The sequence below is a fragment of the Nicotiana sylvestris genome, chromosome 10 (assembly GCF_000393655.2).
Source record: "Nicotiana sylvestris chromosome 10, ASM39365v2, whole genome shotgun sequence".
Classification (NCBI taxonomy): domain Eukaryota; kingdom Viridiplantae; phylum Streptophyta; class Magnoliopsida; order Solanales; family Solanaceae; genus Nicotiana; species Nicotiana sylvestris.
Genome location: NC_091066.1, coordinates 4,322,971 through 4,395,059, shown reverse-complemented (window position 1 = coordinate 4,395,059; position 72,089 = coordinate 4,322,971). Strand labels below are relative to the sequence as shown.

Here is a 72,089-nt window from a genome sequence, read left to right as displayed (position 1 = left end):
CGAAGACAATATTGCATGCATAGCTTAATTGAAGGGGGGATTTATAAAAGGAGATAGAACAAAGCATATTTTACCAAAATTATTCTACACACATAATTTTCAGAAAAATGGTGACATTGATGTGCAACAAATCCGTTCAAGTGACAATCCGGCAGATTTGTTCACTAAATCTTTACCAACTTCATTTTTTGAGAAGATGGTATACAAGATTGAAATGCGAAGACTCAAATATTTGAAATAAGATTTTCATCAGTGGGAGTGAAATACATGTTGTACTCTTTTTTCCTTACTAAGGTTTTTCCCACATGGTTTTCCTTATACGATTTTTAATGAGGCAGCTAGAAATGTGTATTATTAAATATGTGTACTCTTTTTTCTTCACTAGGATTTTTCCCACTGCGTTTTTCCTAGTAAGGTTTTAACGAGGCACAATATCTTTTAATGAACATCCAAGGGGGAGTGTTATGAAAATAATTATATTGTGGATGTTCATTTAATATTCCGCTATAGATAATCTTCCGGAAGAAGATTATGCATTTAGTACTCCATTGAAGTTTATCTACAAGCAGTTGATGCAGGCAGGTTGCAAGCAACTCAATGAAATGATTTGCAGCAGCTTCTTATTAAACAGACAGGTTGCAAGCAGCTCATGCAGACAGCTTACAAGTAGCTCATGCAGACAGCTTACAAGCAGCTCAAGAAAAGCCTCGCAGCTGCTTTCTGAAAAGCCTTACAGATACTTCCTGAAAAGCCTCGCAATTGCTTCCTTTCTTCTATAAATAGAGGAGTTTTTAGTTCATTATGTAGATTAGCTTGAAGTTGAATAATATATCAATTTCTCTCTATACTTGCCTTCGATTTATTTACTTTACAGTTTTATTTTATAACATTAGTATTATTATTTATGGTTAATATTTTTCTAACTTTTTGACTTTCTTTCTAAACAAATGGTGATAAAATCTTTGTTTCAAACAAAGACTTCAAATAACTATTATTTTTAAACCTAATAATAGACACTATTTCTAGAAAATAAAATTATAGAAATACTCGCCTAATCAAAATTAAGAATAGCCAAAAAATATAAATTATCAATCAAGCTTCTAATGAAACACTTACCAAATTATATATAGTCCTGATATGGTTATTGGTTAATTTGAATTATTTCATTGTATCTAAAGTTGGAAGATCCTTGTTCTTCAAGCCATATTCATCTCCTTTTTTAACCATAGCCAAAGCTGGAGAGGATGATTTCCTAAGCTTAAATCTCATTGTCGAAGTGAATTAGAGAATTAACTTTAAAAATGAATAATTGATAGTCTTTTACTGCAAAATACCCACAATTAAAAATATTATTTTTAAAGGGCATAATATTAACTTTAAGAATTGGTAATTCTTAATCTTTTGCTGTCAAACACCCACAATTTAAAAAAAAATACTTTTGTAGGGAACAATATTAAAATTATTATGATCAGAACAATAAATTAATCTTCATAAAATATGCTCTAAAGGAAATTCAAAACAATTATTAAAGGTACATGATATAGAAGGACTTGGAAGAAGAAGATAATGTGAATCACAATTCACATAATTTTAGGAATCCATTCCCATATAATAATAGCTTTCCTAACAATTTTACATCCCTGAATTGTGACTCTTAATTAATTATACATACAATCACGAGCAAGAAAGTTAATTAAACGAAGGGATTTTTACCTATTTATACCATATATCAAACCTTATTACCAAAAATGTTCATAATTTGTTATTTACCCGTGTAGTTCACACTTTTACTAAAAATTATATACCAATCCAAAAATAGGTAGATTTTGCCATAAAAACGCGCTAAAATGAAGGCACCAGATCTGCGTGTGATTCTGTCAATATTATTTTGAAACGGAAGGAGATCTCATTGCTGCGTAATTCTCTCCTTCCTCAACGGAAAGAGATCTCTCTTCTCTCACTCAACTACAATTCTCAAAAAACGCAAGCTACTGAAGCTCCAGTAATCAAACGGAAAGGAGATTTTTGTTCTTCATCTTCATCTTCATCTTCATTTGTTCTTCCATATATTTTCCACCACTGATAGCCATTAAAAAGCTTGAAAGCTTTGAATTCAAATTTGGGTTTTCAAAAATCATTATTTGTTTGGATTGGGTGTTGTTGTAAGTAATTCGGAATATGTTTAGGAGTTTATATCTCAATTTTGAGGGGTTTTGGTGAAGAATAGACTTGGTTTTGACTGAATTTTAGATTGAAACTCGAAGAAGGAAGAAGAAGAAGAAGAAGAAGAAGAAGAAGAAGAAGAAGAAGAAGAAGAAGAAGAAGAAGAAGAAGAAGAAGAAGAAGAAGAAGAAGAAGAAGAAGAAGAAGAAGAAGAAGAAGAAGAAGAAGACGTATTTTCAGAAATTGTAGATAAATTGTAGTTAAATTGTAGATATATTGTAGATAAATTGTAGATGAATTGTAGATTGAGAAGACTAAAACTTCTACAAATCTTCTATAATTATGTCGAAAATGCTAATTATGCTACAATTGAAATGAGAATTTGGATATTAAAATTCAATGTATCTATTTTGTAGATAAATTGTAGATTATTTGTATTCTGATTGTAGATGCATTATTTTCTGTTTTCACAAATCCAAAATGACTAAAGCTTCTACAAAATCTTCTGCAAAAAACAGTCTACAATTTTTCTAATTTGACTACAATTTGACTATAAAATATCTACAAATTCTGGAAATATGTCTTCTTCTTCTTCTTCGAGTTTCAATCGACTGTGTTAACCAGTAACCTTCAACCACTGCCCAAAAAAAAAGAGGTCAAAGATGGAAGTGAATTCAAATCGTGGGGGATACAACTGAAGGTAATTAAGTGGAGAAGAAAGTGATGGTAATTGTGGGTGAGAAGAGATTGTACGAGAATGGGGGGAAAACTGAAGGTAAATTGTAGGGTGTGTGGGGGTGGGAGGAGAGAGAGGCGGGTAAACGAAATAAAGTGAAAATACGGTCCTAAAATCACGCCTACAATAAATGAAGGAATAATTATACCCTTAATTTGAATTATGGTATATAAATGGTAATTTGGTATGCTTAAATGTAATTAACACAATCCTTAAACAATGAAGGTAATAAGGTTTGGTATATGGTATAGGTATGTAAAAATCTCTTAAATAAAAGAAGGAATTATAGCCCATGTCACTTGGCCTAATAGCCCAACAGAAAATGGTCCACATTTGAAGCTCTTACCCTATTTAGCTCATGTTGTACATAACTTGAAAGAAGCTTTGCAGCCTTTAGCCCACTATTAAAGACATACTTTTAGGGTTTTTATTATTTTCTTCTTTCTTCATTCCCTTCTCTCTCTCACCGCCTCTCACTTCTTTCTTTCTAACCCACATAGATCCCTCATCTTCTCTTAACCTAGCCCCCGCTATTCCCCCTCCTCTACCCCCCACGTAGTTCTGCCATTAATGGCTCGAAGAAGGTCGGGCTCCTACTCCGTCGTCCATGGTGGCAAGCAGAAGAATGAAGAAGCTTTTTGAAAGAAATATGAAAATACACACATATCTGAAAATAAATGGCTCTCAAACTTGATTTGCACCAACAAACAACCACTAATTTTGGAAGATTTTGAAGTTTGAAGTTCTGGTAATTTTGGAAGAGTTTGAAGTTTGAAGTTTGAAGTTCTGGAAAATCATAACTATGTAGCAGGTTGTATTGACACTGTATAATAGTGTATAATTGTGTATATGGATATACAGATACCTCATATACACTATTATACATGTTTATACAGTATTGTATAATTGTGTATAAATGTGTATATTTGTGTATAATGTTGTATAAATATATATTTTTGCAGTTTATAAGGATGTATATACATTGTTAGCGTGTAAGAGACCTCTACAGAAGTTTGACAGTTCCTTCTCTTCTTCTTTTTCGTGTATATGCTATATGAAACAGATTTGTACGTGTTGGAGGAATTCTACAATTCATTTATCAATTTTTTTATTTTTCTTTTATCCTGTTGGATTGCTTCAGCAATTGCACATAAAAGTGTTTGAATTTCTTACCTTCAGATAATATTTATTATTCAGGATAGGATTTTTGAGTTGCGTTGTGGCTTATTTGCATTTTTTTATCAAATGCTTAATAATCAAAGGAAATCAAGAGAATGAAAACAATTGGTTGTATAAAGAGGGAGCAATAACAGTAGTTGATTGTGTGAAATAAGCTATTTTCGGGAATTAGCCGATTATTTTTGGGCTATAAATTTGCAAAGTGATATCTAGGCTATTATGTTGCAAGTCAGGTGTGTGAGTTGTATTTATGTGAAATTATCCCTAAATAAAAAGGTGCTCGTAATGGACACATAACTTTGATGAAGAGCTTGGTACAGCTAAATTTATATGTGATTTATAGACAAGTGAATTAGTTTGATCCAAAAATAACAGACGAATTAGACAGAAATATAAGACTTAGACTTAAAATCGAGATAAAAGGTACTATCGGGAGCAGTAACAGAGCAAATAAACAAGAAAGTAAAGTGTTATTTGAGCTTTTGATGAAGTATAGTGTATGCTTGTCAGAAAATTCTTGTTCTTGCAATGATGAGAGAGGTCACTACCGGGAACAAGGTTTTAGGATTTAGCTCCTCTTTAGTGACAATTATGAGAACCATTGAAAAATGTGTAACGGTGGGCAGTGAATGTCATATTCTCTGTAACCGATCATACATTTAATGTTGTAGAATATTCTTCATTGAATGTTACCAGATGGTGGCATTTGTTTTGTCTTTATGAGTATCATTCCCATTGATGACAAGCGGGATCATTGCCTTCGGATTTAGCTATCTTCTGTTTTCGGTTTCACATGTCGCTTTCTCATGCGATCATTAAATATGAGCATATTTCAACCCATACACTTGTATATATTAGTACAACAACGACAACATAATTTTACAAGTGGGGTTTTAGGAGGGTAGGATGTACGCAGCCTTGCCCCTATTCTGAAAGGGCAGAGAGACTATTTTCGATAGATCATCGGCTAAAGAAAGGATGGAAGAAGCACCAAGTAAAGCTTGTATATATTAGTAATAACTAATTTTCAGATAATGATTACCACATGAATTGTAATACAAATAAATTTCTAGCATATATTCACTCGTTGAGATGTACAAAAGATAATATATTATTATAAACTAAATATTCACTCGTCGATCAAATACTAAAAAATAGTAACTCCCTCACTAATAGATCTCTTTTATATAACTTGTTTCTACTTTGTCAGATAATAAGCAAGAATCAGAGACCCTGAATTGCATGAAAAGAAATTAATTTTCTTTATTGTATAAAACTTAAAGATATTAATGATTATAACTAAGGAAATAATAAAATTTTCATGAATTAAAGCTACATTGTACATGTAAATTAGGAATCCTACATAACTAAATTAAGAAAAGAATTAATAGCCAAAACTTTTGTTTAATTTTAATTCCTAAATATTAGGGAAATACATAAATCACTATTTTGTCTAGTGTGAATTTTATTTTTAAGAGGTAAAAAAGGTGAATGACACTCTAAGGGTTTTCGGGCCTTCGTGCTTTTAATATATATAAATAGATATAGATAAATATAGATATATTAGGTAATTTGCTTGTACATTGCGCGGTCATGAATAATATCATTAAATCTCACTTATTTGATTTTATTATCGCGCAATCTCACCACAATGTAGGGTGCCCTATCCACCTGATGAAAGAGAAATCTTGAGAGATAAAGAATAATAGTAGAGAAGAGTTTGATAATGCCGAAGCTTAGCGTTGGTTGCTGCCTGGCTTTGTATTTATATTAGCAAGTTACAATAGAGATAACAACAAATATATACAAAACGTGTATAACTCTACTAGGTTGTTATGCATATCTAGAGTCCTACAACTTTACAACATTATCACATCCTAACACCCTCCCTCAAGCTGAAGGGGAAGAACGAACACAATGCTTGGTTAGGAGACCGTGGAACCTAGCAGATGGCAGAACTTTGGTAAACAAGTCACCAAGTTGATGAGAAGTGGAAACATGAGAAACAAGCAAGTCTCCTAGGTTAACCTTTTCACGAACAAAATGATAATCCAGTGCCACATGCTTAGATTGAGAGTGGAAAATCGGGTTGTATGCAAGATGAATAGCTCCAACATTATCACATTTAGCCATCACTAGTGATCAAAGAGGAACATGAAGATCACGTAAGAGATACTGAAGCTAAGTAACTTCAGCAACTGCAACGACAAGAGCTCGATATTCTGCCTTGGTGCTAGAGCGAGCCACTGTAGGTTGCTTCTTAGCTGACCAAGAAATAAGATTATTGCCAAAAAAAATACAAAAACCAGTAGTTGATCGACGTGTCGCAAAGCAACCGGCCCAATCGGAATCGGAATACACTTTAAGAGAGAGAGAGGTATTTCTGGTAAGTTGCAAGTCCCAATCAGCAGTACCTCCAATGTATCGAAATATTCTTTTGACAGCTTGCATATGAACCTCCCTAGGATTATGAAGAAACTGAGAAGCAAGATTAACAGCAAATTGAATATCAGGCCGAGTAAATGATAAATACTGGAGAGATCCTACCATTTGACGATAAACTGATGGATCACTTAGGAGAGCCGAAGTAGAAGAGTGTCAATCAAGCTTGCTTTGTAGAGGAGTTAGAACTTGTTTGGATTTATCCAATCCAAATCGATGAAGAATATCATTAACATAGCGATGCTGGGATAAGAACATACTAGAGGAATTTTTAACTAGCTTGACACCGAGAAAATAACTTAAAGGACCCAAGTCTTTCATAGAAAATTCATGTTGCATGGCTGAGATGAAAGAATCAATTAACTGTTGAGAGGAACCAAAAATAGCTATGTCATCCACATATATAAGAAGAACAAGTGACTCGGACCCCAAATAGAGAACAAACATACTGTTATCTGACTGTGATTGCTTGAATCCAAGATCTACCGAGAAAGAGGTAAGGCAATGAAACCAAGCTCTCAGTGACTGTTTAAGACCACATAAAGCACATCTAAGTTTACAAACATAATGTGGGTAATCGGTGTTCTCAAACCCTTTAGGTTGATGCATATATACAGTCTCTGTTAATTCTCCATGTAGAAAAGCGTTTGACACGTCCAGTTGGTGCATGATCCAATTACATTGAAAAGCTAAAGCAAGAACCAATCACACAGTACTTAACTTGACCACAGGAGCAAATGTTTCAGAAAAATCAACCCCCGGCTGTTGAGAATAGCCTTGAGCGACTAGACAGGCTTTATAATGATCCACAGAGTCATCTGAACTATACTTTATACGGAAAACCCACTTGCTACCAATAATATTAGCATTAGAAGGAGGTGGAACTAAGGACCATGTGTTATTCTGAATAAGTGCATCAAATTCTTCATTCATAGCCTTAAGCAACTGAGGATTCTTGGCAGCTTGATTGTATGATGTGGGTTCAAATAAAAGGGAGGAAGAGGTAGAAGCGGATAAAGATGGAAGGATACGAGGTTTAAGTTTGCCCGTCATCGTGCGAGTGACCATTGGATGAACATGAGGATGCGTAGATGTATTAGTTTGGGATAGTTGTGAGGGTGAAGAATGTGTTGAAATATTATCGGATAAATCAAGAGATTGAGAGGGAGAGGTGGGGGTACTATGAGTTGTATTAGATTTTGATGACAGAATATGAGAATTTTAAGGAACAGTACTTGGGGTTTCAGTAGCCAACGTGGGGGATAAATGTAAAGCATGTGGAGATAAGTTGGTTCGGATTAAATGAGTTGGAGCATCACCTAGAATATTGCTTGAAGAAGAGGTTGGAATTTTATCAAACAAATGGCTTGAAGCTGGTGAAGATAATGCCGACATACACGACATTTGAGATGGTTTCGGACTCAAGGAAACATGATTGTGTGGAGTGGAGAGAGTTTTAGTCAAGGAAGGAAGTAGATATTCACTATGAGACTCTTAGATTTTGGAAGAAAAATTCTTCGGTGAAGTAGGGAACAATGTAGGATAAGGAAAAACATTTTCAACGAAATGTACATGCCTAGATATTAAAACTCTATTATCAACAGGAGCAAGACATTTAAATTTTCCTTATGCCTATCAAAAGTCCCTAGAAACAAACAAGGTGTGGATCTTGGATGAAACTTAGATTTATTGTGTGCAACATATGGATAACAAAGACTCCCAAAAGTTCGAATGGATGAATAGTTAGGAACCCGACCAAACAGTAATTCATAAGGAGAAAGAAAACGTAAAACTGGTAAAGGAGTAATGTTAATAAGAAAAGTGGCATATAAACATGCATCTGCCCAAAATTGAAAGGGCATGCTGGCTTGAAAAAGAAGGCAGCGTAGGACATTAGCAATATGCCGATGTTTTCTTTCAGCTCTTCCATCTTGAGCAGAAGTGTAGGGACAAGAAATACGATGAACAATTCTATGCTGCTTTAAAAAGAATCAAAAAGCAAGGTTGTCATATTCTTTGCCACAATTAGATTGAAAGAAAGAAATGGATGCACCAAAGATATTCTTAATCATGGTATAAAATTCCTTGAATTTGTCATAGACCTCAGATTTTTCACGCACTAAATAAATCCAAGAAAATTTTGTATAGTCGTCAAGGAATAAAACATAATATCGATACCCAGAATGTGAGGCCAGAGGTGCTTGCCATACATCAGAGTGAACTAAATAAAATGAAGCACTACACTTATTATTAGACAACGGGAAAGAAAGTTTTGTTTGTTTGCCCAAATGGTAAACATTACATTTATTGTTGCCAATAGAGGAAGAACAACTAATTAATTTCCTATTGACTAAAGAAGCAAGAGATGGCTGCCAGGATGTCCCAAGCGTTGGTGCCAAAGAGAAGCAGGTGAAACTGAAGCGGATAGGCCGACGATCAAAATATTGGTTGAAGCAACAGAGAGTGGATAAAGAGCGCCAATATTGTCACAGTGGAGCAACGTCGTGTTGGTCTTCATGTCCTTTACAAAAAAACCAGATTTCGTAAATTCGATGAGACAATCATTATCCCGACACAAACGTTATATTTGGCAAGTAATGGAATATATAAAACATTTTTTAAACGAAGAGGTTTTGAAATAGTAGGCAGAATAGAAAATCCAACAAAAGAGATAGGAAGAAGATGACCATTACCAATCATAACCTTAGAAGATCCAGTATATGGGGTAGACGAGGAGAGAACTGAAGGGTCATTCGTCATGTGCGCGGATGCGCCAGAATCTGAGTACCAAATTGTAGGTTGCACCTCTTCCACGTTCATTGCAACAAAGGATTTGGGAATATTATTTGTAGCAAAAGAGTGGTTGAATCGATTTCTACACTCCAAGGCAGTATGGTTGAAGCGAAACCAGATTTGGCATTGGCTTGTCGAAGTAAAAGGTGGTCGTCCCAAAATACCACCAGCAGAGGAAGGAGGAGGACGAGAATGAAGTTGATAGCCAGACCAATTTGGAGAAAATGATTGTTGGTTAGAGTGATTTGAGAATGCTATGCCCTTGCTATGATTTCCTTTAAAGTTCTTTCCTCGACCTCGTCCAAAGGAGCCACCTTTTTCAGTAGAAGCGGGTAAAATAAATTGATCTTTAGTATATGCAAGTAAGGCAGTTTGTGCACTATGATCTTCAGTTGGATTTGCATTAATGTGAGCCTCTTCTGTGAGTAGGAGAGGACGCAAAGAGATAAAGGATGGAAGAGTTCCTGTCCAGAAACGAAAGTGCGATAAGAGGGAGGCAGCCCTTGTAGAGCTTGAGTGACTAGATCTCCATTTGTGACAGGTTTTCCGATTGCACACAAAGAGCACGCAATTGAATGTAATTGTTGAAGATAATCTTCCATGGAAAGAGATCTTTTCCTGAAATTTTAGAATTTTGACTTAAGAGGAATAGCAGAGGAAGATACTTGATCCAAGTACAACGAGGTTAAAGTATCTCACGCCTCTTTAGAAGTCTCACAGGCATAGTTTAATAGGTATCAAGTACCGAGGGTGATAATATTGCATTAATCCAGCTTAATGCAATTGTATCACATTGAACCCATAGTTGATATTCATCATGAGTTGATTCAGGACATGGAATAGATCCATCAATAAGAGAAAGAAGATTATGACTTTTGAATACAGTTGAAAGAACTTTCTTCCATGTGAGATAGTTAACATAAGTTAACTCTATTGGAAAAAAATCTTTGATGTTTGAAATAGTTGGAGGTGGAACTGGTAAACCAAGAGAAGAAACAAAGGTCGTTTTCATGGAGGAGGTAGTCGTGGTGTCGCCTTGCTCTGATACCATGATGAAAGAGAAGTCTTGAGAGATAAAGACTAATAGTAGAGAAGAGTTTGACAATGCCGAAGCTTAGCGTTGGCTGCTGCCTGGCTTTGTATTTATATTAGCAAGTTACAATAGAGATAACAACAAATATATACAAAACGTGTACAACTCTACTAGGTTGTTATGCATATCTAGAGTCCTACAACTTTACAACATTATCACATCCTAACACCACCGTTGAACATGTAAAAATGATTTGATTATTAGTAATAAATTTATAAGCATGATCGCTCATGGGAAGCAAACCCCAAATTAAAGATATGAATTGTGTTACAACCTGAGAACTTAATATAGAACCTATTAGATAATTGTACACCAATTGTACTCATCATTAAATTCATGAATTTTGTTGAATTAATCGTGTACTTTATCCCGATATTAAATAATTTCGGAATTATTATTCCCCCTTCAATGTGGAAAAATAATACTACAATCACGGAGTAAATTAATTCTGTTAGTATAAAAGGAATGGAAAATATACTATTGCATAAATAATTTGAATATGAACAAATTCTTTTGATGTAAATTCTTCCAATTCATTACAATAGTTATCATTTAAACAACAAAACATACCAATACATAAGATCGATTGGAAAGCACTCTTGGCGATCGCCAGAATTTTTCATATGATGAACACCAGGATTTACAAAGAAATCTAGCTAATATTCAAGCTTGAACTGATTCCTTCTCTCATATTTTCCGATATAGGTATGATCGATTCTTTGCGATTATTTTGACTTCTCTTATATTTTTTTTAAATAGTCATGCTATTAATAGCTGATGATTTTTAACAAAATCATATTTTATATCAAAATATTACACGCAAAATACTCTGCATTACCTCTTGAGCGAGCAACTCAATATTAGTTTTAGGAAATTGATTAATTCTAGAATGAAAAAACAAAATCGAGAAGATAAGTCAAAACCAGCTTAGGTCGTACTGAAACTTGAGCATCATTTAATTCAAATTAGTGTTCTCAATAAACAAGTCATTATCTGTATAATTATTTGTTTTAGTTGACAGACGAAGCCATCATTCATCATTTTTTTAAATACTGATGAGCTACAACGGCTTCTCCTAATAGAAGCTTTGAGTACGAAACCTTGTAATAAAAAAAAGGCTCTTTGGTGCATAAGGTATACCGCATTCATGCGGAGAAGGGTCGCACCCAAAGAGTAGGAAACCTTGTAATACTTACAAGCAAAAGAATATTGTTGCATCCAATTACACTGAATCTTAAGGATCTTATAGTCATTAGAGGTGGGCATATATCGGGTAAAACTGATAATCCGAATCGTTAATTATTTATTGGGTTATTGAGTTAATGGTTACGTAACGGGTTAAATTTTTTTTTATTGGATTATCGGTTCGGGCTCGGTTTGGCAATTCTGTTATTGGGTAAAACCGATAACCCAATAAGGATTAACTAATTTACTAGTTTACCCTTAAGTATATACATACTAGGGTTTCATAATTGATAGTTCACTCTTTGATTTCCCTATTCTTTCTTAGTTTCTTCACCTCGTGCCCTCACCAGTCAGCCCGTCAAGACTCAGGCCGGCATCAGTCGCATTTCTCAGCTTCTTTCTTTCACTCTTCAGTCGCATCTTCACTTCATTTCTCAGATCCATTAGACTCTTCAGTCGCATCTTCACTTCACTCTTCAGCCGCATTCTTCAGCTTCATCTTGATTCTTCGTGTAAGTTTTTAGTTGCTTCATCTTTATTTTTTTCTTAGTTTGTTTGAAAGCATTCTGGCTCTGGATTTTTCTTAGTTTGTTTGAAAGCTAAAGTGAGATTTGTCGTGTGCTTTAATTGTTGAGATGTTACAAAATTATCTTGTGTCAGTTGTTATAAAATTTGTATTTCACAACTAATAAATTTTTAATCTATATACATAATTCTGTACTAGAGTAAAAAAGTAGATGTCAGTGTACAAAGCGTTATTGCTAGTCGTTTGAACAAACAAGATCTTAAGAACACTGATTTTACCGAAACTGTTTTATACATTGCAAATCTTATAAAACTATTTAGCAAAACAATTTTATACCGAAACTGTTTTATACATTGCGAAAGAGTTTTATATATTGCGAAACTGTTTTAGTTGTTTTATCTTATCGGGTAAACCAATAACCGAACCGATAATGATCGATAACTGATTAACCGATAACCGATAACCAATATCTTATCGGTTTGGTTATCGGGTTATGATATTTGTAAACCGATAACCGATAGGCAAAACGATAATATTCATAACCGAACCAACCGATGTCCACCCCTAATAGTCATCACTAGTTGAGTCATATTCTAATCCACAAGTATAATTTTTCTTCGGTAAAAATTGTGGATCTGGAAGTACTATTGTAACAAAGTTCCATAGCAAAAATATTAGGGTTTTTTCAGGATAAATTACGAACCCCTATAACAGCCAAACCGTTGTAACAACAATATATTCTACAACTCCATGGTTTACCATTAGAAGGCCAATCAACTTCTTGTACATCCTCAACCTGTTGAACTGACGATAATGAAGAACAATACAAGGTATTAAACTGGTCATTATTAGGGCACCATTGGCTAACAAGAAATTTTAGGGAATTTTGATTATATTTGGCGCGATTGAAATGCTTCATCTTAAAGTAAGGTTCATAGATTATTGTCTTCCAAAAATTTGAAACACATTTGAATCCAAGAAGAGACAATCTGGGGAGGGTAGTGTGTACGCAGACCTTACCTCTACCCTGGGATAGAGAGGTTGTTTCCAAATAGACCCTCCGGCATCTTTCCCTCCAAGAACTTCTCACCTTGCTATTGGGGAGACTCGAACTCACAACCTTTTGGTTGGAAGTGGAGGTTGCTTACCATCAGAACAACCCCTCTTGTCGAAGAAGAGACCGTACAGGTAATCTACTGAGGATATCCATAATTATTTCCTCTTGGAAGTGAATTTCCATAGCCACATTAACATCCATGTGCTTTGTATTCTTTGAATGTTTCACAACTCTCTTAGCTGCAATAAAAAAATTGCGTTTAGCACCATAGACGTTAGACCTTAAGTATAACAGAAACAATACAATTTATCCAAATATTTTATACATCAAAAAATAATATTACAATACAATACTATATAATACATTATGAAACGATACATAACAACCATCCAAACAAGCCGTAAAGTATTCGGGTGTATAAAAGCTGACTTAGATAGTGTCAGCTATAAATAAAAAGTACACACAAACTGAGAATACACAGAGATTTCAGCAGAAAGAAACAGATACCTTTACCATGGCCTTTGAAAAGATTAGTCATCTTTGTAGTTTTCCTCGTCTCTGTTGCTTTGATTTGAATGTTAGGGTTTCTCTCTCTTTTTATAATACTTTGATATGATAATGTAATTCGAAAAATAAAAAATTGCTCCTTTTGTCATGGTAATTTACTTAGTTACTTTTTTCATATGGTAATTTATTATTTGTGTCCTTTAAAGTTAGTAATTCACATTATTACAACACTCTAACCATCTAATATTTGCATTGGTATCAGTTTTTTTACTTCTAATAAAAATAATATTTGCTTGTTGAAAAAATATGAAAAGATAAAAACCAGAATGCTTTCGTTATATTTAATTGAACAAAAAATTGTAGAAAATCGTAATAAAAGAAAAAATAGTTTGACTCTCCAAATAATAGTAGTGTTGCATAAATTGTGACAATGAAAGAATAAAAAATAAAAAATTAATTAAGGAGACTTATTTATGTTTTCTTACTTTATGTTAAGTTGTTATCTTCTACTGGTATTAGTACCCGCGCGATGCGCGGACACAAACCATGTCAAAACTAACTTGGGTTATTTGAATTCTGTGAAATATCCTTAAAATATAAACCTTCCAGATAAATATTATATATAATCATTAGATATTAATTAAGAAGCATGACATGAAACTATTTCTCAAATCTCATTATCGATAATCTATTTTCTTTTCTATATTTGTTACAACCCAGCCATCGATTATAGTACTTGCATTTCGTTTCACTATCAATATTAAAGAATACCAAACATGTCATATCGTGATATGTCTTGTTTGAGTATATTAGATAATATTATTTTAATAAAATTCTTACTACTATTTATTTTATTTTTTAAAATTAAAATAAGTCTTACTCTTCTATATTTCACAACTTTTTTTTGTTCTTTGCTTATAGGTATTGTATTATTTATTACTTAATACTGTTATATTGTCATGTGATGTTTTATTAGCTTACCAATTGACTTAATGTCTTATTTATTACACTTTTAATAACAACAATATACCCATTATATTTTCACATGCGGGGCCTAGTATTATCTTTTTAATAATTATCGATATATATATAATAATATTCCTCGAAATTTAATGTATTTTATGCTTTTATCCTCTTACTCAAAACTCTTTTATCATTTAAATCTATTAATAATATTTTAAGTATTAATTTAATTGTTAATTTATTTATATTTAAATTAATTCAAAGTAAGTATCTTCACATTATCTTTATTTTCTCTTTATACATTCTCTTTCCTACTATGGAATTTTTTATTTTTTTTTACATTAATAGTTGCCTATAATTAAAATAATATATATTTTATTGTAAACTGTAACTTTGAATTGTCTAAAATATCAATACATAAGTTTCTTTGATTATTATCTTCCAAATATATTGAGTTTTCTTCAATTATTTTTCTTATTACATCCAATTAAACTTTCTTGCTCTTTTAGTTTCAAGATACAAATTTGACTTTTAATAATACAAATTAGGCATTTATTTTGTATTATTAAATTTTGAATTTGTTATCAACTTTTCTAAAATCTAGTAAGACTTCAAAATTCATAGTCATATCCATAGTTTGAGCGTTCTCATCGTAAGTTTAAGAACTTTGTAATTTTAAGTTCAAATAGTCTTTTCCTTCCATTTTAATATTAAATTTTTAATTATTTTCCTTAATTTTGCTATTTTATTGTTTAATATATAGTATTATCATATTTTCATGTAACTTTTTATTAACTTGTCACTTTATTTAATATTATTATTCATTACTATCCTTTATTATAATGTAGATAGATATTGTAATTTTGTTGTCTTGAAAAAAAAAATATTGCTCGTAATTCGTAAATTGTTTAGTTTTATCAATAATATTTCTAAGTATTGTATATTTACTTTATTTTATTTCTAAACTAATTCTTTGTTTAAATATCATCTCTTTAGCTATAATTTATTTTTATTTTTATTTTGTTTATTAGACTTGAATTATGTGGCCTTACCCACGACATGACCTTTCTTATTATAATAAACAAAAATATTTTCTCATCTAAAATTTAAATAAATTTAATCGTATTTTTCCTTGTGACGAAATATTTGTTTTTAAAAAAAAATCTTTTCTCTATTTGTTCTTTAATTTGCATTATAACTAAGGAAAACTCCATAACGAAATACTAAAAAATTATATGATTCTGAAATTACATTTATCTCAATTCAAGTCATGTTTTTGCTAATTCACCATAACTTTTTTGTCAACATCAAGTTCATTAGACAATAAAAAAACAAAAGAATTACAACGAAAATATGGTAGGGCAATCTAGGTAGAATTTTAATATCTTCTCCTCTCTTAGCTACTACTCGATCAATATTTAATTTAAAATAATTGTCTCATCGTAACTCATCTATAACACTTTGGCGGTGAATGGTTTATCTATCTATTTAGGAAAATACTTCAGACGCTACTAACAATAGACATTTGTATTGCATCAAAATTTACCCAATTTGTTATAGTTTAAAAAAAATAACAATAACTAAAAACTGTACTCAAATGACAACACTAGTGTACGAATAATATTGTGCTCTTGCCATGTATATATATACTAGTATCCGTACCCGAGCGTTGCGCGGAAAGTATTAAATATAATTTGTTCATACCAAAATATTACTTTAAAAATACGATAGACAAAAAGGAGCATATAAATACTATTATTGTATGAACATGTAAATGCACTGTCAGTGTACTGTATGAACATATGGAATAGTGAATTGCATCACAAAACCTTATAGCAATCCTAGGGAGTCTCTACAATTTACTGTTTTCACATAGGTCTCTCAAATGGTGTTTGAGTATACAATAATAGTCTTCTTTATTCAATTGCAATTGGTCTCTGAATCCCTTGTAAAAAAAGCGAGAGTATTAACGATAGTAGTTAAACTTTGTATGGAATTTTTGAACACAGTTGCAGGGAAGAAACTTTGTATTATAGTTCCATTGTATAAGTACAATTTATGAGGAAAAAATGATTATCCATATTCATATTCACATGCTCATAAATAGTCCTAATAAAATTTGAATTTTTAGAAAAGATATACAATGTTGTTTTAAACTACAAAAGTTTTCTAAAATGAACTTATCTTCTCTTTTACTAACTGATGCAATCGGAGTATCAGTATCTCAACCAAAACCTGAAATACCATAAAGTAAAACAAAAGTAGAACCATGAAAATGCTCCTCTAAGGGTTTCCCCGCGATCATAACCAAAAATTTGGAAAATAGTTGAAAAATTATACCGTTCATATCTTAACATTGTTTAGACAAATACATCACACATACACCACTTGCAAATGTTTTTTAACCATTTTTAAAATATATAATCATGTTATTTCCTATATATCCGCCACTGCTTCATACCATTAAAATACTTCTCCCCACTGATTTTACACCAATTGCATAGTTAGACACATTCCAAAACAAATAATTATTGCTAATATTCCCTAGAAATGATTAGTTTTGGTCTGTTTTTATTTTGAAAGAGTAAATATGCGATCTTTGAGCAAACTATCAAATGCATTACATTAATGTTTAAAATGAAAAAGGATTCAGCTTGTAGTAATTTTTGTATTTTTTCAAATGTTGCAAGAACATGACCCTCTTGTAGTAATTTTCAAATGTCGGCTCAAAAAAGCAATAGGAGAAGATATATTAGTACCATAAAAATGCATAATAAAAATAACAACAATATATAAGAGATATGAAATACAGAAATACGAAATACGAAAATACGAAATAGATGGTTGGTATAAGTATAACTAGAAGGTAAAGCCCTGCATCAATAGACGACCAATGACCTTCCTAGTCTAACTCCTAACTGGATAGTCTCACTCTATTGTGCTGTAGAAATATTCACTCTTCCCTAACCTACAACCTTAATGCTCGACCTCCATAATTCTCTATCAAGGGCCATGTCCTCAGTAATCCTAAGTCGCGCCATGTCCTGACATTATATTACAACCTGAATGTCATCATATTGAATAATAAAACTTTTCCACCAGCAGCTGACATTACATAAGAGTCATTCTTTAAAAAGGGCTATGCAAGGAACAACCTCTTTCAAATTGACACCTGAGACATCATTAGCCATAAGAAGACCACTGTTCGGTTGCCAATGTTATGGAACAACATTAGCAGTGGCCTTTAAGACCCCAAGACATTGCTTACAGCTGTTAGTTACCCCAAGACATTTCAGAAATATGTAGCTAAGATAGCTGTTAGTTAATCCTTATGACCTTACCACTTGGATTTGCTCATTACAGGCCCACTTCCCCAGCTTTTGAGTACCATTTTAACCAAGTGCCAGGACACCAACACCAGAATTTGTATAAAGAAGTCATGCAACCTAAATACAAGTGCCAGTTGAAGGATTACATGTTGAATCACATTACACAAGAAGTGCACACAAATGAGATAACGCACCTTGTTACTTAAATCTGAGCTCTCAGGCATGGTAACCATCATGCATTTATCTAATATTTGTATCTGCGTGTTGTATTTTTTTTTATCACATCACCAGATAAGTTGCTATGCAGCACTTCATGTACTTGGTCCCCCAGGGGGGAGGACCAGAAACACTTCCAGCAGAATTGCTGTAGTGAAGAATTGATGTTGCTGTTAGCACTTGTGAAGTGAAACGCGTTGAGGCGACAATGTAATAGTCCTGCCCTGGTTGGTCCATTGTGACCCAAATGAATATCAATGGACTCATAGGTATTCTGCAGGGTGTGAGTTACTTCTACTTCAACCAAAACCATCTTGTGCCCATGGATTCTGAAATTGATAGCTGTTGTGAGGCCAACATTTGAAATACGGAATCTGTAAGTCCTTCCTGGAAAGTAAATTTATCGGAAGAATCCTTTGTTACTACAACATAAAAGCAAGAAATGCACTATTAACTTAGCAAGAGTTGATGCAATTGATCACCTTGATCAACTGTGAAAGTTAAAACTATTTGATCCGCGACCGTTGATTAGAAGGCCATCAGGAAATGGAAGATCACTTCCTCCATCTAAAATCGCCTTAAGAACCTGTGACATGTGCAATAAGATTCAGAGTCAGTTGATCAATCCATAAAATGTTTCAAGAATTGGTTTTCATAAGCTACTCACAGTTTTTATAAACCAATAACAGAGAATCACAAACTGATTAAAAAAGTTATCCAAAAGTACAACATACCTATTAAATGTTTCAGGAATGAACGCAAGAGCTGCTATTTTTCCATTTGGTTCATGAATCTTAGCAAGAGATGTAGTATATAAACCTCAAAAATAACATTGATTATCTTTGGATAGTCAGATTAAATTTTGAAAAACTTCTTTAAATACTTCATTTGTAGCTTCAGTACTTATTTGTCCATCGTCATCATAAACCAAAACTTTTAATCCTTTTCTAGTTGTAACCCGGGAAAGAGCAACATATAGCTGTCCGTGTGTAAACATTGGTTACTTCAAAAATAATCCCACATGAGACAATGACTGTCCTTGACTTTTATTGATTGTCATGGCAAAAGATACAGCGATTGGAAATTGTCTTCGCTGGAACTTAAATGGAATTCTAGCATCAGACGGAGTCAATGTCATTCTAGGAATAAACACTTTCTGTCCAGCCATATGTCCTGATAGAACCTTGGCTTCAATAACTTGATTTCCAAGTCTAGTTATGATCAACCTTGTTCCATTACACAATCTTGTTGACTGATCAATATTTCTTAATAACATCACTGGTACACCAACTTTTAGAGTAACAGCGTGATTTGGAACTCCGGAACATTTAATAGTATTCAAGAATTCTGGTGTATGTACATGTTCTAACACTGAATAAGTCTGATCAGAACTGCAAATTGTATCGGAACTCAAATATGATTTCTCATAACTATGATTGAGTGAAATCATATATTCATTGATTGATTCCACCATATCAAGAGTTGGAGCAAGAATGGCTCATTGTTGGAGGTATCCAATAACATTGCAACGATGGGTGAAATCAGGATAAGTATTTTCTATAATTGCATATATTGGATCAAAAGATTGTTTTATCAAAAGATCATCTGGTATTTGAACTTTTTCATTGCCATCAACTGAACTACCAATCATACCATCACCAATTGCTAAAATCCAATCTGAAAAATCTCTCAACTCATCCACATGGGACCCTATTTCGTTACTTTGCAATCTCATATTCTTTCTTAGCGTTAAAAGTTGACAATAAGGCCATAAATAAGAAGAATTAAGAGAAGCATTAACAATATCTTGCCTAGTACCTTTTGGAATGACAGGTAATATTTGTCTGAAGTCACCATCAAGAACAACTATTTTACCTCCAAATGGTCGTTCTAAACTGGATGCATCTTTGAATCTAAGAATATCTCTTAGAGTTTTATCAAGAGCCTCAAAACAATATTTATGCATCATAGGTGCCTCATCCCAAATAATCAACTTTGCCATGACAATCAAATTTGCTAAAGGAGTACCTTGCTTGATATTGCATGTTGAATCTTCAGTTAGATTGAGTGGAATTACGTGGGTCAATCTTCATATTAACTGAATAGGAGTGGCTCAAAAAAATGTGGGATTCCATGTTCTAGTTAACTGCCGAAGGTTTACAAAATTTTACCAACAACTTTTATATGTTAATTTTCAGGTTTAATAAATAATTTAAATTAACTGCCAAAAACGTTTTTTGTGTGTAATATTTTGGGAGAAGTGCACGGTTGGCCACTAATAACACATGTATTTACTTTTAAGTCACCGTTTAAAATGTCTTTAGTCTTTAGACACTGCTTTAATAAACTTTAATTGTCCAGACGAAAATACCCTTCTGCTCATGTCCTTAACTTCAAGACTTCAGGACTACATGTCCTTAACTTTTGAACTTGTAACTCTAAGTTCAGGACTACATGTCCTTAACTTTTGAACTTGAAACTCTAAGTTCAGGACTTCAAAGCTACATGTCCTTAACTTTTGAACATGTAAGTTAAAGTTAAGGACCTATTGTCCTTAACTTTTGAACTTGTAACTGTAAGTTAAGGACCGCTTGTCCTTAACTTTTGAACGTGTAACTATAAGTTAAGGATTGTCTGTCCTTAACTTTTGAACTTGGAAATCAAAGCTAAGGACCTGTTGTCCTTAACTTTTGAACTTGTAACTTTAAGTTAAGGACTGTCTGTCCTTAACTTTAGAACTTGTAACTGTAAGTTAAGGACTGTCTGTCCTTAACTTTTGAACTTGCGTCCTTAACTATTGAACTTAACTTTAGGACTTCAAGACTACATTTCCTTAACTTTTGAACTTGAAACTCTAAGTTCAGGACCATGTCCTTAACTTTTGAATTTAACTTTAGGACTACATGTCCTTAACTTCTGGGAAGGAATTGCATTTCATGTTTACTCATCACTCTTTTTCTTATTTTTACAACGTCATATCTTAATCTTTTTTTAAAATCTGGAACTTCTCCCCATTCTCCTTTTGCTTTTGTGATCGTTCCCTTATGTTCTTCATGCTTGTTTAGCTTATCAACAAAAACTATAACCAAAGGCATTTAACATTCAGTAGCATTAATAGAAGTTTGTACCATTTGGTGCTCTCGGTGACCTTCCTTCCAATGGGTGAATGTGAGGTTTCGAATACACGATTGTGCACCTTAGATGCGGAAATGAAACAGTATAAATACACTGCATTTCCGTTTGGGAAAAGAGATAGAAGAAAGTGTAGCACAGTCTTTTCATATTATTTTTAATAGACTAGTGGCTACTATTGCTAAGCATTAAAAATATTGGATAAAAAGTAAATACCAGCTTAAACAGTGGCTACCCCACGCCATTTCTACTAATATTTTAACGTAAAAACATGGGGGGCCATCATGTTGAATAACTGATTTGGTTACAACAACAACAACAACAACAACAACGACGACGACCCGGTATAATCCCACAAGTGGGGTCTGGGGAGGGTAATATGTACGCAGACCTTACCCCTACCCCGACGGGTAGAGAGGCTATTTCCAGGAGACCCTCAGCTCAAAAAAGCAACAGGAACCGATATATTAGTACCATAAAAATGCATAATAAAATAACAGCAATATAAGAGATATGAAATACAGAATACGAAATACGAAATAGATGGCTGGTATAGTAAAATTAGCAGGTAAAGCCCTGCATCAATAGACGACCAGTGACATTCTTAGTCTAACTCCTAATTGGTTAGTCTCACTCTATTGTGCTGTAGAAATATTCATAACTCTCCCTTAACCTACAACCTTAATGCTCGACCTCCATAATTCCATGTCAAGGGTTATGTCCTCAGTAATCCTAAGTCGCGTCATGTCTTGTCTGATCACCTCTCCCCAATACTTCTTAGGTCGTCCTCTACATCTCCGCGTGCCCACAACCAGTCGCTCACACCTCCTCACCGGTGCATCAGTGCTCCTCCTCTGAATGTGCCCGAACCATCTGAGTCTTACTTCCCGCATCTTGTCCTTCATGGGGGCCACGACCACCTTCTCTCGAATATCTTCATTCCTAATCTTATCCATCCTTGTATGCCCGCACATCCACCTCAACATCCTCATCTCTGCTACTTTCATCTTCTGGATGTGTGAGTTCTTTACCGGCCAACATTCAGTTCCATATAACATGGCAGGCCTAACCACTGCTCTATAAAACTTACCTTTTAGTAACGGTGGCACTTTCTTGTCACACAAGACTCCCGACGCTAACCTCCACTTCATCCACCCCACCCCTATACGGTGTGTGACATCCTCGTCAATCTCCCCGATCCCCTGAATAACCGATCCAAGGTACTTGAAACTACCCCTCTTGGGAATGACTTGAGAGTCAAGCCTCACTTCAACTCCCGCTTCCGTCGGCTCAACTCCAAATTTGCACTCGAGGTATTCCGTCTTCGTCCTGCTCAACTTGAAACCTTTAGACTCAAGAGCATGTCTCCAAATCTCTAGCCTCTCGTTGACGCCGCCTCGTGTCTCGTCAATTAGAATAATGTCATCAGCAAATAGCATGCACCATGGCACCTCCCCTTGAATATGATGAGTCAGTGCATCCATCACCAGGGCAAATAGGAATGGGCTGAGCGCAGACCCTTGGTGCAACCCCGTAATAACTGGAAAGTGTTCAGAGTCGCCTCCTACTGTCCTAACCCGAGTCTTAGCTCCATCATACATGTCTTTAATCACCCTAATATAGTTACTCGGGACCCCTTTATCCTCTAAGCAGCTCCATAAGACCTTCCTAGGAACCTTATCGTACGCTTTCTCCAGATCAATAAACACCATGTGGAGATCCTTCTTCTTATCTCTGTACTGTTCCACCATCCTCCTAATAAGGTGGATAGCTTCTGTGGTAGATCGTCCCGGCATGAACCCGAACTGGTTGTCTGAAATAGACACCGTCCTTCGCACTCTCATTTCTACCACTCTCTCCCAAACTTTCATGGTATGACTTAGTAATTTGATGCCCCTATAGTTGTTACAGCTCTGGACATCACCTTTGTTCTTATACAACGGGACCATTGTACTCCACCTCCACTCTTCAGGCATCCTATTAGTCTTGAATATAACACTAAACAATGCAGTAAGCCATTCCAAGCCTGCTCTACCCACACACCTCCACAGTTCAACCGGAATTTCGTCTGGCCCGGTAGCTCTGCCCCTTCTCATCTTACGCATTGCCTCCATGACTTCATCGATCTCAATGTCCCTACAATTACTTACTTCATGGTGACTGTCGGCATTCCTCGATTCCCCAAGTATAATATCCTGATCCCCTTCTTCACTTAGAAGTTTATGAAAGTAGGTCTGCCACCTCCTCTTAATCTGGTCATCTCCCATCAAAACTTTGTCGTCATCATCTTTTATGCACCTCACTTGGTCCAGATCCCGAGTTGTCCTCTCTCTCGCCTTAGCGAGTCGGAATAACTTCTTCTCCCCACCTTTGTTCCTTAGTTCCTCATACAGACGAGCAAAAGCTGTCGTCTTAGTTCCTTAAAAAAAATTTAAATTTCCAAATTTATTGGAGTTTTGTCCTAAAATATGACACGTGTTGATGTTTCATTTTGACACTTGGCATAATATTGTGGATTTGCTTCTCCTTTTATATATTAAAAATAGAAGATTCTCGCCAAAGAAGACATCTTAATGAAGAAATTTTTTGTCTCATATGTCATTGCTCTTTCTTCTGCTTGTACATTGTTGCCTAATCCTGGCAAGGCCCCTGAATTGAGGGTTCGGTCAGTAAAAAGGATCTCAGCTTCGATGATTTTCTCAAGTTTCTTATCTTGTTGAAGGCGTCAACCCAGTAACTTTTGCCTAGACACTGTACGACGACAACAACAACAACAACAACAAATTCAATATAATCTCATAATTAATGGGGTTTAGGAAGGTAGTGTGTACCTTACGAGGACTTGTCTTACCAGTATTATTACTGAAGAAACTCCAAACTTGTTTTGCAATATTTCTGTCACTAAAAGATGGTGAACTATATTTCATTTCTGGACTGTATGCAACAACCAAAGGTTGATGCCTGATATCTTTATATTCTCGTAAGTGGCATTCCGTTGTGAAGAAATTTCCACATAATATGCACAAGTATCTAATTGATGTAAATCTCTATTGATCTAAGGTAAAGAGACTGTCTTAAAAGTTGTACAGGCAAAGAGAGAAAATCGCTCTGCTCTTTCAAATAAAAATTTACTCTGACATTATTTTTTGTCTACAATAAATTAGGATCAAAATTGCACAATCAAATAAAATTACACCAATAATAGAGCAAGTACATTTTCTGCTTCTCTGCTTTTTCTTTTGACAAAATTGAAAAGAAGATGACTAGCCTTCACTTTACTTCCAAGCTTTTCTCCCTCGAAATTGTTTGCCAGCGCGTTGTTGTTTCCTCTTTTTGTCTATCTTAGATCTTGCTACCTTGGCTTTCTTTGCCGCGGATGGCATGCGTTTTTTGCTCTCTTTTTGCCTATTGCTTGAACCACCCGTCTGCACAATTGAAACGAAAATGTAATCACATCATCCAAGTCACAAGTACATTTCATAGAATGGTATCCTTTCTAATCACTAATGATCCACATGCTTTTTGTACAAACTGAGCGCCTTAGTTCAAGCAAGTGCGAAGGTCATGTGAGATGTGAAAGCAAGAGAAGGAAATTTAAAAGAGAGGGAGAACAGTGTAGGAAGGGAGAGAGATGATTTCTGCATAACTGATACAGAAAAACAGGAAATTCATAAACAAAGTAAACACCCACCTGATTGGAAAAATAGAAACGAATTTGAAATTTCAGGAAGTATGGCTTTCAAAAACTTCCAACAATATAGCTCGTCAAAAGAAAGTTAAGATGTCGTTAAATTCCAGAGATTCTATAACATTTTATAATGCATCCAGGAAGTAGATGCAGAGTGCGCTTGGCGACACGGGCATACAGCGAGTACATCATCAAATCATTTTCATGCACTTCGGGAATAAAACAGTTGACTATGTATAAGTGTAAAGTTCCTCATGAAATGCTGAGTTCACCATTTTTAGACAAAGAAGAAAGTTAAGTAGCTCAGAAACTTGGCAAACAATAACAAAAAGTTGGGCAAAAACAAAACATTACATCACGGAACTAGGAATTATTGAATAAGAGAAATTTAGAAATATGCAATGCTAAGCTCAAGTAAATGAAATCATTTACAAACAACAAAAGTACCTTTTTCTTTTTCAGAGCTGTTTTAGCCTGGTATCTCCCTCTATCCTCTCTGCCAGCCCTAATAATCGCCAGTCTCTCTTCCTTGCTAAGCTTCTTTCGTATGTTGGCCTAAAGTAGTAGAAATAAGAGCATAAGATGCAACACTGTTAGGGCAGAAGATTGCTATTAACAAGAAACAAAACAGCCAACTCCTAAAGTAAATCAAAGAAAAGAGGATAACAGTTTTGTGTCCAGTGAGTAGAATTTGAAAGCGACTGCAGCACAATCTAAAATCCTATTTTATCAGCTTAACATGGGGGAAGCATTTTTTTTTTCTCCCCTCTTTTTTTCATGGGGCAAGAATTTTGCTTCTGAACCAATTCGTAATTCCAAATACAACATTGACTGCAGAAAAAAAATGCTGTGAAAGTGTCCGGCACCTAACCTCAAGTTTAGCAGCATCAACTCTTTTAGTACTAAGCTGGTCTGAGCTGGGAATCTTAAATCCATGTTGTGCTAAAACAGTCCTCGCATCCTTTTTAGCCTAATGAGCAAAAACAGAGAAATGTTACAGCAATAAAAAATACCTGCTTCTGTAGGAGGAAGTTCAGGGCATTCGAACTTGTAAGGTCACAGAACATAAATGAAGAATTCATTGCAAGTGGGCTTGAGTTTCCTCAGAATCAGTATACCTTCAGTTCTTTGATTCTTTGGAAGTCCTCATTAGATAGAATACCATCCCCCATATTCAAAGAGTTATGTTCCATTTTCGCCCCTGCTAATTTCTTTAAAGCACGAAGGCTATTACTGGCGGCATTTACATCAATATCAGATATTTTCCTTTTTATTCCTTTAGATTCCTTTTCATCCACATCATCCTCTTCAGAAGCCCAGCTATTATTATCCTGCATTTTACTGTCATCAATATCCTCTTCTTCACCATCACTCTCATCATCTTCAGTGGCATCAGCACTATCAATGGCATCATCATTTTCTGAAAATTCTTCAGCAGCTTGCGCTTTGTTATCTTCATCAGTATCACATGCATCATCAATTTCACAATCATCACCACTAGAGTCACCAGATTCACCGTAGGAAGCATCATCTCCATCTTTTTCACTACTGGCATCCTCTTCGCCAGGGTCAACATCTTCATCACTTTGATCATCATGGTCAGACAAGCCAACAGAGCCTTCCTCTATATCATCATCACTGTCATTATCCTCCTGCTCCAGCAACTCAATGCCCGGAATGCTGCTGGCAACACTAACTTCACCAAATGCCTTAGGCCTTGCTTTTGGGTTAGTAGGGCGTCCTCTATCTTTCTTAACTAGAAGTGAAGGGCAAACCTGCAAGCAATTGTCACCGTCGAGCCAAATAAAACTTCACTGATTCTTAACATGTATATTTTAGGAGAGAGAGGGAAAGAAGGCAATTTGTTGTACCTCTCTGAACAAAGTAAGAAGTGATCGAGCCGATGACGAAACTGCCTTCTCATTTGATTTTTTGTACAACACAAGGTCTTGCAGCAAATCTTCTGTCATCAACTAAAACAAAAAAGATAAAATGAAAAAAGTTGTGAATATACCAACACGTAAGACCGTATATTATAAATGCCAAATACTTGGGGAAACATTATACATACCAAAGGCATGCGCAAACATATTTCTCGAATAACATTGATTCCAACAGATATAGCCTGGAAATTTCAAATACAGATATAGCATTAATTTTGTTTACGTACAACATATATGATCCTAATGAGATATGAGGTCATTTCGGATACCTCGGGTCTTGAACGGTCATGCACGAACTGATTGACTATTTGTTTAAATAATGGTTCAACTGCATCAGGAGGCACCTGGTCAAGAAAAGATATCATCTGAGCAGGAGAAGGCTAGCAAGTTTATCAAAAGAAACAAAAAAAATTGCAGAACAAAAAGCACCGTACCATATCATGACATGCCTGAACCGCTGCAGCAAGCAAATTTGTCACATCACGCTGATGAGGCTGCACAGAACATCCACGCACCAACCTTAAGTATGAACATGAAAGAACACAGCCAAAAGATATATAAACTGTGATGCCAAATGAAATTTAAAATACCTGAACATATCTCTGAAGGTAAGGATAAAAGTTCAACAAAATCAAGTGATGAAGCCCGACTGTTCGGGCAATTACTTTCAGCATCATCATCTTAACCTGGAGGGAGACGGAAAATGAACAAATATGTAGTTTCAAGCATGGCCCCCAAAGGAAAATACTACATTGGAAAGTCCAGTCTAGTTTCACCAAAGCAAAACTACAGGAAGTAAAGAAGGGCAATCTACCTCAAACCTCTCATTGCAAGTCTGAAGACGTGAGAACAGCTTTTCAGCAAATCCCTGCATGAAAATATGTACCATGGGTATCTCTTCCACAGATTCCAAATCACAAAGACTGCATCATAGAGTACTAAGAACTAAAAAAACCTGTGCATCCTTTAAGTGGTTTAATGGGGAAGAATAACCAGTGCTGTTATTGTCAGATTGCATGCGCTGCTGCTTCTTCATGCTGCGGACGACACGCTGCAACTTTGCTTGCTTTTTCTTTTTGCTGGCTGATGTACCCTTATTATTTGCCTAGACGTGCACGCAGAGTAAGTACAGCAGATTTGATTAATATTTACCACAACAGAGGACAAATTTTTACTACTCTCTTGAGATTTTGAACCAAGTATTGAAAGCCAGAGATATCAGTTGTAAGCAGATCCTAAATTCGCAGATCCGAATTTGGAAACTGATTATTCCACTCCAAAACAGAAGGATCAGTGAGTGCAAAAAACTCATCTGCATGCTTTCCAATCTAAACCGGAATGCACAAAATCTTGAACCATTATTTGACACTAGTGCTTAATATGATCAATAATCCCATAGAACTAAAAAAATAAAGAGTGAAAAAAATGCTGACATGAATTTAAATAACCGTTTAATGAATTATATATATTAGAATTATAAATCACAAATTGCAAGCACAAGTGCAGGCATGATTGCTCCGCAGATGTGTATTATATAAGGAATGCCTATAAAGGATTTAATATGAGAACCAACCTTATAAATAGCCTCTTTATTTACCACAACCTGAGGCTGAGTGGATGTTTGTTCATCTTCACTATCTGCCATATCACTATCTGAGTCGTCTTCAATTTTCTCATAATCAAGAATAAAGGATAAAGAAGCAACCATAATCCTGAGGAATGTAAACAAGTACAAAGAGCTTTAGTTGTAAACTGATGAATTCAGTGAGCAACTATTAGCAACAATGCCTACCTCGATGATGAATGAAAGCATGCCGAGCATACAGCATTTGCTGTTCTATCATCAAACCACACTTTTCTCCGATGAAGTTCACAAAGTGTGATGAGTGCTCTTTTTGCTTTCGCTTCATCCTCTTGCTATCACATTTTAGCATCCACAAATAAGAAGAATGTCAATTTTCAACCAAAAAGTTCAGAAGGCATTACAATAGAAAAAGGCAGAACCAAACCTGTAGCAAGGCAAACAAAATATTCTGAAGTGCCCGATTCTTTGTATCATTCTTGTGCTTCTGATTCAAACGTCTAATACTATGGACAATATGTGAGAAAGCCAATTTTCTCAAAACCCTATCCCCCAGAGTCTGGAGCTCCATGAACAATGCAAGTGTCTCCCCAATGTCAACAATCTGGAAGAAAACATATTGTCAAGGTTGATCTACATTACTTCCTTTTTTTAATTTGTCGGGTAATATTTCATCAATATTGATCAACATTAATTCTTTAACCAACTTGATTACAAAGGTATTCAATTGGTTTTTTCATGACTAACACATACATGTTGAGTGAGTCTTCAATTACTATGTGATACACAGATTATTGCAATTATCCTGACACAAACAAGAAAGGACAAAAAAAAATGAAATCTTGATTTCAGAATGATTCTGGGCAGGGCCATGCCAAGCTTATCCTTCTCCTTCGAATCTTATGGATTTCTTTTGAGGGGCCATTGAAAAAACATTGAGAAGCAGTACTTCCTTGGTTTTGAAAAATCAAAATCTACTTTTGTGTCATGTACCAACAAAATATGCTATTTTCCTATTAGTTTATAGTTCCGCAAACAATTGAAAGAACCAACCGGAAAGCAGGTGACCTACTTTCGACTGAATAAACCATTTTAGTATGGGTTGAAAATGGGTTTAACCTATATTAAACCATAGTTTAAATGGGTAGTCTGGATGTGTTTCTATCATGGCCAGCTTGGGTGAGTCAAACTATTTCGGGTTGAAATTGCCACCACTGGTTGGACCCGGACCCACTGCCTATAAAGTTATAAACGTAGTAGTTGTTGTTGTTGTTGTTATTTTTGTATAAAAACATAACGCTTGAATGGTGATGTTTTTTCCTCTTTGCAGCCATTACTTTAATACTTATCAAGTCAAATTAACATCTTAAACTTTGTGTTCAATCAAACATCATCCCATGTAAAATCGAGGAACTAGTACAACAACAACTAAAGAGTTGTGGAGTCTATTTTTTGCTACACTTGGCATATGAAGGACCATGCCAAACTCTATTAGGAGCTTTTTTTGTGTTGGTATAGAAATGGACTCAACAAAAAGCCCCTTCAAATTTGGAATACAATCCCACAAGTTATTTGGTGGATAGTCTGGACAGAAAAGAATAGCAGAATTTTTTAAGGCAACAAAAGAAACACTCATAGCCTTGAGTTTACAGCTTTAACTTTGCTAGTTCTTTGGTGCAATTCGGCTTTTACCCAGGACGTAGGTACCATGTTATACACAATCGACGAATTGCACAGTTTGTAATTATTTTATTGAAGCATTCGCTTAGTGCCGATCCTACTTTAATAAATCTCCTTGTTCAAGTAGTGATACCTTTCGATTAATGAGTAGAACTAGTCTCAATCACGAATAAGTTGGGGTCAGTTGTATCCTATATGAATCATGACTGACCGTATACTCCACATAAACTCATCTCAGATTATACATGAATATAATTAACAATTAAAAAAACACTAGAAGTTCTTTATATTTTCAATTGACATATAAATCTCTGAAAGGCTAAAGTACTCCTTGAAAAGCATGGAACGTAAAGTAAAAGTTCTAACGTGACTAGAAAATGAAATTGTGGAGCACACCTTTCGACTAATGAGTAGAATTAAAGCTTGAGTAATATAAACACTAGAGGTTCTTTATATTTTCTACTGTCGTATAAATCTATGTTAAACAACTCCTAGAAAAAGCATGGAACATAAAGCAAAAGTGCTAAAATGACTAAATATATAAAATTGAGGAGCACTAGCATACCTTCCAATTAATGAGTAGAATTAGAGAAATAGGGCTTCATTAATATAAACACTAGAAGTTCATTATATTTTCTAATGAGGTATTAAATATCTAAATCTCCTAAAAAGCATAGGATGTAAAGTAAAAGTGCTAACATGCCATAAAAATACAATTGAGCTTTGATACCTTTCAATTAATTAGTAGAATTAGAGCTTGAGTAATATAAACGCTAGAAGTTCTTTATATTTTCTACTGAGGTATAAATTTCTAGAGGGCTAAACAACTCCTAAAAAGCATAGGAAATAAAAGTGCTAACAAGAGTAAAAATAAATGAGAATCGATACATTTCGATTAATGAGTAGACTTAGAGCTTGAGTAATATAAACACTAGAAGTTCTTTATATATTCTACTGACGATGCTTTTTTCTCTTTTCAACCAATACTTCAATATTTTCTAAACACGTCAAATTAACATCCTAAACTCAATGCTCAATCAAATGTCATCACATATAAAACGAACTGGAGTGCATTACTAAATAAGAAAGCCAAATTGAGGAGCAATACCTTTCGATTAAGGAGTAAAATCAGAGCTTGAGTAACATGAACACGTAACCCAGAAGGCAAAGTCCTCGCCGAAGAACGAAGCAACTGAGCTAACTCTTTAGGGAAATTAACGAGCTGTTTAGGGTAAAAAGGCGTAACGTGTGATAAAAACATCGCACGTTCGCCTAAGTCCTTTGAAACCGTAGGGTCAGTGGATACACCGCTAAGGGAAGTGAAATTAAGTGCGGCTTGTTGTTCGAATAGTTCCATTGAAGATTTGAATTGATTGTATACTAACGTTAGTTCTGATTCGTAACCTTCTGGATCGCATTTCATCTTTGATTGTAAATTTGGTAAGCTTAGTTTTTCGGATGTGAGGCCTGATGCTGCGATTCCCTCCGCCGTTAGCTCCGACGGCCTGTGACGGCCGGAAATTGGAGACATGTTGAACGGAGGCTATGTGTGTAAGTGTGAAATAGAAACCCTAGTAAAACCCTATTGGGGACGATGATGATAAAGGGCCTTAGCTTTATGATTTTATGGTTGTAGCTTTGAGACAGTGTACTGTTTTAGTTTGAGGGAAGGGTAGTTTGGTCGTGAAAGTACAACCAGATAAAGCTGCAAAGCTAAAAATATGACTAACCCAGATTACTGCCACGAAAAGCCACGTGGGAAATAAAGCCATAAAGGCTATAACCTATAAAGGCTCCTAGTAAAGACGATTTCATTCGCCAAAGTCACTTCGTTTATTTTTCGGCAAAGGGCCAAATATATTCCTTTACTTTCGAAAATGATTTAAAATACTCATCGTTATACTATTGGGTTATTTATATCCTTATCGTCATATTTTAGAATAAAAATAACCCTATTTTTTATGGAGTGCCACGTAACAGCACCAAATTAAAATGACCCATTTTTTTTACCCAACCCGTTTTATAAAAAAACCACAACCCGAACCATATTTTCATTTTTCAATTTTTTTAAAGATTTTTCTTTTGTAAAACTTAAAAAAAAATTGCAAAAAATATTTTCAGTTTTTAATAAAATATTTTCGTTTTTTGAAAACTGAAAAAAATATTTCCAACAAAATATTTTCGTTTTTTGAAAAATATTTTTTTTCGTTTTCTCATTTTTTTAAAAGATTTTATTTTTATAAAAACTTGAAAAACAAATTTGTAAAAACTGATTTTTTTTTTTTTGTAAAAACAGAAAAAATAATATTTTCGTGTTTTAAAAATTGAAAAAATTATTTTCAACAAAATATTTTCGTTTTTGAAAAATATGTTTTTTTCATTTTTTTAGTTTTTTAAAAGAATTTTGTTTTGTAAAAACTGGAAAAACAACAACAACAACAACAACAACAACAACAACCCAGTATAATCCCACTTAGTGGGGTCTGGGGAGGGTAGTGTGTACGCAGACCTTACCCCTACCCTAGGGTAGAGAGACTGTTTTCAAATAGACCCCGGCATCCTTCCCTCCAAGAACTTCCCACCTTGCTCTTGGGGAGACTCGAACTCACAACCTCTCGGTTGGAAGTAGGGGTTGCTTACCATCAGAGCAACCCCTCTTGTCAAAAACAAATTTGTAAAAACAGATTTTTGTTTTTTAACAAAATATTTTCGTTTTTTAAAAACTGAAATTTAAAAAAAAACTGGAAAAAATGAAAATAGGGGCCGGGTTGTGGGTTTTTTTAAAAATGGGTCGGTAAAAAAAAGAAATGGGTCATTTTAATTTGGTGTTGTCACGTGGCACTCCATCCAAAATAGGGGTATTTTTGTTCCAAAGTATAACAGTAGGGGTATAGATAATCCAATAGTATAACGAGGGGTATTTGTAGACCATTTTCGAAAGTAGAGGGGTATATTTAACCCTTTGCCATTTATTTTTCGTTCAGCCAATTGTTTGATTTTTTCGTTGAGCATCTGATAAATTATACTAACTTTTTTAAAATAAAATAATATATATATATTTCTTTTTAACATATGGTTTGAAAATCTACTACCCTAATTAATGCAACTTTACACGCAAATGCTCATTTTAAGGGATTAAAGCGCTTATTATTGAATAAAACTATAGTTTTAGCATTCAAAGGAATAAATCTTAATTGGTCTTACTTCATGACATAATCTTCTTTTCTTATTTGCTTTTCTTAGTGATTTTCAGGAGCAAACTTCATTTATGGCCAGCCGCTGGAAACTAATATCAGTCGCTAGTCACAAAATTGTAGTATGCATTTTATAGCCCAAAACTAATTAAAAGGCTAGCCACCGATCCAACTATCACCGAAACACAATCCTTCCTTATATTTCAAATCCCATCTTTACACATTTCCGTCCTTCATCCAAAAACCGCTCTTCTCCGATTCCAACTCAAGTTCCAAAATAGAAAAATGAAATATAAGATAAGAAGTAGGAATTTGAGATCTTCAATGCCGTCGTATTGTACATACCTAAAGCCGGGAGGATTTGGAGGACTAGGGTTTCTGATAGGAGAATTGAATCGTTGTATTTTTCTAGGCTACTTTCTCCTCCTAGTGCTGTCAAAGCTTTTGTAATTAAAGCGACGACGAGTAAGTTTCCGATCTTCAATGCTGACGGATACCTCGTTCCGGCGACTTTGGCTCCGACGACGATGAAGTGTCTTCTAGTGTATAAAATTGAAAGGTTTTTTTGTGTTGTTGTGGCCATAACAACGATAATGGAGCTAAAGGTTTTTGATTTATTGCATTTTGCGGGAGAAACCAAGATGGCGAAAACTAATGCATAGTCTAACTTTAGATCTCAATTCTCTTTATTTTTTTATCTCATCGATAGTCTTCACTATACAAAATATATACAAATAGACTTTCATTATACAAAAAATATACTAAATAGAATGTCATTATACAAAATATATATAAAATAGACTGTCACTCACAAAAATATATAAAATAGATTGTCATTGTACAATTTATATACAAAATAGACTGTCACTATACAACATATATAAAATAGATTGTCACTATACAATGAATATACACTAATGATACATTAGGGATACACTAAGGATACACTCTATATACAAAATATATACAATGTAATAGTATATATACAAATTTTATACATTTTATAATTGTCACTATACAAACTATATACAAATAGACTGTCACTATACAATGAATATACACTAATGATACAGTAAAATATAGAGGATAGACTTTATATACAAAATTTATACAATGTAATAGTATATATATAATTTTTATACATTTTCTCACAATTTATATATAATTTTTACAATATACACTGAAAAATACAAGATACACTTATATACCAAATTTATACAATGTGTATGTAAAATATTTAATACATTGTATAACTATATATATAGTCCCATTAATTAAATTTAACAGAGACTTTTTGGTCAGGATGAATATATTCTCGATCCTTGAGAGTATTGATTCCCCATTCATCTGAAGGTATTACCTTCTTTATAATAATCTTCGAAAAACTATAAGTTTTTCTTGTATTTGCAGAATAGAAATGCTGAATTTCAGTTGATCTTGTGGTTGAGAGTATTATCTCGTAATGCATCCTGTATTTATAAGCAGGAGTAGCGTATGACGCTCTATCAAAGTACCTAGCCATTAATTGTCATGGGTTATCTTTCCATTTAAGGTCGGATTGTTCATATATATATATAAAGTTACATATAAGCGTCATCCAACTACCCCATTAAATCCAGACTCACCATCAATACTATATATATATATATATATATATATATATATATATATATATATATATATATATATATATATATATATATATATATAAAGTTACATATGAGCGTCATCCAACTACCCCATTAAATCCAGACCCACCATCAATACTCACTGTAAAAGTTATTCATTCCCAAAACACTATTATGATCGAAGAAGAAGAAGAAGAAGTAGAAGAAGAAGCAGCAGCTTGACTAGAAAACCCCACGACTTTTGTTGCCACTCTTATATCATGCATCGTAATTGAGTAAATCTTTTTAATAATTGAATTAAAAATTTTGTGATTTTCTAGGTACTCAAACAAATTTTCCAGTGAGAAGTAAAAAATAAAGAGAAAAAATATAGATCTGAAATGGGAGATAGAGAAGGGAAGGAAAATGAAATGAAAAAAAAAATAACCCAACAAGATAAAAGGAAGATAAAGAAGATACAGAGAAAGAAAGAGGATAAGAATGAAAATGGTAATAGAAAATTTGTGCATTGGATAGAGTGAAAGAAAGATAAAAAAAGTGTGCATTAGATAGAATGAAAGAAAGATAAAAAGGCTTGGATTAAATGTTGTATTGGGAAGATAAATGCATTGAAAATAGATAATGGCTACAAGTTGCAAATAAATTGGGCCGAAAGGCCATTTCGTGTAAGTGGGTAAAAACATAGGCTATTAAAATTTTGATGGGCTATAAATGATAGTTTTCTCATTTTTCAAAGGTTTTAGGTAAGATTTGTTGAGTTTGCAAGTAAAGAAGTACCACTAGGTCAGTCCAAGTAAAATATTGGTTGAGCCCATATTTGATTCTTGGGTTGGGCTTGGGCTTGGTCTCTCTAATACAACCTGGACTTGGGCTTTAAAATAATAAGGAGGATGGTTAATATGGCCTTTGAGGGGGCAACTTATAGGGCTCATGTAAATAGCCCACATGCAAATAAAACAGTGGAAATTACACCCAATAGCCTTAAAATTTGATGATCTTAATCTTTTGATCTCATGGACAAATTTTTAGGAGTCGTTTGGTAGGATGAATTAGAGAAAATAATGTATGCATTAGCTTTTGTATTCTTAATATCTTGTTTGGTACACACTTTTTCAACATACGTATTACTAATGCAAGTACAGTCAAACTTCTCTATAACAACATCGTTTGTTCCGATATTTTTTGACTTTTATAGTGAATGAATGTTATACACTTATAACAGCATTTGACGTCTAAATATATTTTGATTGTTATACACAAAAGTTATCCAAAAATTATTTTTTTTAAAATGTTACATATAAGAGATAGGATAATTAGTTAGACTTAAAATCTCAAAAGATATGAATATTTCACTAATTAATGCTATAAATCTTTTAAATTATTAATAAACCCAACCCATAACTAAACATAAAAAATTTAAACTCTAAGGAACACATTTTAAAACTACTAGAAAATAAAATTCTTTCAAGATTGATGGAAAAACTCTATAATTGTAGCTTGTTTCATATATTTCAATCCGTTGCTGGAGGTATAATGCTTGAATTGATAAAGATTTGCTTACTGTCTTATCTTACATCCATTTGTAATAAATTGTCTTAGTCTAGTTGTCTAAAGTTAACTTGACTTGTTCAATCACACGATAATATTTTTTCATAGTGAAACTTTATTAGTTTCCGGAAGCTAACATCCATGAAGGAAAAAACAAAGAAAGAAATATATTGTAGACTGCAAATTCAACATTAGAAAGGTGTTCACTGCTATCATAATAAAATAATATATTTTTATCATAGGTTATGCATTAAAGTCATAAAATATTTGATAAAATATTTTAAAATTATTATTAGTAACAATATATATTTTTATCATAGGTTGTGCATTAAAGTCATAAAATATTTGATAAAATATTTTAAAATTATTATTAGTAACAATCTTAGAAACCCTACATGGCTGTTATAGAGGAGTAATTTTACAAAGAGCGTACAGTCGTAAAAATGGGCATTGCTGTTATAGGTAAAAAGTTGTTATAGAGAGGTAAAATATAACATAAAAAATCGGTTCTGGGAAAATCAGGCTTTTATAGTGAATGGTTGTTATATAGTGATGTTGTTATAGAGTGGTTTGACTGTATTAGTTATACAACCTATTCGGTATTATCCTATGTATAACTAATACATAGCAAACGATGATATTAGCAATAATAATGCTATTAATGCATGCATTAACGTGGTTAGAAATAAAATTATACTTAAAGTCCCTTAAATCTAAAGAATATGGAGGGCATTTTTGCAAACAACTGATTTTCTTTAAAATTATGCAATGCATTTTAATTTTTAATACACCACACCAAAAAATTGATAAAAAATAATCTCTGCATAACTAATGTCTGCATTACTAACCCATGCATTACTAATACACCTTGTTCAGCGTTATTAGTATGTACTGATAAATGGCCAAAAGTGCATGATTTTGAGTGTATTTTCATCTCATTTGTCGTGTGAGTTATGGGAGATTACATGATATTTGAAGGGAATTATACTCATTACATATTTCTTATTTGTAGGAGTGAACTTGAACAATAATGGAGCAAAAGATATCAAATTATTGTAAAAAAGAGAAAAATGGAAGGATTGGGAGCTCGTCTATTCTCGTGTGTGGCATGAAAATGAATGCGAACAAGGAGAAAAGTGAAGGCACAAAATAACGAAGTGAAGCAAAGGCACGGATCGCTTCGCGAAATGGAAGAATTTCAAAAGCTAAATATGCGTCCATGGGCGCACGACGCGCGAAGGTAGACACGGATTCCAGCTTCTCCCATCCGAAGTGGGATTGAAAAGTTCCGCCCCTTAGCAACCCTATGTAATATAAATACATCAAAGAATGACTTTTTAAGTGTTACACAACATCTTTGAAGGTAAGAACAAGTAAGGAGCAAGATGGAAGATTCGGAAACAAGTTTTTATCTTTCTTCTTCCCTTTTCTATTATTGGTGATGAATTCCTATATTGTAGTTGTGAAAACAATTATGAGTAGTTAAACTTTTTATTCTAGGATTTGATGGAACCTCTTGGAGGATGATTTTTTGTTGCGTTTAATATAAGTTTGACAATAGTTTCTTTATTTGTTCAACTACGTGATTATTGTGGTTGACTAAAGAGCCCTCAATTGACTATGCCTATTTAGTGTGTATTACTTGGAAAAGGGAACATATTTAGGTAGTTGTTAAACAACATCACTCCTAACGTATATGAAGGATCAATATGGAGGGTTTAAAGGTGGGATTAGGAATAATGAAATATTGGTGCGATCTTAGTGAGCAGTAAACTAGTGTCAGCTAGCGTAGTTCGGAAGAATACGTCTATTGAATTGTTGTAGTTGCTCAGAAGAGAATTACGACACCTAAAGTGCCTACGATCAGTAGAGAATATATAAGCAAATTTACAGGAGAAGTGGCAGGGAGGATTCCAACGAGAGGGGAAATCGTAACCTAGACCTTTCCAATCATGTCTACAACATTTGCTTTGTTAGTAATAAAATTATAGCTTTTTAATTACCTTGGTTTTAGTTAGTAAACACTAAACTCATTATTCAATATTTCTGAAAGTTGATTACTTGAATTGTTGTGAAACTAGCAGTTGTGATTAGTAGGTTAATTTTCTGTGGGATTCGACTCTGGACTTGTAAATTGAATTATATTTGCAACGATCGCTTAGTCCTTTTTATAAGGTATAGTTGGGCGTGATCAAATTTTGGTGCCGTTGTCGGAGAATTAATAGTGTTATTAATTACGTTTAGAAGAATTGCTAGGATTCATAGTTTAGTCAATTTTCTTCATTTTAAATTCATTATATTGAAATTCTAACATTTGTAGTCTTGGGTGTTACAGGTACAAGCCTAGAAACTCCTCAAGAACTGGTGAATTGTTTGAAGCATTATCGGAACCTCAGAAGGCTTTCAAGGCACTAAATCGTGCAAACAAGAAGGGCAAACGACAGCAAAACCTGACAGAACAGATCAAACTAGACATGGGGGATATTATAGATAACCAAACCAAATGAAATATTAAGAATGACCCAAAAAATCAGGGTGTGAAACCTCTTGTGCTAGAAGTGACATTGTATGATTGGGCACAACCCATCGCGGAGAATCTGGCAACCACAATTACAGTCCCTCATATACAAGTAGAGTCATTTAAAAGCACAAACAACATGTTACATGTGCTACGGAACAAGGGACTGTTCTCCGGGTCTTACATTAAAGATCCACAACAGCATCTGAAAACCTTTTTTGTCAATTTGTGTCACTCAAAGGCAACTGAATGTGACACCAGAAGCAATTAGAATATTATTGTTTCCATTCTCAATGACTGGAGAAGCTCAGACTTGGCTCAATTCGCTCCCCATAAACTCCATCACCACTTGGGAGGAATCAGTCAAGCAGTTTTTGAACAAGTTCTACCCACCCAATAAGGTTGTCAAGTAAGTTGATGAGGTATTGAGCTTCAGGCAGAAACCAGCTGAAACACTACAAGAAACATGGGAGAGGTTCAAAGGGATGCTGGTTAAGTGTCCACATCATGGCATTCCAGATCAGATATTGGGACAAAGGTTTTACATGCGATTGGCAGATAGCTTGAAGGACAACGTTGATGCTTCAGCGGGTAGAGCATTTTTTAGCAAATCAATTAGAGAGTGTAAGGTCATGCTAGATAAAATGGCACAAAACTCATTATGGATGATAAGAGACACTACAATAACCCTTGTAGTTCACTCAGTAGCCTTGGACCCAAACAACTTCATAGCTGAGAATATGGCTGCTCTGATGACGCAAATGAGTATCCTCACCAAGCAGATTGATGAATCAGGCTAGAAGAAGGTACACATAGTTGACACGATTAATGTGGACATATGTACATCATGCATTAAACAACCATATGTGTGCTCGCGGAGTGGTGAATGTGACAATCAGAACTATAAGGAAAATATGAACTATGTGGGTAACGATGGAGGCCAGAAACAAGGTGGTCAGACTTGGGGACAACAGAATTAACACTATAGGCCAGCACAACAGCAGTACAATAATAATAATAATAATAATAATCATGGAGCTGCACAACCACAAGGTCAAGTTGTGCCTTATCAAAGGCAACAAGGGTACAATTAGCAGAATCAACAACCTCAACAGCAACAGATAGTGTGACAAGATGATGGGTTGTTTGAAATTAAAGGAATGTTGCAATAACTCATTGGGTCCAGCGAAAAAATGGAAGAAAAGGTCCACCAAATTCAAGAAAAGTTAGTATCACACGACTTAACTATCAAGGGCATTAAGATTCAAATAGGGCAAATATTTATGGCCCTTAACAATCGTCCTTAAGGTACATTACCGGCGGACACACATGTCAATCTGAAAGATCAGGGCCCAAAGCAACTTATGGTGGTGAGTCTAAGAAATGATAGATATCTTGATCTAGAGCAAGAAATTGCTCGCGAAAGCTGACCAACTGAGATATTTGTGCCAATGCCAATTGAGGTAGACGATTCAACAGGGTAATAGAGGTAACAATATAACATGCATAAAAGGAAACAAGCAAAGAAAAAGAGCTTCCATAGAAGATTGATAAAATGCAAGATAAGGCAGTAGGAAAAGTTCTCGAGCAGGATATAACTCAAGTCATAGGAAGAAAGCGACCTCCAGCACCCTTCCCGCAAAGGTTGGCTAAATATCAGAAGGATGAGCAGTACAAAAGATTCATGAAAATGTTGAAGCAAATTCAGGTTAACATTCCTCTAATTGATGCTTTGAGGGAGATGCCTGGTTGTGTAAAAATGATGAAGGACTTGATGTCACGCAAGTTTGACCTTCAAGACTTGGCAACTGTGACATTGACTCAGATATGTAGTGATGTTGTGACAAGAAGTATAGCTGAGAAGCTACTCGGCCTTTGAAGCTTCACAATTCCATGCACCATAGGTAGCTATGCATTCGCCAAGTGTGATTTGGGGGCGATCATAAATCTGATTCCATTGGCTATCTATAAAAAGCTAGGCATTGGAAGAGTAAGGCCCACATCCATGTTACTACAACTAGCTAACCGAACGGTGAAAAAACCATCAGGTATACTTGACGATGTACTTGTGCAAGTTGAAAAGTTTGTGTTTCCGAAAGATTTTGTTATTCTGGACTGCCAGGTTGATGAGGAGATTCCCATAATTTTGGGAAGGCCATTCTTGGAGACAAGAAGAGCTCTTGATTGTGAAATTGGGGAGCTGAAAATGAGGCTAAATAACGAAGAAATAACATTTAATGTGCAAAAGTATATGTTGCGACCTAGTTAGTTTGCAAATTGCTCTTCGATAAAAGTTGTGGATGTGATCATGGAGGAAGATGATGAGGCACTTAATGCAAAATACCCTATTATGGCTTGCCTCATGAACTTAGAAGAGGTAAATGGTGAGGACTTGGCGGGGTAGGTGTTGGCTCTGTAAGGCCAAAGGTACTGGAAAAGAGAGCTTGAATTCGAGTCTTTACACTTAGAAGAAAGAAAAACTCTTCCAGTTAAGCCATCGATCAAAGAGCCACCACAGTTGGAACTGAAACAACTACCATCTCACCTCAGGTATGCTTTCTTAGGACCTAACTTGACTTTACCTATTATTTTCTCATACAATTTGTTAGATATGCAGGCAGAACAACTTTTACAAGTGTTAATAGTATGGAAAACTGCAATTGCTTAGACCATTGCAGATATTAAAGGTATCACTCCGGCCTTCTATATGCATAAGATTCTACTGGAAGATGGGAACAAACCTTCTAGAGAACATCAGAGAAGGTTGAACCCAACATGAAAAAAGTCGTGAAGAAGGAAGTTATCAAGTGGTTAGATGTGGGAATCATTTTCCCATCTCCGACAACAATTGGGTTAGCCCGGTTTAGTGTGTGCCAAAGAAGGGTGGAATGACTGTGGTGCAAAACGAGAACAACGAGTTGATCTCAACAAGAACAGTCACGGGATGGTGAATTTGTATGGACTACAGAAGATTGAACAAGGCCACCCGAAAATACCATTTCCCCTACCGTTCATTGATCAGATGCTACATAGATTGGCAGAAAGGTCCCAATTTTGCTTTTTAGATAGATATTCGGGGTATAATCAGATCTCTATTGCCCTAGAGGATAGATGGAAAATATCATTAACCTGTCCATTTGGCATCTACGCTTTCCATAGAATGTCGTTTGGCATATGCAATGCACCCGCCACATTCCAAAGGTGCATGATGGACATCTTCACAGATATGGTAGAGAACATAATGGAAGTCTTCATCGAAAATTTCTCAGTGGTGGGAAGCTCATTCGATGACTGTCTTAGGAATGTGAAAAGAGTGTTGAAGAGATGTATGGAGACTAATATGGTGCTAAACTGGAAAAGTGTCATTTTATGGTACAAGAATGTAGTCTTGGGACACCTAGTGTCAAATAAGGGGATTAAGGTGGACCTTGTTAAGGTTGATGTAATAGAGGAGTTGCCACCACCCACTTCGGCCAAGGCAATAAGACGTTTCCTTGGCCACGCAGGTTTCTACAGGCAGTTTATAAAAGATTTTTCCAAGATTGCTAACCCTTTTGTGTAAATTGCTTGAAAAAGATCACCCCTTTGTGTTTTTAATGATTGCAGAGTAGCTTTTGAGGAATTGAAGAAGAGGCTGGTGTTTGCACCTATCATAGTTTCACCATACTATGAGCAACCATTTGAGCCGATGTGCGATGCAAGCGATTATGTTGTGGGAGCAGTGTCGAGGCAGCGAAAGGAGAAGGTCATGCACCCAATATACTATGCAAGTAGAACTATGAGTGGTGCCCAACTAAACTACACAGTGACCGAGAAAGATATGCTAGCAGTGGTGTTCGCATTTGACAAATTCAGGTAATATCTTATAGGCTCAAAAGTAATTATTTATACTGACCATGCTGCCCTCAGATACCTAATTGGGAAGAAGGATTCAAAGTCGTGCCTGATTCAATGGGTATTTCTACTACAAGAATTTGACCTGGAAATCTATGACCGAAAGGGAATGGAGAACCAAGTGGCGGATCACTTGTCTGGTTGGAAGGAGCAGAGAAGAAGGTTGAGGTAGAAAAGATCGTGGAAACTTTCCCGGATGAACAATTGTTGGCCAAAAGTCTTGAGGTAGCGCTATGGTATGCAGATATTACAAACTACCTAGCGAATGGTATTATCCCCCATGACTGTCACACCTCCTTTTTACTACCCCCGAAAGGGTATAAGGGAGTTTTTTCCAATTTAAGTGACAATCGAAACAGGGTTATTTATATTAAAATTAGAGTCACTGCTTGGGATAATTTATGGTGTCCCAAGTCACCAGTTAAAATCCCGAATCGAGGAAGTTGACTCTATTTACGGTCTGCGAACATAGAAATCCGGGTAAGGAATTTTGTTAACCCGGGAGAAGGTGTTAGGCATTCCCGGGTTTCGTGGTTCTAGCACGGTCACTTTGATCATACTTGGCTTAATCAAATTGTCTAATTACTTATTTTAGAACCTATGTGCATTTGCCTCTTTTAATTAAGAAATTATCTTAATTAAGAAATTATCTTAAAACAGGTCACGTGCACGTGTATCCATTTGTTTGGCGCGTCAAAAATCAAGTCACACGAACGTGTTCACAATTAATAACACTTTATTATTATTAATAAAGTTTGGCCAAAGTTGCGCGAACGCATACTCCGGTTTTGTTTGTTTTTTAGAACCGTACTTATGTCACACGAACGTGTACACAACTAAGATGGTGGATTAAACGTGCCTAAAACTCCGAATATCATTTTAATGTCTAAGTTATAAAATTAACACGAGGGCCATAGGAATTCAATTATGGATGGCATGCCTCAGCCTAAAGAACTACATTAATAACAATTTTATTATTATTGAGAAAGTTTGGCTGAAGTTGCGCCAACGCATACTCCGATTTATTTTTTTAGAAATGAAATCATAATTATGTTACGCGACCGTATACATAATCACGATAATAGGCTAAGTCGCGCCTAAAGCAAGCTACGATGTTCATAAGTGATTATTTCCTAAGTATGCTCCTAACGACCCGAATAATTAAAAGAGAAACAACACGAAATTAACATAATCTTTCTTAGGCTCGAAATCCCTTCTCATTATTAACCGACCCCCAAAAATCTTGTTTTAAGCCAACAAATACACAACCTAACTTACAAAATCTCTTAATCCATCACTTTTTAGTTAAATGGTCGTTCAACAAACCAAATCAATAAGAGGTAATTAAATTGTCCAAATGAAAATTGGAAATGGACTGAGTCACTAACATATGCCAAGAAATTTAACTACAACATGATATGAATCCATTTACCATTATTGAAATACTTCGACCCAACAAATATAACCAGACTATGTAATGATTAGTCTTATTTAAAAACCAACCAATTTGTTCAGCCTCATTCACATAATGCGCCATTAATTCAATGATCTAACTGAGAAGATGGTCTTAATTAAATATCAAGATAGTTTTGCAAATGAAGGAATTTAAGTACATCATGGACAAAGAATTACACATAGAAAAATAATCACAGTGCATTCATTCCCACCAAAACTGTTCATAGGCTTCACATAAGAAAAATTAAAGTAGGGTAAGAAATGGACCTCAAATGAACAAATAGTTGCCTTAAAAAATTATTACCAAAAAGTAGAACAATGAATATTCTCATCTGGAAACGACCAAATACCAGCAAACAGACATTCGAACCATGAGCGAAACTAACGAAATGATGCTCTTGTCGGACCCGAACTCGAACCGACGACTGACCTAAACCTCGAACCTCAGTTTCTGTTCCGTACTCTGTTGTTATTTGCCTGAAGAGCCGGACAAGGAAGGGGATTGTTCAGAGGTTAAGGGAGAGAGAACGGGAGGTCCTTTGGCAGATTGTGAATTTTTTTGGTGGAGTGTCGTGTGTTGCAGCTGTTGGTGTTGGCGAAGGGTTGCTGGGCGTTTTCCGGCGAGGGGTCGCTGGTGGCGTCATGTGTCTGGTTTCTGACGGAGGTGGAGCTGTGGATGCTTTTTGGTAGGTTTCTTAGGTTTTGGCTCTTGTTGTTTTGCTTTGTGAAGAAGATGTCCAGTTGCTCTGTTTGCGTTTATGGCTATTGTTGCAGCTTCTAAGGTTGCTGGTCATTTTTTATTATGAAGCCATGGCCAAAGGTTGCTTCTTCTATAAAGAAGACCAGACGATCGGATGGAGGGGTGGGTCCAATTCTTTTATGAAAACGGCGTTGCCTTGTTTTTAGTGTATAGGTCTTGTATCTGATAGCTTAGGTCAAAAACTCATGATTAGTATATTAGGGGTCTAGGTATTTGTAGGGTTTTTTATGTTAAGGGATATGGGCCTAGGAATTATAGGCTTGGGTTTATGTTTGTGTACACCATAAACCAGATATACCATGCTTGTGACTTCAGTCATGTCTTGAGCAGCTCACATCTTTCATCAACTTTTGCATTTGGATTCACTTTTTGCCTTTCTTTTTTTTATTCTAGATTGTGACTAATTTCCGTTGATCATCTCGGACTGTTGACTCACATTCTTGTCGCGAGCTTCTTTTGTTGCTAACTTGAATTGCATTCTGAAGTGAATTCCCTTATTCTCCAGGTGGTGCCTGATTGCCAATATTTGAACTGTATTCCCTTGCTTTCCAGGTGGGTGCCTGATTGCCAAAATTTTAAGCTGTATTCCCTTGCTCTCTAGGTGGGCGCCTGATTGCCAAAACTTTAACTGTATTCCCTTGCTCTCCGGGTGGGCGCCTGATTGCCAAAACTTGAACTGTATTCCTTTGCTCTCCAGGTAGGCCCCTGATTGCCAAAACTTTAACTGCATTCCCTTGCTCTCCAGGTGGGTGCCTGATTGCCAAAACTTCAACTGCATTCCCTTGCTCTCCAGGTGGGCGCCCGATTGCCAAAACTTGAACTGTATTTGCTTGCTCTCCAGGTGGGCGCCTGATTGCCAAAACTTCAACTGAATTCCCTTGCTCTCCGGGTTGGCGCCTGATTGCCAAAACTTGAACTGTATTCCCTTGCTCTCCAGGTGGGCGCATGATTGCCAAAACTTGAACTGTATTCCCTTGCTCTCCAGGTGGGTGACTGATTGCTGAACTTGAACTGTTTTTCCTTGATACTTGAACTGCTTCTCCTTGTTCTCCAGGTGGGTGCCTAATTTCCAACACTTGCACTGTTTTTCCTTGAGACTTGAATTGCTTCTCCTTGTTCTCCAGGTGGGTGCCTGATTTCCAACACTTGCACTGCTTTTCCCTCGAAACTTGACTTGTTTTCCCTTGTTCTCTAGGTGGGCTCCTGATTACTGAACTTGAACCGTCTTCCTTTGAACATTGTTGTTTTCCCTTTATTCTCCAGGTGGGTGCTTGATTGCAGAACTTGACCTGCTTTTCCATGAAACTCGAATCATTTTCCCTTGTTTTTCAGGTGGGCGCTTGATTGCTGAACTTATACTGTTTTCCTTTGTAACTTGAGTTCTTCTCCCTTGTTCTCCAGGTGGGCGCCTGATTGCTGAACTTGACCCATCTCCTCTTGTTACTTGAAATTGTTTTCCCTTGAAGCTTGAACCATTTTCCTTTTTTCTCCAGGTGGGCGCCTGATTGCTGAGCTTGACCCGCTTTCCTTTGAACTTGTGCCGTCTTTCCTTGTTCTCTAGGTGGGCACCTGATTGCAACAAAATAGACAAAACAAAAGAAATTTTTCTGCCCCAGTTTGATATTGGGAACATCTGTGCGTGTTAACTGAATCATGTTACCCAAAATCTCTAAGAATTTAAAATCTAACTCCCATTATCCAGGAGGGTCTTGAAAATTAAATCTTAACTTAAGAGTGAAAACTTGAACGCTAAATTCTATTTCCTAACAGTAAAACTTATGCTAAATCTCATTATCTATGAAGGTCCTAAAAGTTAAAATTAAATCCCATTATCTAGGAAGGTCCTGACAACTTAAAACTACATCCCATTATCCAGAAGGGTCCTGAACACTTAAAACTAAATCCCGTTATCCAAGAGGGTCCTGAAAAGTCGAGAATGAACTTAATTGAGCCATGGTTTCTTCCTGGAGGATATCTGCAGAACGAACAAAATTCCTTGCCCCTGAACCATGCCTTTCCTCATGAAAGGTTCCTGCAAATCAAACAAATTTTCTTTCCCCTTCTCAAACCGCCTTTGTGTTGACAAAATTTGGGCACTACACTTGAAAAAAATTCAAACTTCCAAGCTTTGATTTGGACACAATTTTTGTCCTTGTTTCAAACAAAGAAAACTTGTGAGTTTATAGATATGGTGGTTGGTTTGTGGCCTTGACTTTGAGGGCGATTGCTCCTTCACTTCCCATGATAACTTCGATTTCAACTCAAAAGACCTTGCCTGTTTATTAACTGACCACTTTCTCTGTCATCCTTATCACAGAAAATACCTATGATTCGTTCAACCCAAGCCCCTTATCTGTTGCATTGTGCTCATAAATCGACATACACTGACTCCTTGTGTTTCACATGAATCCCAAAGCACATGAATTGCCACCCACTCAGTGCGCATGTTGTTCTTTCCTGACTTAAACCACTGGCCTTGGACTTGAGGTCTATTGCTCCTTTACTTGCCATGATAACTTTGATTTCCGCTTGGAAGACTTTGCTTGTCATTGGTTAACCACTTTCTCTGTCAACCTTATCATGGAAAATACCTTTGATCCGTTCACCCAACATCCTCGATCTGTTGCATTGTGCTCATAAATTGACACATACCAAAAATTTGTATTTCACATGAATCCCAAAGCACGTTGATTGCTACCAACTCAGTGCACATGCTATTCTTTCCTGACTTATGCCACTTTGGTGTGCTAGCTAGATCCCGTTTTGTGCAATTAGAAAGCTGGTGAAAAATTTTGAAGTCATTTCTCACTTGTTCTGACCAAACAGACTCAGGAAGAGGAAGTAAAAAAAAGAATAGAGTAAAGGACAATGAAAAAAAATGATTCCTAACAAGAAAACTACAAAGTAGTAACTTATCAGATGTGGATACCAATTCTAATGACCATGACATACACCTGTGGCCTAATCTGTCAAGCAAGTATAATGTTCAACTCTTGTTGTACCTATTCGCCGTGAAACTGGGTTTCAATGCTCCGATTATTCTATCTGACTCACGATCCTTGTTCGACTTGTAGTGCCCGAAGGGTTTTCACCATAAAGCCTCTCTTTTTATGGTGCCTATGAAGGTTTTCACCAATAAGACTCTCTCATTTTGTTCTTTTCTTCTTATTTCCTCTGATTCTGCAGATGACAAGACATTAACCATGGTAAAAACATCATATACCCTTGGCATGTCTAAACTTAGCACTCTTAAAGATTATTCGGGAGGTCTTTTTTGGACTTTAATGTGGCTTTTGGACAGGGTTAGAAAGAAAAGATATCATAAAGGCTCAAAATAACTAAGACAACGGGGTTAATTTATTTACAACTTTTGGAATCCATTCTAAAAACTTTGCTCCAATTTCTAGAACAAGGGAATTTGATTCTCTTTTTTCTTTTTCTTTTTCTTTTTACTAAGAAAGCCTACCCCACTCTCGACTTCGTGGGATTATGAAATATTTTGTTTGGTATGACCGAACCGTAAGGCTGCCTACGTATCTTGTGGTGACAAGAATCAGGTCAAACGTAGTTCACATGAATACTTTTTGTTACTACTTTCCTTTTTCTTTTTCTTTCTTTCTTTTTCCATGTAGGAATAATAGGTCCTATTCTTTTTTGTTGACCCTCATTTCAATTGATTGGATGCTTGAGCACTCAGAGATTTTTGTGAGTTCCTCGTATATAATAAAGTATCTTCCGCCCCCTTCCACAACTATTTAGATTTCCTATCGGGCTCTCCATCCTTTTTTATCTTTTTCCCCCTTTTTTCTTTTTCCTTTTTTCCTTTTTTTATCTCTACTTTTTTTTGAATTTTCCTTTTAGGAATGAAATTTCTGGAATAAACCTATGGGGACATGAACTTTTTTTTCTTTTTCGTATGACTTTAACTTGATTCCAAAAGAGGGGAGGTCAAAGAAATCAGTACAAGCTCAAAAGGGTATCGAATGGTATAAGTGTTTGGGATAACTGAAAGAGGGCCTCCGAATCTCTAATAACACCAAGTATAACACATGCAACTTGAAAATGAAAAATGAAGATCATGCGTAGCATTTCTTTTGCAGCATCGGCATTGGTATCACTGATATGCCTTCCACTTTACAGTGCCTTGTCAGGTAGAAAAATCTCGTTGGGTGATTCCCTCTTCACAATGGATATCTTCCGTCAATTCGGAGAAAAACTTTCTTGACTTTATCTTGTAACTTGAGATGCGCTTGAACTCAAAGTTGTTTGCTTCAAATTGTCCGGGATGCACTCTCCTTTAATAAATTCTTGTCACCCTATTAACTTCACAAATTCTTTGGCCCAGTTTCACACAGTTCGGGCTTCAAATGATCTCGAAATGTCCAAATATGTACTTATTTCCCTCAAATGTTCATCTTTAAAACTTGTTTCATTGCTTCTTGATTAAACTAACTTTTGAGACCAGGCCTAGAATTATGTGTGCGTGTCATGTCACTAGAGCCAGCATGAAAAGAACTATAAAAGGAGAAGAGAACTAAACAAAAAATGTCTAGAAATAACAGAAGACAGGAAATTGCATTAGACAGACGGTGAAACAGTTTGAACAACAAGACAAGCAAAATAAACTGGGGTACAACAATGGAACAAACATAGATAACACTAAATGAATTACTACGACTAAAGGAACTAGGCAAAATAAAAGGATAGGAGGGTTCGAGTCACAAGACAATATCCGGATTTCAACCCTAAAATAACCCGGATAATAGAAATGACAACAAAATGAAACACCAAGACTTCTCCTTGGCTACCCAAGAAAGTAGCGTCTTTCCAATTACCAAGCTCGGTATCCTAGACACTGAGTTCCGCATCAACATTACTAAAACCTTCACAAGTCTCCATCACATTAACCTTAGCAAAATTGCTTTTGGGTCCCTTTTGCCAACTCTTTCTTAAGATCAACTTTTGAAACCGAGATTGGTAGCGCTAAAAACTTTGCAGCAAGTGGCCTTCCAAGGAACTCAGAAGAGTTTTCATATTCATTTTCAACACAAATCCTGCCCACCTTATGCGTCTCATTATGAATAGGTAATGGACTTTGGCTAGTATCTGCTGTATCTGGATTTTGCACGGTAATGTCACCTGCATCAACAAGCTTCTAGACTATTTTTTTCAGATTCCAACACTTTTCTATGTTGTGCCCCGGGGCATTAGAGAAATATGCGCACCTTTAAAAATAATCAAAATTCTTTGGAAGGGGTTCGGCATTTTTATCTGAATCGGCTTCAACATGCCCAATTGCCTCAATCTTTAGAACGAACTGGCATATGATTCTCCAATAGGAGTGAAAGACTTTCCTCTTTGTTGTTGCCTTCTCATTTTGAACTCCGGCCTGGGTTGGAACCTCTTTCGGGTGGGTGGTTTATATGCTTGAGGAGGCGGATAAGATATTTGTAGAGGTGGTGCAGTCCATTGCGAGTCTCGTGGGTGTAGAGCATATGCCGGTGCATTGTAGATAGAGTGTTAGTAATGCAAGGTATGACCTTGGGGATTTTGTGGAGGAAAGTAGCATTGGTGGGGATTATCTGGAGTACGAGGATATTCATGAGGTCGGAATTGAGGCTGAAAGCATTTAGCAGGAATGCCCACTGGATCCTATCGTTGGTGGGGCTTAGCAACATCTTTTCTACTAATCTAAGAACTGACCCGAGCAACTTGTTCGTTCCATCTGAACCAAAATTCCCTAAAACTTTCCTTGGGTTTCTTTCCCATCTGAGATAGGGATGAGAGATCTGGGACAATGTCTATATTGTGCTAAAACTATCGCACAAAATCTTGAGCCATGTCATCCCATGTATGCCACTTACCGACATCTTGACGAGTATGCCATTCCAAAGCTGCCCCAGTTAGGCTCTCACTGAAATATGCCATCAGCAACTCATCTTTCCTGTCAACACTTCTCATTCTACTACAATAGCCCCTCAGATGGGCTACTGGATCTCCACGCCTAGCATACAAATTAAACTTTGGCATCTTAAACCCTTTCAGCTTTCTGGATATCTCGTCTTGCTCCACTGTCTTAGCAGGCTTTGCAGTCTCATCGGAGGCTCAAAATGAGGAGCGTAAGAGTATGGACTCGAGACCTTGAAAATTGGTTTTGGAGCACAGTGTTGAGCATCAGGGATTTTGAACACAGTCTCGCTAGAGGATCGAGGAAAGGTAGCAGGTGGATGAGCTACAAGAACATGAGTGGTCAAAGGTGCGGGATATGAGGTGGTTCTGGGGGGTGGAGTGTGAAAAGGTTGTGGGGAGATATCCTGGACTTGTGACAGTGGCGGAATGGTGACAAGGCTTTCAGTGTAGTTAGTGGGAACTGATGGTGGAGGACGCTCACTAATCCAGGCTTGGTATATTTCAGCCATCTGTCTTTTCAACCTTAAGACCTCTTCTTTCAACTCAGATTCTGATTCAACAATTCCCTTAAACGGATCAACAACACTTGTGTCCAAGTCTTTGCCAGCCATGACTACCTTGCTCTTTGACCTTGTGTTGTATGGATGAGTTACCTTAAGAACCACAAACCAACCACCCTTCTGCTTAATGAAAATAACAAAAAGGAACAAAATGGGGTCATCCTGTTAGCATTAAGGCATTTAATAGCTAAAAATATCACATTGCGTGCAATGCACCTAACAACAGTTAACGGTTCTATAATGACTTCGAGGGTCACCAGATCACTTGGCATCATCCCAATTTTGTTCATTTCAATCTTCCCTTTTCTTTCCTTTTTAGCATTTCTTGGCTTGCTCATTTTCCTTCCTCTTTTTTTCTTTCTGATTATCGCTCTTTTCTTTTCTCTCATTTCTCACGTCCCGCAACTTTATCCTCTCCTTTTCCTTTTCCCTTTTTTTTTTCCTTTTTCCCCTTTTATATGATTCGATCGAACCCTATGTAGGTTGCCTACGTATCATGATGCCGCATGAATCAGATCTTTGCGTAATTCGGGAAGATCGGGAATAAAGTAAACAAACCAACGTTCTCATTTTTTTCTTTTTTTTCTTTTTTTTTACCTTAATGACTACTCTGATGAGAAAAAGAAGCAAATCATTTTTTTGATTTAATGTTCTATAACATATTCTAAACTCAAGCTTAACGAGGATATTTTTTCCTTTTTCTTTTTGAAACAAACACTCTATGAGAAATTATTAAGGAAGAAACTCTAAAAGAGAAAAATATTTTTTGATTTTTTTTAGGAAAGAAATCTAAACAATAAACCAAAGAAAAGTATTTTGAATTTTCATTTGATATCCCTGAAGAAAAATTTCAAAACAAGTAATGAAAAAGATAAAAAAATATTTTTGGATTTCAATTTGATTACCTAAGGGAGAAACTCTGAAAATAAACCAAAGATAAAGTATGCCGTTTTTCTTTCTTCTATGTACAATATCCTAAAGCTCTAGTGAAAATAAAAAGAAAATATTTTTTTGTGTTTTTTATATATTTCCTACTGGAGAACCTTAAGAGAAAATATTTTTGGATTTTTGGAATTAATACCTTAAAGAACACTTTTAAAGAAGTACTAAAAGAAAATTCTTTTTTTGTTTGAATTTTTAGTCTTAATATAACAAAGGAAATATAAAAGCAATTTTTATTTTGAGTTCTAGATATTAATTTGCTAAGGAAAACCACAAAAGATGTTTTTTTAATTTCTAAAGTTAGTATTCTAAAGAAAATATCTAACAAAAATATAAAATCGCAAAATCTCTTCTTTTTTTTTGGATTTTGATTTATAACGCAACTTTTTTCCCCAATACAAAATAGGAAATACAATAACAAAAGACTCGACATTACTGTACAAAACTAGAAAGTAAAAGACAACATAAAAAGAAAACCCCAAAACATAAAAAAAGAAAAGAATATCTCCTTTTAATCCACTCCTGAATGAGCGATACTGACTAAATGATCCTGGGGCTTTTTCATGCTCAAACTCCGGTAACTAGATCTATACCTATATGAAAAAATTCGGACCAAATAAAGTTAAAGACCTGGAACGCTATGTGAGACAATAACTCTTCCTGTTGGACATATGCAAGACATGATTGTGATTATTTTGCAAAATGGCTTATTTGGCCAAAAGTTAGCTAGAAAAAAAAAATATGGCTAAGACCCTGCAAAGCCAAGAACCTAAGATTTACTAGGAAGACCGGACCCTATGTGAGTTGCCTACATATCCCGCCCCGAGAGACGAGAATCAGGTTCGTGTAGTTCGAGCAGATTGGATACGAGCGAGAATTTAAAAAAAAAACAACTAATTTGGAGAAAATATGTTTTTTTGTCCTTTTTTTTGAAAAATGACGAAACATGTAAACTCTTTTTTGATTTTCTTTATCCTTTTTTTTTTAATTTTTTTTTTGGAAAATAATTGGAAAGTGCAATTTGTTTTTTGGATTTTTCATGTTTTTTGTCTTTTTTCTTTAAAAAAATGTGAAAGAAAAACTTTACTGGGCCCTACTTACTTTATTTTTTACACTTCACCCTCTTTTCTTTCTCATTCTTCTCTTTTTTTTTCTTTGAACTCAACTATCATTGGTCCGCCAAATGACCCGTTTACCTTTGAAGCAATGCAACATGTAGCACATATGATGCATCAATACGGTCTGTTATTTTGGGTACACCTGTCTTAGATGGATCCAACCCCTGTGTTGAGTCCCCAAAGTCAAATGCATGTGATGCAAACAAACGTTCCTAATCTAGCATGAGGTTATGTTATTCTAAGTTTAGACCTGGGGTTGTGTTCTAGACCTGGCTTACCCGAGCGGACAACTCGAGCCGAAGAAGGAGCAATGTACCGGGAGCACTGAAGTCTACCCGGGCTTGTTGCTAGACCAGCTCCGTTCTTATTTGGTATAATTTCTACAGAAAAAGTAGGCCACACGAACGTGTGCACCATTTTTAGAAGACTCAGAGGGGTGGCGTAAGAAGACAGTTAGATACAATTCAAATAATATCAAAACTGTAAATAGACAACAATTAGCACAAAAGTTCACAAAATACAGTAATATTAACAATAAATAAAGCCAAGTAAAATCATATTAACAAGCTCGAATTCTTGAACCCTGAACCAGAGATTCTGGGTTCTTGTCCCGAGCAGAGTCACCAGAGCTGTCACGCCTCCTTTTTACTATCCCCGAAAGGGTATAAGGGAGTTTTTCCCAATTTAAGTGACAATCAAAATGAGATTATTTATATTAAAATTATAGTCACCACATGGGATAATTTATGGTGCCCCAAGTCACCGGTTAAAATCCCGAATCGAGGAAGTTGACTCTATTTACGGTTTGCGAACACAGAAATCCGGGTAAGGAATTCTGTTAACCTGGGAGAAAGTGTTAGGCATTCACGAGTTCCGTGGTTCTAGCACGGTCGCTTTGATCATACTTGGCTTAATCAAATTGTCTAATTACTTATTTTAGAACCTATGTGCATTTGCCTCTTTTAATTAAAAAATTATCTTAAAACAGGTCACATGCACATGTACCCATTTGTTTGGCATGTCAAAAATCACGTCACACGAATTTGTCTACAATTAATAATGCTTTATTATTATTAAGAAAGTTTGGCCAAAGTTGCGCGAACGCATACTTCGGTTTTGTTTTTTTTTAAACCATACTTATGTCACGCGAACGTGTACACAACTACGATGGTGGATTAAACATGCCTAATACTCTGAATACCATTTTAATTTCTAAGTTATAGAATTAACACAAGGGCCATAGGAATTCAATTATAGATGGCACGCCTCAGCCTAAAGAACTACATTAATAACAATTTTATTATTATTGAGAAAGTTTGGTTGAAGTTGCGTGAACGCATACTCCAATTTGTTTTTTTAAGAAATGAAATCATAATTATGTTACGCAAACGTATACATAATCATAATAATAGGCGAAGTCACACCTAAAGCAAGCTATGATGTTCATAAGTGATTATTTCCTAAGTATGCTCCTAACGACCCGAATAATTAAAAGAGAAACAACACGAAATTAACACAATCTTTCTTAGGCTTGAAATCCCTTCTCATCCCAAAAATCTTATTTAAAGCCAAAAAATACACGGCCTAACTTACAAAATCTCTTAATCCATCACTTTTCAGTTCAATGGTCGTTCAGCAAACCAAATCAATAAGAGGTAATTAAATTGTCCAGATGAAAATTGGAAATGGACTAAGTCACTAACAAATGTCAAGAAATTTAACTACAATATGATATGAATCCATTTACCATTATTGAAATACTTCGACCCAACAAATATAAACAGACTATGTAATGATTAGTCTTCTTTTAAAACCAACCAATTTGTTCAGCCCCCATTCACATAATGCGCCATTAATTCAATGATCTAACTCAGAAGATGGTCTCAATTAAAAATCAAGAAATTTTAGCAAATGAAGGAATTTAAGTACATCATGGACAAAGAATTACATATAGAAAAATAATCACAGTGCATTAATTTCCACTAAAGCTGTTCATAGGCATCACATAAGAAAAATTAAAGTAGGGTAAGAAATGGACCTCAAATGAACAAATAGTTGCCTTCAAAAATTATTACCAAAAAAGTTGAACAATGAATATTCTCATCTGGAAACGACCAAAGACCAACAAACAGACTTTCGAACCATGAGCGGAACTAACGAATGGACGCTCTCGTTGGACCCGAACTCGAACCGGCGACTTACCTAAACTTATATTTGAGTGTGTGGACTACTTTCTCTCTTTGGTTTGTTGGTTATAGTACATTATTTTGCAAAAGATTGGTAAAGGCTTTGGTTTTGGAGTTGGCACAAGAAGCGAGTCTTAGTTTGGAATGTATTAGAATCAAATTTTGAGGCTAGGATGTTAGAGAGAGTCACACAATTATTTTATTAGTCTTGGCATGACGTAAAGCGTAAGGAAAAGTACGAATAGTGCTTATGCTAGGTTATAAGCGTTGGTATAAACCAATGTCATTGGCGTGAGGCTTGAGTAGGTTTGGAAATTCTTTTCTTGCCTATGTGCTTAATTTTTTTCGCTCGAGGACGAGCAACACTTTATGTGTGGGGTGGTGATAAATGGCCAAAGTGCATGATTTTGAGTGTATTTTTATCTTATTTGTCGTGTGAGTTGCACGAGATTTCATGATATTTGAATTGAATTATAGTCATTATGTATTTATTGTTTGTAGGAGTGAGCTTGAATGATAATGGAGCAAAAGATATCAAATTATTGCAAAAAGAAGAAAAAAGAAAGGATTGGGAGCTTGTCTATTCCCGTGCGTGGCACGAAAACGGACGCGAACAAGGAGAAAAGTGAAGGCATAAAGCGGCAAACTGAAGCAAAGGCACGGATCGCTTCGCGAGATGGAAGATTTTAAAAAGCTGAATCCACGTCCATGGGCGCGCGACACGCGAAGGTAGACGCGGATTCCAACTTTTCCCATCCGAAGTGGGTTTGAAAAGTTCTGCCCCTTAGCAACCCTAAGTGATATAAATACATCAAAGAATTATTTTTTACGGGTTATACCAATATCTTTGAAGGCAAGAACAAGCAAGGAGCAAGATAGAAGATTCAGAAACGAGTTTTTATCTTTCTTCTTCCCTTTTCTATTATTGGTGATGAATTCTTATATTGTAGTTGTGAAAACAATTATGAGTAGCTAAACTTTTTATTCTAGGGTTTGATGGAACCTCTTGGAGAATGAATTTTTGTTGCATTTAATATAAGTTTGTCATTAGATTTTCTTTACTTGTTCAACTACATGATTATTGTGGTTGATTGAAGGGACCTCAATTGACTATGCCTATTTAGTGTGTATTACTTGAAAAATGGTACATATTTAGGTAGTTATTGAACAACATCACTCCTAACATATATGAGGGATTAATACTGTAGCACCCCATACTTTTAGGCTACAATTCATCTTAAGTGAATAAATGTAAGTCGGAGAGCTTAAGGATCTTTACAAAGATAATGATGGATTAAAACAAGTGTTAAGGAAGTATTGTGAGGGTTGGAGGTTAAACGAATCAAAGATGTTATAACCCATACTTTCAGGGTAAATTAGGAGTACTTAATATCCTAAGGAGGTCATATTTTAAGGTAATTGAATCATATGATATTTCTATGTTTAGTGTTTAAGCCAAACAAGTTGTAAAAGAAAACACGACAAAAGTTGTCGGAAGTTACATTAATAATTTGACCTAAATTTGGGTCTAATGTCACTGAGCTTTTCTCTAAGTATACTCTGAGTTACGGGGTGATATACTCATCAAATTGAATATCTGCGAGTCTACTTTCTAACTTAGTAAACCGTTTATTGATACGACGTCGGAATAGAGAGATATTCGCGTTTTTGCGAGACTGCGCAAGCAGCTTCCTTGGGACCCACAAAGTTGGTGGAAGCTTACCTTGTTATATAAAGTGATAACTTTCGTCTCGAAATATCATTTTCGACTAAATTAGACCTCCAAGCAGCTCTAAGCTCTCTCTAAACATATCCTAAAGATTGATACACAAATCCAAGGCCAAAACACCTAAGTTCTTCATCAAAAGTGTTGTAGAAGTGGTGGGGGTCACTTATATGATGTTGTTGATGAGTTGTGAGTTCTTTCAAGTTTAAGGAGAGTTGTTCTTGGAGTTTTTATTATTGATTAAAGGTAGTATCTTCTTATCCTACATGATTTTGATCATATCTAAGCCCTAGCTAAGTTGTTTAAAGCTAGAAGTTATGAGTTGACGTTCAAAAGACGTATAGAAGTTGTGATATCAAGTTGGAATATTTTGAGGTGTTTTTACGATGTTATTGAGGCTGGAGTTTATATATATATATATATATATATATATGTATATATGTGTGTGTGTGTTTGTGCATTTTGTGTGTTGTTGTTAATACATAACTTGAAGAGAAGAAGAAGAAGAAGAAGTGTAGATTAGTGTTTTGTTGGTAGTTAAGGACCGAGCTGGTCGCTCAATATATCATAAGATAGTTATTCCTAAGCTTACAGTGTCCCTATTGTTGTTGTTATATTGTATTGTTGGGAGGTTCTCATATTGTTGATGTAACGACTCGATTGGTCGTTTTGGGTATCTGCATTTCTCTTGGTGTTTTGAGGGCTCGAGTATCTCCTCATGATGTATTATGACTTGCGTAAATTATCGGTATTGGTTTTTGAGTTATCCTGAATCGATTTGGAAGAATGAACTTCAAGATTTGAGTACTAAGTTGGAAGAATTGACCAAGTTTGATGTTTTAGCATTTGACCTCGGAATGGAGTTTCGTCAGTTCCGTTAGCTCCGTTGGATGATTTTGGACTTAGGAGCGCATCTAGATTGTAATTTAGAGGTCTGTAGTGGAATTAGTCTTGAATTGGTAAAAGTTGAATTTTTGGAAACTTTGATCGGGTGTGGACTTTTTGATATCGGGGTTGGATTTTAATTTCGGAAGTTGGAATAGGTTTGTAATGTCAAATGTCACTTTTATGTGGAATTTGAGGTCAATCGGAGGTGATTTGATATGTTTCGGCATCGGCGGTGAAAGTTGAAGTTTCAAAGTTCATTGATTTCGACTTGAGGAATAATTCATCGTTTCGAGATTTTCATGTGTGATTTGAAGCTTCGGGTGGGTTCGTCTGGTCATATGGAACTTATCTGCAAAATTTGGCGCCATTCGGAGTTGATTTGATATGGTTTGGATGCTCGGTTGTGATTCTAGAAGTTCTTGAAGTTTAGTTTGATTTTCATGCGTTTTGGCATCCGATTCGTGGTTTTAGAAGTTATTTTGATGATTTGAGAGCTCGAACGAGTTCGTGTTGTGTTTTCATACTTGTCTGCACATTTGGTTTGTAGTTCCGAGAGCTCGGGTGAGTTTCGGAATGCTATTGCATAGTTTTTAATTTCTGATTCTAGTATCTTTGCATTTGCGATGTTTTGATCGCAAATGCGGCTATCGCATTTGCGAAAAAACCTCGCATTTGCAAAGCCTAGGCAACTGAGCAGCTTTTTGCATTTGTGATGATGCCATTTGCGAAGGCTGGTCTTCGCATTTGCGAAGTTTTTTCCGCAAATGCGATCTCAACAGAAATCCTCCATGTTCACAATTGCGATATATTTTTCGCAATTGCGGGGTCGCATTTGCGAACCCCCTGTCGCAAATGCGACATCTGCAACCTATTAAGTGTTGAGAATTCCGAGTTTTCGCTTCATTTTGTATATTTTTGAACCCTAGCTTCGAGGTGAGGCGATTTTGAGAGGGGATTTTCATACCAAATCATTGGGTAAGTATCTTTAATCAACTGCCAACTATATTTCATGATTTTATACAATATTTAACATCAAATTCATGGGAAAACTATGGAAAAAATTGGGGATTTTGTCAAAGTTTTGAAAAATGAAAAATTTGAGATTTGAGAGTCGAATAAGACTCGGATTTGAAAATAAAACACATATTTGGACTCGTGGGGCAATGGGTAGTCAAGATCTACCTTTGGACCCGGGTTCTGACCGGGCGGGCCCGGAGTTTAATTTTTGTTGACTTTTTAGAAATTTAATAAAAACCATAGCTTTATTAATTGAAATTGTTTTCTCTTGCATTGCGTGGTGTATTCAAGTCGTCATTGGCTAGATTGAGTCAAGCGGAGATGAATTCGTAGAGGAAAAGGCTAAATTGAGTGTTGGATTAGTCGATTGAGTTAGGCGTTTTGCCTAGCTTTGTTGAAGGAATTTTTCCTCATACTTGTCATTTGTATGCTACATGCGGGGGTGATACATATATGAGGTGACGAGTGTATATGTATGTGCCAAGGTTAATCATGCTCGGGGGGTGGATTATGTTATATTTGTGTTTGTAGAATTTTGGTGACATTCTGCTTAATGCCTTACTTGACTCTTAGATACTGAGGACACAAAATTAAATGATAGATATCCATACTTAGTTTGTTATAACTTGATCGACGAGATGAAAATTGTAAGAGTACATTGGCATGTCTTATTTGGTCATCTCTATGTGAAATCATTACTACATTACTACAACCAATGTTCTTGAGATGCTAGACTCTATACTTGTATTGTGGATCATTTATGAGATTCATTGAAGTATTTGAATAATACGGTTCTTGAGGGTTGTTGAACCATTGTTGACTTGGAAAGTTGTGATTTGGAATGTGATTGGATTATCCGTTTAAGCACTCTCCGTGATGTTATTTATGCTTCCTGCCTTGTTTGTCATTTATTTACATATGCTTGGTAAGGAAGAGTGTAAAGCACGAAGGGTGATGCCGTGCCATTTTATATTCATTATCATGTGAGGAAGAGTGTAAAGCACGAAGGGTGGTGCCGTGCCATTTCATTTATATTGTTATGTTTGTATGTTATGGTGAGGTCATGACATGAAGGGTGTTTCCGTGCAGGTGAGGACGAGGGACATGCATTATGATGTGATGTCTGTTTCTCGTGTATAAGGTTGTACCCTTATCTTGAGCTGTTGTTATTGTATTTACATATTTGGAGTGACTTGTTGTTATTGTCCTGTACTTGACCGTTATCACAATTGTTGTTGTACTGTCCATGTTTTTTACTTGCTTAACTTGCAATTACCATGTCTATTCCTGCTTTTATAATTATACTCATGTTGTATCTATTTTGTTGCATTTTAGTATAAGCCTTCCACCATGCTAGCCATTCATGCCCTTACTTGTTAACTTGTAAAGAACATGTGTTTTCTTCTTAATTGTTATATTTTTACTAAGGCCTCCAATATGCTAGTTAATTGAAGTTGATATCTCATGTTTTCCAATTGATGTTGTTACTCATGTGCTTTCCGTTTAGTCCTTTACTATGACCCACATGTGTATCCTTGTCCATTGATGTTACTTGCGTATCTCCTACTTCGTAATTCCTATTATTGTGTTTTTGTGATTTGGTTGGCTCTATTATACGATCATTTGGGAAAGATGAGTTGAACGCACGAAGGGTGTTGCCGTGCTAATGGAATTGTTACATAAATTTATTTATACATGGTGAGGATGAGATAAAAGCACGAAGGGTATTACCGTACCATGTGATTTGACATTTTAGACATATATCTCATACCGGGAAAGACCATAAATATTCTATTGTGGTTCTCTTTAGTAATTATTGACTGTCTCACCGGGTTGCGTATGGTATTTTTATCTGTTATACTTTGAACTGCTTTACTGTTAACCTAATGTACAAGTTATTGTAATAAGTATCTTTTAACTAAAATCCTTGTCACTACTTCGACGAGGTTAGACAAAATACTTACCAGTACATGGGGTCGATTGTATTGATATTGCACTTCTACACGTTCCGTGCAGACTTTGGAGCGGAGTTACTGGTGACATCGGGTGCTGATTCGGAAGATGTTCGTGCGTTTGGATATAGATGACACGTGTCCTTGGTAGTTTAGAGTTTTTCTAATATGTTTATGTAAACTTCAAACAGAACGTGTATTTATTTGTATCAGTTTTGAAATTCCAAATCTTACAATCTCGTGATTCGTACTACCAGGTCTTGGTAAACTTGTAAAGGTTCAGTTAGTCATTCTTTATTTTCTTATTATCTCAGTCGTATTGTGTTTTTTTATGTTAGTTGGCTTACCTAGCGGGTTGAGTTAGGTGTCATCACAACTTGTGGTTTTTAGATCGTGACAATTAAGGTGCTGGATATATAGGTTAAGGGTGGCCTGTTATTGTTGATGTTGTGACCTCGAGGGAGGCGAAAGAAATGGGGGAGATGCTGTCCGATTTGCTGTAGAAAAGGTTTTGCGTGGTAGCTAGTTGATGTGTTACTACTGTTGATAGTAGTGTTATTTTCATTGGTGTAGATTATATTTAAGAGGAGACTTTCCCATCATCTTCATCGAAGGATCGACTTAAAGGTATGTAAGGCTTTCCCTTTCTTCTTATAGCGTGATTCCGTAGTGATGTCACCCTTATAAGATGTTCAAGGGGACGGGTCCTAACGTATGTTCTATTTTGACGGATTAAAAGCCTCTAATAGTTCAAAAGTGAATATAGATAAAAAATGAGTTACTCGTAGTTGTAATCCACAAATAATTCCAAGAAATAAGTAGAGACCTCAAGGAACTTATGTTGAGTCTACGGTGAGAAGTATAACCTTCATTTAATGGTAAATTATAAATAGCTCGTGAGTAGAAATTACAAATAAAGCCTATGATCTTATGAAATGGACGAAGTAGTTTTCATTGGTTAGTGAAGGTAGCTACAGAAGATCCCTAATACTATTAAGAGAGAGAGAGAGAGAGAGAGAGAGAGAGAGAGATGTAAATTAAGAGATGTGATAAGTTTCTTAACAAGAACCTCCCCGTAAATTTAAAGGTTGTGAATAAGCAAACTAACAAATGAAGAATAGATATTATGTATAAGAACGTAAGGTGACATAAGTTATGAAACGTATTATACTACCTAACTAGAATAATCCTGCGCATGCGGAAATAGTAATGATATTCCATTCATTAAAGGAAGTAGAGATTGAGTTAATGAATGCGAGGAGTCGCCTGAACCAATATGAAATACGAGCCCTTCAATGTACCAAATGAATTTATAAAAGTAAGATTATACGAATCTCGAAAGCCTTGTACTAGTATATTACAACAGATGTGTAAATCAGAGAGTAGCTATGAGTTTCCTTAGAGCTAATGAGTACGTATTACAAGTTGCCAAATACAAATTGAGAGTTACCGAAAGTACTAGAAGAAGTTATACATTATAGACACTCTGACGATCCGGCCGGTCGTCTTAAGAATTAATGCCCGGATCCCTTATTAACTACTCTCCCCAAGTTTATTTCTGCTAATGTGATTTGCCGGGATGTTCGATTTTGAGTTTCGGGGAGTTTTGGGACACTTAGTCCCTAAATGAGAGCTTAAGTGTTGGAAAAGTGATCGTAGTCAGAACAGTGTGGAGACGACCTCGGAACAGAAATCTGATGGTTTCGTTAGCTCCGTTGGGTGATTTCGGGGTTAAGAGCATGTTCGGATTGTGTTTTGGAGGTTTGTAGCTAATTTAGGCTTGAAATGCCGAAAGTTGAATTTTGGAAGTTTCCGGTTCGATAGTGAGATTTTGATCCGAGGATCGGAATGGAATTATGAGAGTTTTAGTAGTTCTGTTATGTCATTTGGGATGTATGTGCAAAAGTTCAGGTCAATCGGATGTGGTTTGGTTGGGTTTTTGATTACAAGCGGAATTCGGAAGATTTTTGAAACTTAGGCTTGAATCTGATGTGTTTTGGTTGTTTTGATTTTGTTTCAAGTGTTTTGAAGATTGGTACAAGTTTGAATAAGGTTTTAGGATATGTTGATGCCTTTGGTTGAGGTCCCGGGGGCCTCGAGTGTGTTTTGGATGCTCCACGGATCATTTCAAGTTGTTAAAAAGTTGCAGGTTTTTGTTCAGCTGTTGTAGAAGGATTTTACCCTTCGCGTTCGCGAGTAGACCCTCGCGTTCGTGAAGAGTCAGTGGGGGGTTGATGGAATTTTGCCTTCGCGAAGGGTGGTGATGTTTGATCATCGCGTTCGCAAGAAGGGCATCGCGTTCGCGGGAAGGGTATCGCGTTCGCGTAGAAGGAAGTGGCCAACTGGGTTCGAGGTGGAATTGCTCTTCGCGTTCGCGAGAGGCGTAACACGTTCGCGAAGGGTTGGTCAGTGGAAGCATCGCGTTCGCGAGAGTAGTGTGGCGTTTGCATAAGAGGACTTTTGGTCAACGACTTTATGTGCTTCGCGAACGCGAGACCTTGACCGCGTTCACGAAGAAGGAATTAAAATACCTGGGCAGAATTTTAAAAAGGGTTATGTCGCTAATTTTAGCCTAATTTTCTCCATTGTTAGGCGATTTTGAAGCTTTTTGAAGAGGGTTGAAGAGGGATTCAAGGGGAATCACTTGTAGGTAACATTTTTGATTTCATAACTCATTTTTATGTGATTAAATACCTGATTAGTGGTGGAAAATTTGGGAGAAATGGGTAATTAGGGCTTGAGTTTAAGAGAAACAAAAAGGGGTATTTGAGGGGTCAATTAAACTCCGATTTTAGTGTTCTTTTTATGCATAGACTCGTGAGAGTATGAGAATTCCGAAAATATAAATTTCACCCAATTTCAAGACATGGGTCCGAGGGGCGTTTTGGTCATTTTATACAATTTCGCGTATTAGCTTAGAATTTAATTGTAGAATCAGTTACTTGAAGTGTTATTTACATTATGCAAATGAATTGAATAAATTTGGGCCATTTGGAGTCGATTACTCGTCGCAAAGACGTGGTGTCGGGTTGATTTTGTGCCGGTTCGAGGTAAGTGGCTTGTCTAACCTTGTGTAGGGGACCTTCCCCTTAGGATTGGTATTTTTGGTAATTGAAATGCCTTGTACGTGAGGTGACGAGTTCGTACTTGTGCTAATTATTGGAAATCCGGTTTTCTTTAAGTAATTACTAGTATATTTCCTATTTCTATTACTTGCACTATTAAGCCTGTTGTTAGCTTAGGAAAGCATGTCTAAGTGACTTAATTGCTTTATTTGATTCAACCTGCCTTGAATTCTGTGCAACATGCTAGGCTAGAATCACTTATTGTCTTAATATGAAATTTTGCCATTTCTGTATATCTTCTTGTTGTTGCTGTGTATTTACATTGGGACTACGAATGTGGGATTCCGGTAACTCCTCCTTGTCTGTTTACTTTGGGACTACGGGTTAGATTCCCGATAGATCCCCCTGCACATTTACTTTGGGACTGCGGGTTAGATTCCCGATAGACCCCCCTGCAAAATTATATGGAACTTCGAGAATGCACCTGGTAGATTTCTCTAGTACTGGGTATTTATATTTGGGATTACAGATCGGGATTCCGGTAGATCCCCACGCATTGATAGTTGGACTACGGGATGGGATCCCAGGAGATCCTTCGGACATATATATTATAGACTATGGGACGGTATCCCGGGAGATCCACTGGACAGTTGTAATTGGGACTACAGGACGATATCCTGGAAGGTGCCCCGAGTGTTATCTCTGTGTTGAGCTGTATTTCTTTCCGTGGCTTGTTTTGTCTCTGTTCTAGTTGTTGTTGTTCTGTCAATTCTATGTTATTTCTTATTGTTGCACTTATTTATATTGTTTTATTCCGCACTGTTAACCCTTATATTGTATTTAACCTTAGTAGGGCCCTGACCTTCCTCGTCACTACCCGACCGAGGTTAGGCTTGACACTTACTGAGTACCGTTTTGGTTTACTCATGCCCCTTCTGCGCATGTTTTTTATGTGCAGATCCATGTACTTCTACTCAGGCCTACCATCCTTGAGGGAGGCGACTACTTAGAGACTTTGGGGTACATCTGCTGCGTCCGCAGACCGAGGAGTCCCTTTCTATTCCTGTCTTTTAGTGTTTAGCCCTTTTGTACTTTCTGTTCTTATTAGACAAATTCCGAAGTTAGAGCTATGTAGTATTTCTTTTTCTTAGCTTGTGATTCGTGGGTTTTCGGGTCTTGGATTTGAATATTGGTTTTTGAAATTTTTATATGGTGTATGCCGAGCGGCACATTTAAACACTGTTATTGCCTTATTTCTGCCTTTAAATTGTTTTACTTCCGCAAGTTTTGGTTATCTTACGCAATTTAGGCTTACCTAGTCATAGAGACTAGGTGCCGTCACGATGGTTCATGGAGGGCAAACCGGGGTCGTGACAGACACGAGTAAACAAAGATACCGGGTAGCTTTTGAGTGGAACCATAAGAAGGCCGAGAAGGCGTGTTATGTTTAAATGAATTACTAGCTGGAAACACAAAAAATTAAAGGGGGTGTATTAAAAAAATAATTTGAAGTACACCTCCCATGTATTGATCCAAGATAGTGAGCATCTATGTGATGATATGCTTAAATAAGAAGGGCCTAATCGTGTATTGGTTCGTGTCATGACATTGACTTGGTCGTGAGGAGAAGGTGTTTGAAAGTGAAGTGTATTGTATTAAAGTTCTTATGAGGGATAGTCACTATTTTTTCCAAATATATTGTACTCGCCCCTTAGCCTACACTACAAACTATGAAGAAGCCCTACTTGATCCGAGTCTTTGTGAACTTAAATTAGTCAAATCTTAAACTACGAGCAAGCTTATGGTACGAAATTGGGTGGCATATGAGTTATTTTTGCGAGAGTGAGCGAATTCTTTCGATTGGAGAGTCCTTAAAATATATGTAAACTTATATTTGAGTGTGTGGACTACTTTTTCTCTTTGGTTTATTGGTTATAGCACATTATTTTGCAAAAGATTGGTAAAGGCTTTGGTTTTGGAGTTGGCACAAGAAGCGAGTCTTAGTTTGGAATGTATTAGAGTCAAATTTTGAGGCTAGGATGTTAGAGAAAGTCACACAATTATTTTAATTAGTCTTGGCATGACGTAAAACATATGGAAAAGTATGAATAGTGCTTATGCTAGGTTCTAAGCGTTGGTATAATCTAATGTCATTGGCATGAGGCTTGAGTAGGTTTGAAAATTTGTTTCTTGCCTATGTGCTTAATTTTATTCGCTCGAGGACGAGCAAAACTCTATGTGTGGGGTGGTGATAAATGGCCCAAAGTGCATGATTTTGAGTGTATTTTTATCTCATTTGTCATGTGAGTTGCGCAAGATTATATGATATTTAAAGTGAAATTATACTCATTACGTATTTCTTATTTGTAGGAGTGAGCTTGAATGATAATGGAGCAAAAGATATCAAATTATTGCAAAAAGGAGAAAAAAGTAAGGATTGGGAGCTTGTCTATAATCGTGCGTGGCACGAAAATGGACGCGAACAAGGAAAAAAGTGAAGGCACAAAACGGCAAAGTGAAGCAAAGGCACGGATCGCTTCGCAAAATGGAAGAATTTTAAAAGCGGAATCTGCGTCCATGGGCGCGCGATGCACGGAGGCAGACGTAGACTCCAGCTTTTCCCATCTAAAGTGGGATCGAAAAGTTTTGCCCTTTAGCAACCCTAAGTGATATAAATACATCAAAGAATGACTTTTTAAGGGTTATACCATTATCTTTGAAGGCAAGAACAACCAAGGAGCAAGACAGAAGATTCGGAAACGAGTTTTTATCTTTCTTCTTCCCTTTTCAAATATTGGTGATGAATTCTTATATTGTAGTTGTGAAACAATTATCAGTAGCTTAACTTTTTATTCTAGGGTTTGATGGAAACTCTTGGAGGATGAATTTTTGTTGCGTTTAATATAAGTTTGCCATTTGATTTTCTTTACTTGTTCAACTACGTGATTATTGTGGTTGATTGAAGGGCCCTCAATTGACTATGCCTATTTAATATGTATTACTTGAAAAATGGTACATATTTAGGTAATAGTTGAACAACATCACTCCTAACGCATATGAGGGATCAATACTGTAACACCCCATACTTTCATGCTACAATGCATCTTAAGTGAATCAATGTAAGTTGGAAAGCTTAGGGACCTTTACAAAGATAATGATGGATTAAAACAAGTGTTAAAGAAGTATTGTGAGGGTCTGAAGTTAAACGAATCAAAGATGTTATAACCCGTACTTTCAGGGTAAATTAAGGTTGCTTAATATCCTAAGGAGGTCATATTTTAAGCTAATTGAATCGTATGATATTTCTATGTTTAGTGTTTAAGTCAAACAAGTTGTAAAACAAAACACGGCAAAAGTTGTCGGAAGTTACATTAATAATTTGACCTAAATTTGGGTCTAATGTCACTGAGCTTGTCTCTAAATATACTCTAAGTAATATATCAATTAAATTGAATATCTACGAGTTTACTTTCCAATGCATTAAACCGTTTGTCGATATGACATCAGAATAGAGAGATATTCGTATTTTGCGAGACTGCGCAAGTAGCTTCCTTGGGACCCACAAAGTCGGTGGAAGCTTACCTTGTTATATAAAGTGATAACTTACGTCTCTAAATATTACTTTCAACCAAATCAGACCTCCAAGAAGCTCTAAACTCTCTCCAAACATATCCTAAAGATTCATACGCAAGTCCAAGGCCAAAACACCTAAGTTCTTCATCAAAAATGTTGTACAAGTGGTGGAGGTCACTTATATGATGTTGTTGATGTGTCGTGAGTTCTTTCAAGTTTAAGGAGAGTTGTTCTTAGAGTTTTTCTTGCTGGTTAAATGTAGTATCTTCATCTCCTATATGATTTTGATCATATCTAAGCCCTAGCTAAGTTGTTTAAAGCTAGAAGTTATGAGTTGACGGTCATGTCACGACCCAAACCGATGGGCTGCGATGAGCACCTAGTACCTTACTCAATCCAGTACCAATATAATGTATCTTTCATATCATTCTATCATACGTAAATGAACCGGATTAAATCATGAGGGAATACAAACTTATACATATGAAGTACGGGCCTATAAGGCCGACATGATTTGATTTTTTTTATACTCAAAACATAGGCCGACAAGGCCATACAAGTATTCGTATACCTGACATCTCTCTATAAGCCTCTAAGAATACATATTTCATAAAGGTCGGGACAGTGTCCCGCCATACCAATTAATACATGTACTAATCATACTGACTAAAGAAGAAACTCCGGAGCAAATGAAGCGCACCAACACCTTCCGCTGAGCTGATAGCTTACTTGGAGGACTCTCGACCTGTCTATCAGGACCTGCGGGCATGAAATACAGCATCCCCAGACAAAGGGACGTCAGTACAAATAATGCACCGAGTATGTAAGGAATGAAAATCTGTAACTAGTAGACATGAGAGAAACATGGAGTAAAAAACTCAACGTGTATATCTGAATAACTTTGTGAATCATTTAATATTATAATGTCGTGCATATGTGTATAAATGTCATACCATGCATGGGTATATACGTTCATAACATCATCACGCCTCTGAGGGCATCCTATTATATCATCTCGGCCACTGTGGGCAATTCATCAACGTATACCAGTTAATCAGGTGGTGGTGCGTATATAATGCCGTAACCTTTTTGCATATCCCATATACATATAATATACATATATATGCGTATATAATGTCATCTAGTCATGGGTTAATGTAATTGAATGCAATGCATGAAAAGTATGTCAATAAAATCTTTCGGAATGTCATAAAACCATTATGCCTTGAGTAGTATCATGAAGTAAACTTTTTTTTCAACTTACATATTTTTCTGAGACCCATGAACAAATGATAGAATAATATGATACATGGAGAATCAAGAACATAAGCATTTCTAATATTTCTATGAATAGAGTCATGTATGGAAATTGTGCATTTGCACGTTTCGTTTGTGCCATATGGATTATGCCAAAAGAAAGAAGGGATAGCCTTAACATACATGAGCCGATTCTCTTGACAATCCCTCTAATACACATCACTTGCGATAACACATAATGGCAGATCGAATTAGGGAAAAATTCATATGATATTTTTTATAAAGATTGCACAATACTCCTTTAGAATCGCAAAATCCCGTTGCTATAATATTACGTAATCTCGTATGGATTTTTGTTGTATCTTCGCGCTTTGTCATAATCTTCATCCGCATTGTTGTACTACTAAATTTTTGGATCCACAAGTAAATCTCCAAATAACCATAAAAGAATATTTGAAAGTGCAAAGCTCCATGCAATTAAATCACCTATGCCCTTTTTGCCATGGCCACTAGTAAGATAACAATCACCTTATTAATTGTTGCAAGGTTTCACGGCAGCCCCCTCCATAAGCTTTGTTCTCTTGAATTGTGTCTAATAATCTCTTTATCTTGGAGATTTGTGGGCCCCCACTTTGTGGATGAGTTGGCCAACTAATATTCTAAATGTGTCACCTATATGTGGACTTTAAGAGTCACATTTTTGTGACTTTGTTGGCTTTTATGTGCAGCCACGTTAGTGGATGTAATTCTTATCCAATATATCCCCAATTAATTAGGTAATATTCCGTTACCCGGTAAATTAATCAATTACCCGCATAATTAAGAATTATCTCAACTTACTTAAAATACTACTCGTTTTTAACATACCTTGTACACCTTACTATCATGGTCATGCAGTACCTTGTATGGCACTAGCCCATAAATATTGGGGTATTAATGCTCGGCTCGTATTTTATCCCAATATGCAAACTTGGACGAAAAATTCATTTTTTTTAACTTGCTTCCCCTTTCACCTTCACGAATTTACTCATCATTTGCTTAAAATAGCATAATCCTTATAATCTCCAAATAATCTTTTTCCTTGGACTAATGTCAATTACCTTATGACAAATTCAATGTACAATACTACTGGGTGCAACTTCGTCGTAATTTAATACTATGAAGCATAACATCATCATAATATAATACTGCGGAACGTAATATTGACATAATATTGCGAGGCATAACATCATTCCCCCTTTGGAACCTTCGTCCTCGAATGTTTACTGATGCTCTTATCATTCTCATAACCCATAGGTCTTGCGAATACTTTAGTACTCGTCTTGCCATCTAGGCGATCGTTCTGTGAATGAATCCCAAAGGCCAGGGCATTCCCCCCTTTAAGCCTCTTTCTCACACCACGACTTGTAGTCGGAATCCTTCTTATCTCGTAACTATTGCTACCTTCTATCATGCAGCCTTTACAACTCTAATTTTGTATGTGCACCTGACTCTTCTCTTCTCTTCCAGCTTTTAGCCAATCTCTAGGCTTCACTTTGTAAACATATACAAAATTATGCCAAGTTGTCCCTCTAGCGTCATTAGCTCTACTATATCTAAGTAGGCCATACTATACCAACATTATTACTTTGGTTTATCGTTACTGAGGTCTGCTATCAAACTCTAGGTTACTCTCGTTGCTTATTCTATATGTATAAATCTAAGTCCTTTAATGATTCTTCATTATTGTTCATCTTAAGAATGATGGCCTAATATCACCCCATACTTTGTATCTTTTATCCATCCATTGTTGATTCATCTCAATATTGATCTACAATTTACCACTGATAACTTGAAACCTCTTACATAATCACTAGCGCTCACGTTTCATCGAAGAACATTAGAAGTGATTTTCCTTATCCACCTGGGGCGATACTATACTTCCATAACTGTATTTCGTAGCTTTCTAATGTGATTTACCCTACATGGGTATTTTAATCTTGTACAATTCATGAAATCCCTCTTTTTTTCCTCAAATCATTACTCAATCGAAGGTCCAAACATCATCCTTCATCTGTCACAATTACACCCTTATTCTACCACCAGGGCAGTATTCTATCTCTTTTAAATGCTATTAGTCTCAGACTGCTTTGAGGACTTATCCATTCTTGTCACCTTCTCACTTGCCCTTTTATTATCCTTCCTCTTGTCTTCCCAAAACTTTTTCGCTTTACCATACTTTAGCTTGCGACCTACTCATATCTATTTATATAATTTGCAACCTTCCTTCAACTTGCTTGCAATATATATTTCCTTATGTTATTCTGGAACATCAAGCAAGACATCACATCGTCTATGAATCTTCTTTATTCTCTTGACTAGGTCACTCGATACCTAGAAACCATAGGCTGGAAGGTATGCCACTGGCGACGCCGCTATCATTCCTGGATATTGAATCCCCGCACTTCTAGCCTTCTATCTGAAGTAAGGGCTATTCACAACTTTATGTATTTGACTATCTCGTACGTTATCCACTTTTACCCTACTTATCTTAAAGTCTCACATCATATCTTTTATCTCTTTCATGACCTCTGTTCCACATAGGTATAATTCACATCCACAACATGAAACTTTCTTCTAATACTTGCACCTCTGGTGCATACATAATATGGTGGTAGCTTGATACTGGTACTCTTCTAACTAGC

General features: G+C 35.8%; 2 protein-coding genes, 1 non-coding gene and 1 pseudogene across 3 annotated transcripts; all 4 read right to left on the bottom strand.

Moving 5' to 3' along the window:
• Nucleotides 1–7,225: 7,225 nt before the first annotated feature.
• On the bottom strand, nt 7,226–7,573 carry LOC138878946 (uncharacterized mitochondrial protein AtMg00820-like). Its single transcript, XM_070158511.1, has one exon. It carries the CDS (start codon nt 7,571–7,573, stop codon nt 7,226–7,228), a length of 348 nt encoding a protein of 115 aa, XP_070014612.1.
• Nucleotides 7,574–19,039: 11,466 nt separating this feature from the next.
• Nucleotides 19,040–22,277, bottom strand: LOC138878945 (uncharacterized; annotated as a pseudogene).
• A 2,118-nt stretch (nt 22,278–24,395) lies between these two features.
• Nucleotides 24,396–31,842, bottom strand: LOC104239525 (uncharacterized). Its single transcript, XM_009794171.2, has 15 exons — nt 31,323–31,842; nt 28,962–29,138; nt 28,745–28,869; nt 28,526–28,664; nt 27,908–28,057; nt 27,767–27,820; nt 27,543–27,638; nt 27,387–27,446; nt 27,222–27,296; nt 27,081–27,134; nt 26,881–26,982; nt 26,128–26,784; nt 25,881–25,979; nt 25,457–25,564; nt 24,396–24,746 (listed from the first exon to the last, which is right to left on the bottom strand). The coding sequence occupies exons 1-15, from the start codon at nt 31,743–31,745 to the stop codon at nt 24,597–24,599; spliced, it is 2,469 nt and encodes an 822-aa protein (XP_009792473.1). The 5' UTR covers nt 31,746–31,842; the 3' UTR covers nt 24,396–24,596.
• A 7,671-nt stretch (nt 31,843–39,513) lies between these two features.
• Nucleotides 39,514–39,616, bottom strand: LOC138880545 (small nucleolar RNA R71). Its single transcript, XR_011403279.1, has one exon. It is a non-coding gene; the product is annotated as a small nucleolar RNA R71 (small nucleolar RNA).
• Between the last annotated feature and the right edge of the window lie 32,473 nt (nt 39,617–72,089).

Excerpts from the sequence above, each read along its gene's own strand:
- LOC104239525 (XM_009794171.2), bottom strand. The coding sequence starts at position 31,745 with ATGTCTCCAATTTCCGGCCGTCACAGGCCGTCGGAGCTAACGGCGGAG. Across the intron at positions 28,665-28,744 it reads TGCTTTCATTCATCATCGAG|GATTATGGTTGCTTCTTTAT; the intron begins GTAGGCATTGTT and ends TACATTCCTCAG. Across the intron at positions 24,747-25,456 it reads CAGCTCTGAAAAAGAAAAAG|ACGGGTGGTTCAAGCAATAG; the intron begins GTACTTTTGTTG and ends TCAATTGTGCAG.
- LOC138878946 (XM_070158511.1), bottom strand. The coding sequence starts at position 7,573 with ATGACGGGCAAACTTAAACCTCGTATCCTTCCATCTTTATCCGCTTCT.